Here is a 72,089-nt window from a genome sequence, read left to right as displayed (position 1 = left end):
CACTACATTACGCTGCTCTACTGTACATTACGCTGCACTACATTACGCTGCTCTACTGCACAATACGCTGCACTACATTACGCTGCTCTACTGCACATTACGCTGCACTACATTACGCTGCTCTACTGTACATTACGCTGCACTACATTACACTGCACTACATTACGCTGCTCTACTGTACATTACGCTGCACTACATTACTCTGCTCTACTGTACATTACGCTGCACTACATTACGCTGCTCTACTGTACATTACGCTGCACTACATTACACTGCACTACATTACGCTGCTCTACTGTACATTACGCTGCTCTACTGTACATTACGCTGCACTACATTACGCTGCAATACTGTACATTACACTGCACTACTATACATTACGCTGCACTACATTACGCTGCTCTACTGTACATTACGCTGCACTACTGTACATTACGCTGCACTACATTACGCTGCACTACATTATGCTGCACTACATTACGCTGCTCTACTGTACATTACGCTGCACTACATTACGCTGCACTACATTACGCTGCACTACATTATGCTGCACTACATTACGCTGCTCTACTGTACATTACGCTGCACTACATTACGCTGCACTACATTACGCTGCTCTACTGTACATTACGCTGCACTACATTACGCTGCTCTACTGTACATTACGCTGCACTACTGTACATTACGCTGCACTACATTACGCTGCTCTACTGTACATTACGCTGCACTACATTACGCTGCAATACTGTACATTACACTGCACTACTGTACATTACGCTGCACTACATTACGCTGCTCTACTGTACATTACGCTGCACTACATTACGCTGCTCTACTGTACATTACGCTGCACTACATTACGCTGCTCTACTGTACATTACGCTGCACTACATTACGCTGCTCTACTGTACATTACGCTGCACTACACTACGCTGCTCTACTGTACATTACGCTGCACTACATTACGCTGCTCTACTGTACATTACGCTGCACTACATTACGCTGCTCTACTGTACATTACGCTGCACTACATTACGCTGCTCTACTGTACATTACGCTGCACTACATTACGCTGCACTACATTACACTGCTCTACTGTACATTACGCTGCACTACATTACGCTGCACTACATTACGCTGCTCTACTGTACATTACGCTGCACTACATTACGCTGCTCTACTGTACATTACGCTGCACTACATTACGCTGCTCTACTGTACATTACGCTGCACTACATTACGCTGCTCTACTGTACATTACGCTGCACTACATTACACTGCACTACATTACGCTGCTCTACTGTACATTACGCTGCACTACATTACGCTGCTCTACTGTACATTACGCTGCACTACATTACACTGCACTACATTACGCTGCTCTACTGTACATTACGCTGCACTACATTACGCTGCTCTACTGTACATTACGCTGCACTACATTACGCTGCTCTACTGTACATTATGCTGCACTACATTACACTGCACTACTGTACATTACGCTGCACTACTGTACATTACACTGCACTACTGTACATTACGCTGCACTACATTACACTGCACTACATTACGCTGCTCTACTGTACATTACGCTGCACTACATTACACTGCACTACATTACGCTGCTCTACTGTACATTACGCTGCACTACATTACGCTGCTCTACTGTACATTACGCTGCACTACATTACGCTGCTCTACTGTACATTACGCTGCACTACATTACGCTGCACTACATTACACTGCTCTACTGTACATTACGCTGCACTACATTACGCTGCACTACATTACGCTGCTCTACTGTACATTACGCTGCACTACATTACGCTGCTCTACTGTACATTACGCTGCACTACATTACGCTGCTCTACTGTACATTACGCTGCACTACATTACGCTGTACTACATTACGCTGCACTACTGTACATTACGCTGTACTACATTACGCTGCACTACATTACGCTGCTCTACTGTACATTACGCTGCACTACATTACGCTGCTCTACTGTACATTACGCTGCACTACATTACGCTGCTCTACTGTACATTACGCTGCACTACATTACGCTGCTCTACTGTACATTACGCTGCACTACATTACGCTGATCTACTGTACATTACGCTGCACTACATTACGCTGCACTACATTACACTGATCTACTGTACATTACGCTGCACTACATTACACTGCACCGCTGCACTACATTTAAAAAACTCTTCTTAATGTCAAACCTCTCTTCACATTAACTGTGGCGTAGAACAAGCAAGCAGATAATGTAATTTTGTCACTGTGCTTTTCAGCTGTTCCATTTTAACGGTGAGACGCTCTCCTAATAGTGCCTCTCTTCCTAAAGATCAACCTTAATTGCGAAAACGTGCAGGATCCATGAGTCTGGGAAACAACGTATAGCCCTAGGCAATGCTGTTGATTCATTGATTGCGCAGAGCGGCTTACAGTTGGCCTAAAATTATAGTACATTTTTATTTGGTTTTAAATAGCCTAGTAATAGGGCTTTAAAATATATATATTTTCATAATTAATAGGCTGACACATTACCTTTAGCTATACAGAATATACAGTGCCTTCAGAAAGAATTCACACCACTTGACTTTTTCCGAATTTTGTTGTGTTAAAGACTGAATTTAAAATTGATCCAAATTTGATGTTTGTCATTGGCCTAGAAACAATAAATAACCCATAATAGCTAAGTGTAAATATGTTTATTTTTTAGTTTTATTAGTTACAAATTAAAAACTGAAATGTCAGTCAATAAGTATTATACCCCTTTGATATAGCAAGCCTAAATAAGTTTAGAAGTAAAAATGTGCTTAACAAGTCACATAATAAGTTGCAAGTGCAATAATAGTGTTTAACACGATTTTTGAATGACTACCCACACATACAATTATCTGTAAGGTCCCTCAGTCGAGCAGTGAATTTCAAACACAGATTCAACCATGAAGACCTGGGAGGTTTTCCAATGCCTCACAAAAAGGGCACCCATTGGTAGATGGGTAAAAATAGAACAAGCAGACAATGAATATCCATTTGAGCATGGTGAAGTTATTAATTACACTTTGGATGGTGTATCAATACACCCAATATGTATTGTAAACATACAGGTGTCCTTCCTAACTCAGTGGCCGTAGAGGAAGGAAACATCTCAGGGATTTCACCATGAGGCCAATGGTGACTGTAAAACAGGTACATGGCTATTATAGGAGAAAACTTAAGGTTAGGCATTAACTCTGAATGGTTAAGGTTTGGGATAGGCTTTTAACAAAAATATCAAAAGCAACTTTCCATTGTTGGATTCAAACTTGCAACCTTTGGAATGAGAGGCAGATGCAAACCGGCCCAACAAAACCAAAACCTACTTAAAAATAAATGTAACTAAGCAAGTCAGTTAAGAACAATTTTTTTTACAATAACAGCCTACCGGGGAACAGTGGGTTAATTGCCTTGTTCAGGGGTAGAACAACAGCTTTTTACCTTGTCAGCTCAGGGATTTGATCCAGCAACCTTTTGGTTACTGGCCCAACACACTAACCACTAGGCTACCTGCCACCCACCTTGAAGGTAACAGTGCTCGCTGTGGCCCTTAGTGGTTGGTTTTCATGTTATCTCCCAATGTCCTCCTCATAGGCTAGGTAGTAGCAACTGCATGATGGGTACAGGGAAAATTCTAGTATCATGTAGTAGCCTAAACCTATTGATGTTACATTGAACTGGGTGAATGGAATATGAATGACATTCATCCAATATGCTGTAATAGAAATAAGGCCATGCTCATAAAATAGTAATCCTCTCTCATCAGCACCAACCATGCTCCTCAAACAGTGGTTGAGCTGTGGAGTGAAATAAGTGTTTTGATATTTATTTCTCAGCTGCTCATATTAAGCACATGCTCGCTATCAAGCCGAAGTAGCCTACACAGCATCTTTGAAAAACGAACCGGCAGGAAAGCGGCCTCCATTCGCTATTCGAGAGCATACTAATGGCATATTTCCTCTGCCCCTGTTCCTGCCTATTTGATAACGGGCCATTCTAAATCAAAACAAATTTTACATACACCACATGACCAAAAGTACACCTGCTCGTCAAACATCTAATTCTAAAATCATTACCATTAATATGGAGTTGGTCCCCCCTTTGCTGCTATAACAGATTCCACTCTTCTGAGAAGGCTTTCCACTAGATGTTAGAACATTGCTGCGGGGACTTGCTTCTATTCAGCCACTACAGCGTTAGTGAGGTCGGGCACTGATGTTGGGCAGATTAGGCCTGACTCGCTTTCGGTGTTCCAATTCATCCCAAAGGTGTTTGATGGGGTTGAGGTCAGGGGTCTGTGCAGGCCAGTTAACTTCTTCCACACCGATCTCGACAAACCATTTCTACACTGAAATCGTTTTGTGCACGAGGGCATTGTTATGCTGAAACAGGAAAGGGCCTTCCCCAAACTGTTGCCACAAGGTTAGAAGCACAGAATCATCTAGAATGTCATTGTATGCTGTAGCGTTATGATTACCGTTCACTGGAACTAATGGGCCTAGCCCAAACCATGAAAAATAGTCCCAGGCCATTAATCCTCCTCCACCAAACTTTACAGTTGGCACTATGCATTCGGGCATGTAGCGTTCTCCTGACATCCGCCAAACCCAGATTTGTACTTCGGAATGCCAGATAGTGAAGCGTGATTCTTCACTCCAGAGAACGCGTTTCCACTGCTCCAGAGTCCAATTGCGGCAAGCTTTACACCACTCCAGCCGATGCTTGGCATTGCGCATTGTGACCTTAGGCTTGGGCACAGCCATGGAAACCCATTTCATGAAGCTCCCGACCAACAGTTCTTGCGTTGATATTGTTTGGAACTCTGTAGTGAGTGTTACAACCGAGGACAGACGATTTTTACATGACACACCCCATTTATGTTTCGCTTTCTACGAAATTCTAAGGTTTGTATAATTCACAATTTAAGTTGACAAATAATTCACAATGTGGCGTATAGGACCTGATTCAAATGATCACTTTTACACTCAACATAACACAAAAGTGATGGGGGAAAATATCCTTTCTATTTTTTGCAGCTAAGTTCAATTATATTCTTCTTACTATTAGAAGAAGAATTACAGAAGAATTTGTAACAGAATTACTGCAATTGAATTGGTTACATTGGGAAATCATAGTCGTCACAAACCACACCTGCTACTGTCCTCCCTTCCATTGGTACAGAGTTATGTTCAGCTCATAACTGTTTTATTTCTCTTTCTTGTTGTCTGGTGGTTAATATAAATACTGGCATGGGACTTCTACTGTGCATTCGGAAAGTATTCAGACATTTTCCACATTTTGTTACGTTACAGCATTATTCTAAAATTATAACATTATTCTCATCAAACTACACACAATACTCCATAATGACAAAACAAATAAACATTGAAATATCACATTTACATACGTTTTCAGACCCTTTACTCAGCACTTTGTTGAAGCACCTTTGGCAGCGATTACAGCCTTGAGTCTTCTTGATTATGACGCTACAAGCTTGGCACACCTGTATTTGGAGAAGTTCTCCCATTCTTCTCTGCAGATCCTCTCAAGCTCTATCAGGTTGGATGGAGAGTGTCGCTGCACAGCTATTTTCAGGTCTCTTCAGAGATGTTCAATCGGTCACTCAAGGACATTCAGAGACTTGTCCTGAAACCACTCCTGCATTGTCTTAATTATGTGCTTATGATTGTTGTCCTGTTGGAAGGTGAACCTTCGCCCCAGTCTGAGTTCCTGAGCACACTGGAGCAGGTTTTCATCAAGGATCTCTCTGTACTTTGCAGCATTCATATTTGCCTCAATCCACACTAGTCTACCAGTCCCTGCCGCTGAAAAACATCCCCACAGCATGATGCTGCCACTACCATGCTTCACCGTAGTGATGGTGCCAGATTTCCTCCAGATGTGATGCTTGGCATTCAGGCCAAAGAGTTCAATCTTCGTTTCATCAGATCAGAGAATCTGGTTTCTCATAGTCTGAGAGTCATTTAGGTGCCTTTTGTCAAACTCAAAGTGGGCTGTCATGTGCCTTTTCCTGAGAAGTGGCTTCAGTCTGGCCACTCTACCAGAAAGGCCTGATTGGTGGAGTGCTGCAGAGATGGTTGTCCTTCTGGAAGGTTCTTCCATCTCCACAGAGGAACTCTAGAGCTCTCTCAGAGTGACCATCGGGTTCTTGGTCACATCCCTGACCAAGGTCCTTCCCCCCCGATCGCTCAGTTTGGCCAGGTGGCCAGCTCTAGGAAGAGTCTTGGTGGTTCCAAACTTCTTCCATTTAAGAATGGAGTCTTCTTGGGTATGAGATGTGAAATCACAGACAGTGTCAACAGTAAAGCATCCCCACACCATCACACCCCCTCCTCCATGCTTCACGGTGTGAACCAAACATGCGGAGATCATCCGTTCACCTACTTTGCGTCTCAAAGATACGGCGGTTGGAACAAAAAATCTCAAATATGGACTAATCAGAACAAAGGACAGATTTCTACCGGTCTAATGTACATTGCTCGTGTTTCTTGGCCCAAGCAAGTCTCTTCTTCTTATTAGTGTCCTTTAGTAGTGATTTCATTGCAGTAATTCGACCATGAAGACCATGAAGGTCTCTGAACAGTTAATGTTGAGAAGTGTCTGTTACTTCAACTCCGTGAAGCATTTATTTGGGCTGCAATTTCTGAGGCTGGTAACTAATGAACTTATCCTCTGCAGCAGAGGTAACTCTGGGTCTTTCTTTCCTGTGGCGGTCCTCATGAGAGCAGGTTTCATCATAGCGCTTGATGGTTTTTGCAACTGCACTTGAAGAAACTTTAAAAGTTCTTGAAATGTTCCGTATTGACTGACCTTCATGTCTTAAAGTAATGAGGGTCTGTCATTTCTCTTTGCTTATTTGAGCTGTTTTGCCATAATATGGACTTGTTTTTTTACCAAATAGGGCTATCTTCTGTATACCACCCCTACCTTGTCACAACACAATTGGTTGCCTCAGTTAACTTTTAACTTTTAACAAGGCACACCTGTTAATTAAAATGCATTCCAGGTGACGATCTCATGAAGCTGGTTGAGAGAATGGCAAGAGTGTGCAAAGCTGTCATCAAGGCAAAATATTATTTGAAGAATCTCAAATATAAAATACATTTTGATTTGTTTAACACATTTTTTGGTTACTACATGATTATTAATGTATAATTTCATAGTTTTGATGTCTTCACTGTGATTCTACGATGTAGAAAATAGTACAAATAAAGAAAAACCCTTGATTGAGCCAGCTGTGGGAATGTTGGCAGGATTGAAACAAACCCAACCTTCAGTTACGTTATGATGCAGTCACAATCACAAGTTTCACAAAACATATTTTTTGGTCGAGAATGACTTCATGACCCAAATTATTGTATTTACATTTTGAAGTAAATTTTGCCAGTAGAATAAATGTTTCTGACTCATATTTATGCCACGGGCTGTTTTCTAAACGAGAAGTAGTTTTTTTAGTCGAAGTTGATCTTTAAAGATATGTGTGTTTTTGGTAACGGAATTACAAGGTACAATGCAGTGCTTCTTAAACTTACAGAATTTTTCCAAAACTAAATATAGGTTTTGATATTAGTTGGTAGGGGCCTTTACTTCAACATTATTTTGTTTTGATGTATTATAATATATTTAAAAACTTTTCTGCAAGATGTCTAAGTCTTTGCTTATTCCTAAATGCCTTAATTTCTCAAACATATAGACTCATAGCTTTCATTTGACACCCAATTTGGTGCTCTTATGGGTCCTTTAACATGGAAATGCCCTACAGTAATGGCCCTTCGCCATTTGCCTCTTTCTCTCCAATCATGTCCTCTTTCAATGCACTTGGTTTTAAAGGCACACCTCAACTTTGATTCTTCTAACTGTATTTAATAAGGCTCGTTCATAGAAATGGGGGAGAGTGAGGGGTAATTTGCATGCCTTTGAAGACTAAAAGCACAGCACCTTTCAACCTGAAAGGTAAAAAACCCACCAATTCAAACTCACAGATTGATGGTAATGATTGCAGTAATATATTTTATTATATGTCTGGAATTCCTTGACTGAGATAGAGAAAATGAATTAAAGAGTATTTCTGCATATCAAAGTGTGCAGTTTTGCCATTAAATAAGAAGCAAAGTATTCCCTTAGGTGCGGACAAATGTGACAAACAGTACAAAGGGCTTGCTTTATATTATACAGCATGCACACATACAGTACATATACACATACAGTACATATATATATATATATATATATATATATATATATATATATATATATATATATGTACATGCTTTGTAAGTAGGAAAACCTGCAAAATCGGCAGTGTAACAAATACTTGTTCTCCCCCCTGTATGTATTCCCTCTGTTCCCCCCATGTCTTTGTGTGGAATTGTTTTGTTACGTGTTTTGTGTGACGCGCCAGGCTGGTTTTTCCCTGGGTACCGTGTTTAATCCAATGTTTGTTTAATTGTTAAACATTTGCATTATTGTGACTGTTGTCGTGCATTTTCACTTTTGCCATTGGCTGGAGGTTTTTTGACGCAGTTGTGTCCGTCTGTTGTTGCTTCTGCCAAACAAAGTGTGCGCCTGATCACAACTCTCTGCTCTCCTGCACCTGACTTCTATACCAGTAGCACACAACCTGACAGAATTCCATACCAGGAGCAGGTACCCCGGTTCGAGGGGTCGAGGAGCACGTCCGAGTACACTAGGCGATGCTGCAACATCTCGGCGCCACGATGGATCGAGTTGTCCAGACCATGGACCGCTGGGAGAGACAGGGAGACTCAACCAGCACAACTGGGGTTGCCACTACTCGTCCCTCCTGTATCCGGTCCCAGTGGGATGCGTCTCGCTCTTCCCAGGGAGTATGATGGCACGGCAGCACGGTGCCAGGGGTTCCTATTACAGCTGGACCTATACCTGGCCACCGTTCACCCCGCTCTCGTCTCGTGCCTCTCGGGGAGAACTCTGGAGTGGGCAAACGCCGTGTGGAGACAAGGAGATGCGGCATTGGACCACTTCCACCTGAGGCAGGGGGCGAGGAGCGTCCAGGAGTTTGCCCTGGAATTTCGGACCCTTGGCTGCCGGAGCAGGATGGAACGACAGGGCCCTCATCGACCATTACCGATGCAGCCTGTGCGAGGATGTCCATCGGGACTTGGCCTGCAGGGATGCCATGTTCACCTTTGACCAGCTGGTGGATCTGTCCATTCTGTTGGAAAACGTGCTGGTCACCCGCGGACGTTCAGAGAGGGCTCTGTCGGTTCCTGCTTCCAGCACCCCCGCTCCGGTGCCAATGGAACTGGGTGGAGCTGCGCTCAGGGAGGCCGGAGGAGGGGCCTTCACGTGCACTATCTGTGGCCGCAGAGGGCACACTTCCGGTCGGTGCCGGGTTGGTGCCTCTGGGAGTCGAGGCAGCAGGCAGGGCTCTCTGGCGTCACCCCAGGTGAGTCTGCACCACTCTCATCCAGAGCCCTCTGTTGTTAACCTGTTTGTGCATGTTTTTTTTCCTGAGTTTCCCCCGCATTCCCAGCATAAGGCGCTCAACGATTCAGGCGCGGCTAGGAATTTTATCGACAGCGCATTCGCCTTTAGTTCAGGGACTCCCATTGTTTCTGTGGTTAGACCCTTGTTTAGGGGTTTTCGTTGGTGCTACCACGGTGGAAAGTCCAGACCAGGTCTCCACCGTGCGCAACCCCCTGAATATGCCGATTTCGCTCTCGCCTTCTCCAAAAAGAAGGCGACTCAATTACCACACCATTGACGGGGGGATTGTGCGATAAATCTCCTGGTAGACGCCACACATCCAAGGAGTCAAGTGTATCCCCTGTCACAGGCGGAGACAGCGGCTATGGAGACATATGTCTCTGAATCCCTGCGTCAGGGGTACATTCGGTCCTCCACTTCACCCGCCTCCTCAAGGTAATTTTTTGTGAAGAAGAAGGAGGGAGGTCTGCGCTCGTGTATTGACTATCGAGGTCTAAATCAAATCTCGTCGCCACGGCGATTGAGTCAATGCACGGGCCCGCTTCTACACTAAACTGGATCTCAGGAGCACTTACAACCTGGTGCGTATCCGGGAGGGAGACGAGTGGAAGACGCCTTTCAGTACCCCCTCATGGCATTATGAGTACCTTGTCATGCCGTACGGGTTGATGAATGCTCCATCAGTCTTCCAATCCTTTGTAGACGAGATTTTCAGGGACCTGCACGGGCAGGGTGTAGTGGTGTATATCGATGACATTCTGATATACTCTGCTACACGCACCAAGCATATGTCCTTGGTGCACGTGGTGCTTGGACGACTGTTGGAGCATGACCTGTACGTCAAGGCTGAGAAATGCCTGTTCTTTCAGCAGTCCGTCTCCTTCCTAGGGTATCGCATTTCCACCTCAGAGGTGGAGATGGAGAATGACCGAATTTCAGCCGTGCGTAATTGGCCGACTCCCACCACAGTAAAGGAGGTGCAGCAGTTTTTAGGGTTTGCCAATTACTGCCGGAGATTTATCCGGGGTTTTGGCCAGGTGGCGGCTCCCATTACCTCACTGCTGAAGGGGGGTCCTGTACGTTTGCAGTGGTCGGCTGAGGCGGACAGGGCTTTTGGGAACCTAAGGGCTCTGTTTACCTCGGCTCCCATGCTGGTCCATCCAGGTCCATCTTTGGCAATCATAGTGGAGGTGAACATGTCCAAAGCTGGGATAGGAGCCGTGTCTCTCAGCACTCGGGCAGCTCCGCCCCTGTGCTTTCTTATCGAAGAAGCTCAGCCCGGCGGAGTGGAACTATGATGTGGGGGACCGGGAGCTGTTGGCTGTGGGTAAGGCTTTGAAGGCCTGGAGACGTTGGCTTGAGGTTGCTAAACACCCTTTTCTCATCTGAACTGACCACCGCAACCTGAGGTACATCCGGGCAGCGAGGAGACTGAATCCTCGTCAGGCAAGGTGGGCCATGTTTTTTTTTACCCATTTTGTGTTCACCCTGTCCTACAGACCAGGTTCCCAAAATGTGAAGGCAGACGCACTGTCCCGGCTGTATGACACAGAGGAGCGGCCCATGGATCAGCTTCCTGCCTGGTAGTGCCAGTCGTATGGGAGCTGGACTCGGACATTGAGCAGGCGTTACGTACAGTGCCTGCTCCCCTCCAGTGTCCCGTCGGGCGTCTGTACGTTCTGTCTGCTGTCCGTGACCAGTTGATCTATTGGGCCCACACGTCACCCTCCTCTGGTCATCCGGGGATCGGTCAGACGGTGCGCTGTCTGAGTGGGATGTACTGGTGGCCTACCTTGGCAAAGGACGTAAGGGTTTATGTTTCCTCCTGCTCAGTGTGCGCCCATTGTAAGGCTCCTAGACACCTGCCCAGAGGTAAGCTACATCCCTTACCCTTTCCACAACGGGCCTTGGTCACACCTGTCGGTGGATTTTCTGACTAATCTTCCTCCCTCACAGGGAAACACCACGGTCCTGGTGGACCAGGGATTGTTTCTATAAATACTGCCGTCTCCTTCCTCTGCCCGGTCTCCCTACGACTCTTCAGACTGCGGAGGCCTTGTTTACACATGTCTTCCGGCACTACGGTGTGCCTGAGGATATAGTGTCTGATTGAGGTCCCCAATGCACTTCGATAGTCTGGAGGGCGTTCATGGAACGTCTGGGGGTCTCGATCAGCCTTACCTCAGGTTTTCATCCCGATAGTAATTGGCAGGTGGAGAGAGTGAACCAGGATGTGTGCAGGTTTCTGCGGTATTATTGCCAGGACCGGCCGGGGGAGTGGGCGGCGTTCGTGCCCTGGGCAGAGATGGCGCAGAACTCGCTCTGCCACTCCTCCATTAACCTCTCCTACTTCCAGTGCGTATTGGGGTACCAGCCGGTTCTGGCAATGTGCCATCAGAGTCTGAACGATGCTCCTGTGGTGGACGACTGGTTCAGGCGCACGCAGGAGGCATGGGAAGCCGCCCATGTTCACCTCCAGCGGGCCGCGCTGTGCCAAATAACCTGCGCGTACTGTCACCGCACTGGGTCTGGCTCTCGACCCGAAACCTGCCCCTACGCCTGCCCTGCAGGAAGCTGGGTCTGTGGTTTGTGGGGCCATTTAACTTCTTGACGCTACCCATCCCTTAAGCAGGATAATTGTCATCAGCAACCGCTGAATAGCATAGCGCCACAGTCAAATAATATTACTAAAAATATGAATATTCATGTCACAAGTGCAATATTGCAAAACACAGCTTAGCCTTTTGTTAATCCACCTGTCGTCTCAGATTTTGAAATTATGCTTTACAGCGAAAGCAATCCAAGCGTTTGTGTAAGTTTATCGATCGCATGACAAAACATTAAGTACACTTAGCATCAGGTAGCTTGGTCACGAAAATCAGAAAAACAATCAAATTAATTGTTTACCTTTGAAGATCTTCGTATGTTTTCACTCACGAGACTCCCAGTTACACAACAAACGTTCCTTTTGTTCCATAAAGATTATTTTTATATCCAAAATACCTCCGTTTGTTTGGCGCGTTATGTTCAGAAATCCACAGGAAAGAGCGGTCACGACAACGCAGACAAATTCCAAATAATATCCGTAATGTCCACAGAAACATGTCAAACGTTCTTTATAATCAATCCTCAGGTTGTTTTTAAAATATATAATTGATAATATATCAACCGCAAATGTCTTTATCAGTAGGAGAGGGAAAAACAATAGCTGTCCAAACTCTGTTGCGCGAGCAAAACTCATGTGACCACCTGACGCAATGTTATCTTTCTGGCTCATTTTTCAAAATAAAAGCCTGAAACTATGTCTGAAGACTGTTGACACCTTGAGGAAGCGATAGGAAAAGGAATCTGGTTGATATCCCTTTAAATGGAGCAATGTGAGGCTATGGAACATGGAGTTTTCAAAATAGAAGCCACTTCCTGGTTTGAAATCTCATCATTAAAATTCCTCAAACATGCAAGTATTATACACCATTTAAAATATAAACTTGTTGTTAATCCCACGACAGTGTACTATTTCATAAAGGCTCTACAAAAACATACCTTGCGATTATGTTAGGTCAGTGCCTAGTCACAAAAAACACAGCCATTTTTCCAGCCAAAGAGAGGAGCCACAAAAAGCAGAAATAGAGATAAAATTAATCACTAACCTTTGATGATCTTCATCAGATGGCACTCTTAGGACTTCATGTTACACAGTACATGTATGTTTTGTTTGATAAAGTTCATATTTATATCCAAAAATCTCAGTTTACGTTGGCGTGTTATGTTCAGTAATGTTTTGCTTCCAAAACATCCTGTGATTTTGCAGAGAGCCACATCAATTTACATAAATACTCATCATAAATGTTGATGAAAATACAAGTGTTATGCATGGAATTAAAGATATACTTCACCTTAATGAAAATGCTGTGTCATATAAAAAAAAAGCTTTACAGCGAAAGCACACCATGGAATAATCTGAGTACAGGGCTCAGCCACCAAAACAAGCCATACAGATACCTGCCATGTTGTGGAGTCAACAGAAGTCAGAAATAGCATTATAAATATTCACTTACCTTTGATGATCTTCATCGGAATGCACTCCCAGGTATCCCAGTTCCACAATAAATGTTTGTTTTGTTCGATAAAGTCCATAATTTATGTCCAAATACCTTTTTGTTTGCGCGTTTAGTTCACAAATCCACATTTTCAAGGCGCAGGCACTTAGTCCAGACAAAAAGTCAAAACAGTTCCATTACAGTTCGTAGAAACATGTCAAACGATGTATAGAATCAATCTTTAGGATGTTTTTATCATCGATCTTCAATAATATTCCAACCGGACAATTCCTTTGTCTTTAGAAATGAAAGTGAACGCAGCTCGCTCTCACGGCCGCACGCGTGACTTAGCTCATGGCATTCTGCCAGACCCCTTAGTCAAGCAGCTCTTATTCGCTCCCCCTTCACAGTAGAAACAAGGCTCTAAAGACTTTTGACATCTAGTGGAAGCCTTAGGAAGTGCAATTGGACCAAATTGACACTGTATCTTGGATAGGTATATACTTGAAAATCTACAAACCTCAGATTTCCCACTTCCTGGTGGATTTTTTCTCAGGTTTTTGCCTGCCATGTGAGTTCTGTTATACTCACAGACATCATTCGAACAGTTTTAGAAACGTCAGAGTGTTTTCTATCCAAATATACTAATACTATGCATATCTTAGCTTCTGGGCCTGAGTAGCAGGCAGTTTACTCTAGGCACCTGCCCCCAGCAGTATTGAGGAGAGTCCTGAGGAGAGTGAACGAGGTGTGTTACAGGTTACAGTTTCCCAGACTACCGTATTAACTCCTTGTTCCATATGTCTCTCCTCAGGCCGGTGGTGGTTGGTCCGCTCCCGGAGTCTGAGGTACGGGAGGTTCCTCCGCCCCCTCTGGACATCGAGGGGGCCCCGGCGTACTCCGTTCGGTCCATCCTGGATTCAAGGCGTCTGCGAGGGGCCTTCAATATCTCGTGGAGTGGGAGGGGTACGGTCCGGAGGAGAGGTGCTGGGTTCCGGTGGAGGACGTGTTGGACCCTTCAATGCTGCGGGAGTTCCACCGTCTCCGGCCGGATCGCCCTGCGCCTCGCCATTCGGTTCGTCCCCGAGGCCAGTATCGGTGCACTGCTGGAGCCACGCGTCGGGGGGGGGGGGGGGGGGGGGGGGTATTGTCATGACCTCCGCCGAAGTCGGCTCCTCTCCTTGTTCGGGCAGCGGTCGGCGGTCGACGTCACCGGTCTTCTAGCCATCGTCGCTCCACTTTTCATTGTTCCATTTGTTTTGTCTGGTTCCCAGCACACCTGGTTTACATTCCCTAATCACACTACATATATTTTCCCTCTGTTCCCCCCATGTATTAGTGTGGAATTGTTTTGTGAAGTGTTTTGTGTGACGCGCCAAGGTGGTTTTTCCCCGGGTACCTTGTTTAACCCAAAGTATGTTTAATTGTTAAACATTTGCATTATTGTGACTGTTGTCGTGCATTTTCACTTTTGCCATTGGCTGGAGGTTTTTTGACGCAGTTGTGTCCGTCTGTTGTTGCTTCTGCCAAACAAAGTGTGCGCCTGATCACAACTCTCTGCTCTCCTGCACCTGACTTCTATACCAGTAGCACACAACCTGACACAAGGTGTCATTCTCTTACCAAACTTTACATCTGCACAATTCTTCCAGTAAATATGTTTTGGTAAAATGTTTAGTGGAAATTGTTAAAATTAGTCCTTGTGCATAGAGTGGTAAGGTTTGTTAAATGATTAAATCAATTGTTTTTGAAGTGAATAATCTGAGTCTCATGTTATTGTGGAATTACCCTGTACACTACTTCAATTAGGGTCCTTGGAGTGTCTCTATGTCCATTACTGTACACTACTTAACTTAGAACCAATTAGATTCCCAGTCCCTTTTTGGTTGCTAATGCCCAGGCTTGCAGGGTCTATGCTAAATGAACCACTAGATCTTCATTGCAGGCAGCAAAGCAATTGATTTTACCCCTTAAACAATTTATTTCATGAGTTATACATTCCTCTTCTTCCCCCTCTCGCCTCTATCTCTCCCAGCTTGTCTCATGAGCCAGCATCTGGAGAGTGACCTATCCCAGCGCATGACACGGGAGGCGAGTGATTTGAATGATAACCAAATAGCTAGCGCGGCCTCGCCGGTGTTTAAAGATCATATGTAAATCAAATGTCGGGGGGAGAAATTGCTTGGTGGGGTTCTGTCAGAAAACAATTTAGTGATCGTTAAAAGAGATGCCTCGCCATCGCACAAATTAAATCAATGCAGCCACTGGACTCTGCCCCCTCTCACTTCTATCAAACCCCTCTCTCTCTCTCTCTCTCTCTCTCTCTCTCTCTCTCTCTCTCTCTCTCTCTCTCTCTCTCTCCTTTCTTTAACCACCATACACACCTCCAAATCTAAACTCCAAACTATCCTTTGTCATCCCCAAAAAGAGATATTCTTTCATTAATGATATACCGCGTCAGAAGAGATTGAATTATGAAGACAGAATGAGAGCTGCAAAGCGGCTTTGTAAATAATACAAAGAGACACAGCATATCACGTCTGATGACAGCCGTGATAATGCAACATAAGTTGGTGGGAGAGTGAAACAGTCCACACCAAGTATTTATCCTAATGAGAAGGTTATCATATCAGCCAGGCGGCTCTGATGGAGGAGCCATCAGGACTAGATGATGGAGGATACAGGAAATATTCTGATATATACCCCCACAAGATAAATATTTAGGACTCCCATCCCAAAGAGGGGATGTGTCAGTCACTGTCCCGGGGGACTGGCTGTGTAGTAGAGAACGCTTCAAGGAAGAGAGAAACATGTAGCAAGAAATATGCATGAGGTAGATGGAGGCTATGTCGCTCAGTGTACAGTGTTAACTGAGTTTTTTTGTATGTGTAAAGATGTGGTTTTCTATTTTAAACGAGCATAAACACTTCCCCGCTGTCTTTCAAACACATACACACACACACACACACTCTTACAGTCATACTCATTCACACACATATTCATGGTTTTGGCCTCCACTTGGTGTAACTACCATGTAACTACACACACACACACACACACACACACACACACACACACACACACACACACACACACACACACACACACACACACACACACACACACACACACACACACACACACACACACACACACACACACACACACAGACACACACACACACACACACACACACACACACACACTATCAGTCCAGAGTACCAAAAACATTGTCTCAGTCGTTGAGACACACACACACTCACATACACACAATCTCACACACAATGTATCAGTCCGGAGTATCCCACACAGGTCCACTGTGCAGAACACACTCATTGCGTCCCCTCGTCAAATGGCACCTGATATCATCCACCGTTGGGGAATCAAATTAAGAGAGCTGCTGCTGCTGCTGCTGCTGCCTCTTTCCCTTTTTTCTCATCTGCCATCCCTGGGTATAATTAATTTTATCATCAGCGTCATTATTATTGTTAAATTGTTTTTCAGATTTCTTCATTTTTTTCTTTGCCTGCCTGGAATACCAAGTGGATGCTAATGTATTTGGAAATTGCCAGCACAGAGGGAGAAAGGGGGAGGGAGAGAGAGAGAGAATTAGAGGGAGAGAGAGAGAATGATAGAGAGTGGGATGAAGGGGGGAGGGATAGGCGGTGGAGACAGAGTGAAAAAAGCGGAGAGTGGTGGAGAGAGGAGAAGATGAGAGGAGAGTGGAGCATAGGGAGGGGTGTTGTGAAGGAAACATTACGTATTCCACCGGCATTTTTGGAACCCAATTAATCAAGCGGAGGAGAGGAGAGATGCAGAAAGGATGAGTCCGCCCTTCACGTTGATGAGGCCTGGCCAGGGCAAACGCTCAACCACCTGAGCTCCTAACAGCCATGCCGATACGCAGGAATTATGGGAATACCTCCACACCTTTGTCTGTCTGTCTCTCTCTCTCTCTCTGTTTATCTCTCTCATTCACAAACACACACACATGCATGTGCACACAACCACACATACACACTACACTTTCCCTCTCTGTCTTTTTCATGTAAAGAATAGTCTCAACTTCTGCTATTGACTCCAGCCTCAAACACAAACTCAATGTACCTTACACATGCTCAAAAGTTGAAGACTGTAGTTGAAGACAGACATTTCACATTATAAACTTTATTGACTACAGACATTGTACTCAAGGCGCTTGTATTTCTGCAAAGTCGCAAGCCGACTTTTGAATAGGTTTGGTCTTATGCTTTAACTGTCTTGTGGTACAGTAGGCTACTTACATGCTCTCTCAGCCGCATAAGCCTTCCTTTCGCTCCCTAAAGCTCGGGTCAAGCCGATGGCTCACCGCCACCAGCAGCGATCATTGCAGAAATGTCCGATTGAGAGACTAAGAGAGAGAGAGAGAGAGAGAGAAAAACTCCAGTCCCTCATTGACTTAATTTGATTCCCTCCTGGAGAATGCAAGCCAATAGATACCGTATCTACATAGTGCTCTGCTCAGGGTCTATAAATATTGACCCTCCATTTCCTGTGTGGCATTAATGAAGTATTTAGTATACCCACAGCATTATGGATGACCTCTCTAAAGCCACCTCTCCTCTCATCTCCCTCCGTCAATGTCATCCCTTCACATACACGCACGCACGCACGCACGCACGCACACACACACACACACACACACACACACACACACACACACACACACACACACACACACACACACACACACACACACACACACACACACAGTCAAGGGATGAACCATGGTGCCAACAGAGGGTCGCGCAGTCTGTGTCGGCATCTTCAATCCCCATTGGTGAAGCGGGGCACTTTGAATGGCTATTGGGATGGTATCATACTGTATTAATGCATGTACTACAGTAAATAACTAAAATGCTGGTGTATATCACTTGTACGGTGATGTTGATGGATTTAAATAGTTCATATAGCTTTGGACTCTTAGTCAGACTTGGCTCTAGCAAGTCATAACCTTGGCACATCCCATGCTGCTCCAGTCTTCCTCTGAATCCTCTTTGGCTTGACTTTACCATAATGGCCATGAAGGACATGATTTGCAATGTCCTCTCAGAACTAACCAACAGCCCCCCAGTGTACCTCTCCACCCCACACCTGTTTCCCCTCTCCCTCCATATTCACCACCAAACACCCTCCAGCCTTTTTGGGGGGAAATGAAAGAATTTTGTTTTGGGGTCCCCGGGCGGTTTTGTAATTTCATGCTTGTGTATGATAATTTTATGCTGTCCTGCGTAACGTAACTCAGGGCTGCCAAATGCTGACAGGTGATAAATACGATTTTTTTCCGCCCCGTGTGCAACAGACCTGAAAAAAAGAGACAGGAAGGGACTGCGGGTGGGGGGGGGCACCAATTTCAGCAGTGAGGCTGAGGCCTTGGTGGAAGCTCGGCACACAGCGGCATTGCCACTGTTGGACTAATTTCACGGCCTGCCCACCCCACCTTCCTTCCCTCTACCTCTCTCTCTCGTTCTCTCTTTCTCCATCCCTCTCACTCTCTTTCTCTCCTCTTCTCCCTACTACGCTCACTCTCTTCCCCTCTTCCTCTTTCACCTCAGACAGCTAGAGAGAGGGCTGAGAAGAGGAGGGGACCTTCAGGTGGCCTTGAGGAGCTGGGACAGTGATCATGGAATTTTCCTGCTCTGAGGCGTTACAGGAAATAAACAAGTGGGCAGTTTGGGGATGTGACTCTTCTGACTGTGCCAAGGAGACTTGTAGGCTATTTGGCTGAGGGAGGGATGGAGGGAGGAGGCAGAGAGGAGAGCGACCGGAGCATAGCAGAGTGATGGTGTTCTGACTGACGGAATGATTCGCTCCTCTGCGTAGCTCAGTTAGAGTGACATGATGATCTCCAGTGAAACTGCCTGCTCCCTCCTGCACATACGGTAAACACGGTATACACATTTCACACAGTACACACTGACCTTCACATCACACTTTTACATCATAACTGCCTAACTGTTACACAGCCTCTGACAACAGTAACACTAATCGGTAACACTTCACTTAATAATATTCTATAAAAGATTTATGAAGGGGTTCATAAACTGTCAGTTATTAGTTTAAATGACACGTATAGTTTATAGTCTAAAACAGTAGTAAGTTATCTGGGAATTCAGTCAAAAGTGCATTGATGTAGCAGGAATGACAGCTGAGATAAGGGGGAATTTAGTTGTAGCATATTGGAAAAGAGGAGCCAGAGCAAAAAGAGGAGCTAGCATCTCTGTAGCATCGTAGCATTGTAGTACTCTAGCTTTGTAGCTTTGGTAAGTGATGGCCAGATCTAACTGTTGTGTTGGAAGAACGAGACTTTGTTCTTTATAAACGGCTTGGGTTTATAAACTATCACTCTAACATATTTGCATTACTGAGCTAGCATAACAACAACATTTTCTCAAAGTACGGTGGCCATTCAGGATAACAATACGAGTCAAAAAGACAAACAACAAACTCATAGGAGCTATATAATAACATTTCCCCTCCACTCCCAAAGTCTATGTATAAAAGATATCATTAAAGTCCTGAAAACGCCCAGCGTGTTCAAAGGCCCTGAGAGGTCTGGGCTCAGGGGCAGCTAGAGCCGGCTGTAAGCTCAGGAGGCTGAGCAGGTGGTATGACAACAGGAATGTCCTGCATGACCACTGGAGCAGTGGCCACATTGGGAGCAGAGGTGTGCCAAAGAGATCCATCTGCCATTTGAAATGTCACTGGGCCCAGTTGACGATTGACCTGCCTTGGAGAGCACCAGAATGCTTGTTGGCCCAATGAGGTCGACGGACTCTGACCCAGTCAGACACCTTGATGATTGACGGCTGAGCTCTGTGCTTCTTGTGGTAGAAAGCGGTACGGATGTGGGTGACCCTGTTTGCCTGCAGGTGGTAGAAAGTGGTACATTTGTGGGTGACCCTGTTTGCCTGCAGGTGGTAGAAAGTGGTACGTATGTGGGTGGCACCTACCGGCTGCGAGACAAGAGGTGAAGTGGTTAGACTGGAACTGGGGTCCATTGTCCGTGGTCCTAGCGAGCGAAGAGCTGGTCAAATAGCCCAACAAGGAACTTTTGATGTGGGACGTTGTGTAGCTCCCCAAAGATGTTGAGCTGTAGGTGCTACCAAGGCCTAGATGGCCAGTCCAGGGGCAGAATAGGGGCAGGGGCAGGTGGACCAGTCTTCCCACTTATGAGCTATGGCATTCAGGACCTGATGAGCTCTTCAGCCTCACCATTTATGCCAAGCCACCACACCATGACAGCTTGTTTTTCACGTGAGAATGACTCCAGTTCTGGTAGGACACTGGAAGGCCATCCGTTTCTGATGTACTCAATGTGTGCCAAATGTGTGACAAATAATGATGTCTCCTCGAGGTCCTGCAGGGACACCATGTTCTGTAGAGGAGAGTAGATGAGATGCATCAACTCCTCTTCCCCATCTGTCACCATCTGAGTAGGTGAGCTCTGTGTGGTGATGATGCGGGGAAAAGAAGTCTGCTACAACATTTACTTTTCCTGGAGTGAACTGTACTTGGAAATAGTACTGTCGAAGGTGATCTGACCACCTATGGAGACTGAGGGGCCAGGTGCAAGCGAGAGCCCAGGTGCAAGCCCAGGTGCAAGCGAGAGCCTCGCACTCCCCAATTGAGTACTTTTGCTCTGTCAGACTGAGGGCGTGAGAGGCGAAGCTATGGGCTTTTCCACACCATCATGCAGCTGAGACAGGATGGCCCTCATATCCACTGCCATCACAGATCACCAGCATGGGGCAGTTCAAGTGAAAGTGAGCCAGGGTCAGGGACATGGTGAGAAGACGTTTTAGCTCGATCGCTGCCTGACAGGAGTCCAGTCCCAAGAAGCATCCTGCTTAAGAAGCTGTCGCAGCAGTGACGTGATGAAGGAGTATTCTGGTAGACACTGCATGTAGTAAATGGTCATGGCTAGGAACGAAGACAACAGTGAAGCTAGTGTGGGGGCGGGCACTTTGAGGATGGCATCCATTTTCGACTGCAGCTGAGAGATGCCAGTGGATGACACCCAGAACCTCACAAAGTCTATGGTTGACGCGGAGAACTCAAACATGTCAGTGTGAGGTGATGGCGGTTGAGGCTGGTGAACACCTGCCGTAGGAACACCTGCCGTAGGCAGCATTTGGCCCATGCACCACAACGTCATCCAGGTAGACCATAACACCGGGGCAGCCGGTGATCTTCTGAAAGCAACTTGGTGCTGAACTCAGGTCAAAAGCAATGCATTTGTAGATAAGTGTGTTGTCAGCTCCTCAGTGGATATTTGACACATCTGCTTTGTTGACTGCTCGCATGTCAATGCAGGTTCTGATGCCCCCCAGATTTCTTCTGAACCATCACCAGGTTCAACATCCAAGGAGAGATGTCGATGGGTTCGATTAGGACCTCTGTCACAAGGCATTGGAGATCCTCCTCTACATCTTTGCTGAAGGCCAGGGGGATCCGACTCTGTGGTTGAATTACAAGAGAAACATTGGGGTCCAAGAGCAGTGTTTGTGTGAATGCATTCAAGCATCTCAATTCACTGAACAGCTCTGGATACGGTTGGTGTCACGGGGAGGACACATGTCTTGGCCCCACTGTTGTACTAAAGAGAGAATCCAAGACTGACAAAAAGGTCCAGGCCAATGGTGTTTGTGCCCTGGCATGTGACGTGAAATGGGTAGGAGTCCATGGCCTTGGAACCATAATGTACTGGGAGGTGAAGGAAGCAGACAATGTTTATCTACCTCTGGCTGTTCTTCTGTAAGTTCTGGAAGAACTGGTAATATGTTGCTGCATTTAGCAAAAACAACTTGGCACCGGTGTCAAGGAGAGTGGGGACTATTACAAATTCCCTGACGATGACTGTTATTAGCACCTAACAACCCAAAGCTACACACTGCCATTCCACAACCTCTCCCACGTTTCATCCCACGTGTACATCTTCCTCGGTGTGTTTAAATTAAGTTCCTGTGTTTGTTAACTCTTGGGCTGCTTTATTTAGTGAGTCACAAACAAGTGAAATATGTAGAGCTAGGTCGCTCACTTTGATGGTCCTTTGTCTCGTCGGATTTATGACTTTGCTGACACCCCTACAGTATGGTGGCTGTAGTGGTGTCCAGTGAACTATTACCATGTGGACTATAACCCATCTCTGGAGCCTATGGGAGCCTCATGCCTGCCGACGGTGCAGCATGGACCCTATGGCCCCTCTCCTTCCCCTGTGGGATACTATTGAACAACGAGTGGGGCCACATCCCCAACAACCCCGTGTGTAAGGAATGGAATGGCGCCGAAGGAGATGGCGGCCATTTTATGATCCCGTAACCAATTGTGCTATTGTGTATGTTTTTTTTTTATTTGTAACTTATTTGTACATAATGTTTCTGCCACCGTGTCTTATGTCCAAAAGGAGCTTCTTGATATCAGGGCAGCGATTACTCACCCCGTATTGGAGGAATTCTTCTTCTTCAACAAGTCGGACAGGAAGGATTTAATCCAGACACCCTACAAGGCCCTCATCCCTGTCATTCGCAGGAGGAAAAGACAGAGGTATCGTGGATGACGGTCCGGGTGCCTTGTAAGGATCCGTCGCCGAGAGGGTAATCTACCTTTATCATCATTCCTATTAGCCAACGTACAATCAATCGATAATAAAATAGAAGAACTACGAGCACGTATATCCCACCAACGGGACATTAAAAACTGTAATATCATATGTTTCGCAGAGCCGGGGCTGAACGACAACATGATTAGCATACAGCTGTGGGTTTTACATTTTTTTCTGGCAGGATAGAACAGCGGCCACTGGTAAGACATGGGGCGGAGTCCTGTGCATATTTATAAACATAGTCCCTGTGACCAAGAACACTAAGGTAACCTGCCTAAATGACTAGCGGCCCGTAGCACTCAGATCTGTAGCTAACAAGTGCTTTGAAAAGCTGGTCAGGGCTCACATCAACACCATTATACCAGAAACCCTAGACCCGATCCAATTTGCATACCACACCAACAGATCCACAGATGATGCAAGCTCTATTGCACTCCACACTGCCCTTTGCCACCTGGACAAAAGGAACAACTATGTGAGAATGCTATTCATTGAGTACAGCTCAGCTCAGTGTTCACTAGACCCTGGGACTAAACACCTCCCTCTGCAACTGGATCCTCGACTTCCTGACAGGCCGCCCCCAGGTGGTAAGGTTAGATAACAACACATCCGCCACGCTGATCCTCAACACGGGGGCCCCTCACAGGTGCGTGCTCAGTCCTCTCCTGTACTCCCTGTTCACTCATGACTGCATGGCCAGGCACGACTCCAACACCATCATCAAGTTTACTGATGACACAACAGTGATAGGCCTGATCACTGACAATGATGAGACAGCCTGTAGGGAGGAGGTCAGAGACCTGACCATGTGGTGCAGGGACAGCTTCTCCCTCAAAGTTATCAAGACAACGGAGATGATTGTGGACTGCAGGAAAAGGAGGACCGAGCACGCCCCCATTCTCATCGACGAGGCTGTAGTGGAACAGGTTGAGAGCTTCAAGTTCCTTGGTGTCCACATCACCAACAAACTATCATGGTCCAAACCCTAAGACAGTCGTGAAGAGGGCAAGACAAACGCCTATTCCCCCTCAGGAGACTCACCAGCACTGCCTCCTGATAAAGGCCCTGACCCTGGGTGTACCGTTAGGGCCTGCCCCAAGCTTTCCCGGGGCCATCCTCTGCTTTCTGCACTGGGGGACTTGCCTGTCTCATTTGGGGAACTGCCATGCCTGCTCGCCGCTGCTGGGGTCTGGCCTGCTTTATTCCCCTCTAACCGAGGGCGGTGTCAATGAGTCACAAACCAGTAAAACATGTAGACCCCGGTCGCTCTCTTTCAGGGACACAGCTCTCTTCCAGTTAGAGAGGGCACATAGTAAAGTTCACTGAGTGGGGCCCCACTGTATGGATCACTGAAGTGTGATTGGCTTCATAGTCACCTGGTTGCGCTGATACGTCAGCAGGTGTGGACAAGAACCACTTGGTTAAAAACATATCTGGCCACATATCCACATATCTGGCCTAAAGCTGGGCAATCTGGAGCCCTTATAGCATGACGGGTAGATCCACAGTTTCCACAGCGCCTCTGCTGGCGCCATTGGTGGGGACATGCAAGCAGTATTGCGGAGGTTGAGTCTGTGTCACACCCGTCATAGCTAGTATCTGCTGCACTGACTGCTCTCTAATGCTTGCACTTGTTATGGGGTAAGCTTGTGTTTCAGCTATTTTAGCAGCACATTCAGTGGCTGACTCAATTTGTAGAGCAAGTGTGAGTGAATTACCAATTAGCATCTTCAAGTAACTTGTACTTGGGGTTGGAAGTGTTTTCAATCAGCTGATCTCTTATTAGTTTGTCTTGTATTGTTCCAAAATTACATGACTGTGCTAGAGCTTTCAAATCAGCTACAAACTGTTAAGCTGACTCACAAGCTCGCTGACGTCATTGTTTGAATAGCAGGCGTCAGTTGAGAAAAATGTCAGTTGAGAGCTGCTATTGTTTCTTTATATGAAGCTGCAGGTCCCAAACGGCTGAAAATGTTGTGCCCCTCCTCTCCGAGGCAGTGTAGGAGGATAGCACATTTCCTGCTACCGGCAACAGCATCCAGTCCTATGGCTAGAAGGTACATTTCAAACCAGTCTTTCTGTTCTCCCAGGGAATGACTGAGTGAGGCAGAAATGGGTCCGGAGGCGGCAGAGAGATGGTGGGGATGACAGGTGCAGGATCAGCTATTCTCATCGCCAATGTTGTGCTGGTAGAACGAGACTTTGTTCTTTATAAATGTCTATTACATGCTCACGTTACTGAGCTAGCATAACAACAACGTTTTCTCAAAGTACGGTGGCCCTTCAGGATAACAATACGGAGTCAAGAAGACACGCACAACAAACTCACAGGAGCTATATAACGAACATAACACTAACATCATCATTTATCCCATCATCATCATCTCCATGGAATCTGCAGCGTGTCCAAAAAATAATCTCAGTCAAACAAGTGATCTGAAGCAGCAAGGGGAGGAATGTCTGCACTACAGCGGTTCCAAGTCATTAAGCAGCCAGATATGAATTGACTTCACAGTGCTTATATGGCTGAGGGTGCGTTTAACCTAGGCAGGGGGCCCTGGCTCCATAAGTAGGCCCTTAGTGCAGTTGGTTGGAGGAACAAACCCTGTCTCAGGTCAACGCAAACCACAATACCACTTCCTGTACCATAAAACAATTAGGTTGAAATGAGCACATTCAAGAACTACTGCAATATACCCAAGATTGTGCAGATGTGAGAAAGTCATGTAAGCTACCTAATATTTTACTTCACTGTACATTATGTACAATTCTATAACGATGGTGACATATTTAAAAATGTGACACTGCAGACAGGCACCTGAAATCCAATCTAGCCACACTTTGACTAACTGCTCCCAAGATGGAAATTGAAGGTGAAGGGTGTGCTCCCCTTTTATGCACTTTTCTATCTATTCTGTATTCTGACCTTGAACTTAAGCATGAGAATAGTGTGCTATTCATCCGCTATTAGTTTCGGGTGGAGATCAAATAAATGAATGTTTTGCGGAGATGTGTCTACAGATACGCCGTATTCTGACCTTGACTCAATTCCCTAATTATTCCACCACCTTTACATGTGAGGAAACCATGAATAAGGTCTAGCAAACCTACCGGTTCTAAGTGGAAAAAACATATACTTTATTTATTTTTTAATAGAAATAACACCAATCCCCATGCACACATCGACGGGCCGCAGTGGAGAAGGTGGAAAGCTTCAAGGTCCTCGGCGTGCACATCACTGACAATCTGAAATGGTCCACCCACACAGACAGAGTGGTGAAGGAGGCTGATTTGGTTTGGCCCCTAAGACCCTCACAAACCTTTACAGATGCACCATTGAGAACATCCTGTCGGGCTGTTTCACCATCTGGTATGGCAACTGCACCGCCCGCAACCACAGGGCTCTCTAGAGGGTGGTACGGTCTTCCCAACGCATTGCCGGGGACACAATACCTTCCCTCCGGGACATCTACAGCACCCGATGTCACAGGAAGGCCAAAAATATCATCAAAGACAACAACCACCCGAGCCATGGCCTGTTCACCCCGTTTTCATCCAGAAGGCGAGGTCAGTACAGGTGCATCAAAGCTGGGATCGAAAGACTGAAAAACAGCTTCTATCTCAAGGCCATCAGACTGTTAAATAGCAATTAGTAGCCGGCACCCATCCAGTACCATGCTCTGAACTTAGTCACTGCCAGTTGCCGACTACCACCCTGTTACTCAACCCTGCACCTTAGAGGCTGCTGCCCTATGTACATAGTCATGGAATCACTGGTCACTTTAATAATGGACACTGGTCACTTTAATGTTTACATACTGTTTTACTCATTTCATATGTATATACTGTATTCTAGTTAATGCCATCCTATTAAACTATTGTTGTATTTATACTATTCTATCCTACGTATTCCACATATTGAATATTCTATCCACATACTGTCCATAATGTCTATAATGTCTATACATCCAATCACATATATATTTATACTCCGGACTCTGACATTGCTCCTAATATTTATATATTTGTTAATTCCATTATTTTACTTTTAGATCTATGTGTATTGTTGTGAATTGTTAGATATTGCTGCACTGCTGGAACACAACCCTTTCGCTACACCTGCAAAAACATCTGCTATATATGTGTATTTGACCAATACAATTTGATTTGATTTAAGTCAAAACTGTAACTAGGCCAATCAGGAACATTCAATGTTATCTTAGTACGCAGCTCCAGTGTATATGGCCTTGTGCTTTAGGTTATTGTCCTGCTGAAAGGTGAACTTGTCTCCCAGTGTCTGTTGGAAAGCCGATTCAACCAGATTTTTCTCTAGCATTTTTCCTGTGCTTAGCTCATATTTCTGTTTCTAGTTCTTGCAGATAACAAGCAAAGCATACCCATAACATGATGCAGCTACCACCATGCTTGAAAATATGAAGAGTGGTACTCAGCAAAGTGTTATGTTGGATTTTCCCCAAACATAACGCTTGGTATTCAGGACATAAAGTACATTTCTTTACCACATTTCTAGCAGTTTAACTTTAGTGATTTATTGCGAATAGGATGCATGTTTTGGACAATTTTTTATTTTGTGCAGTCTTCCTTCTTTTCACTGTCATTTAGGTTAGTTTTGTGGAGTAACTACAATGTTCCTGATACATCCTCAGTTTTCTCCTATCACAGACATGAAATTCTGTAACTGTTTTAATGTGACCATTGGCCTCATGGTTTCCTTCCTCTTCAGCAACTGAGTTAGGAAGGACGCCTGTATCTTTGTAGTGACTGGGTGTATTGCTATACCATCCAAAGTGTAATTAATAACTCATCATGCTTAAAGGGATATTCAATGTCTGCTTTTTTATCTTTGTACCTTTTAGGTGCCCTTATTTGCGAGGCATTGGAAAGCCTTCCTGGTCTTTGGTGTTGAATTTGTGTTTGATATTCACTGCTCGAATGAGGGACCTTACAGATTATTGCATGTGTTGGGTACAGAGATGAGGTAGTCAAAAATCATGTTAAACATTGTTATTGCACGGAGTGAGTCCATTCAACTTATTATGTGACTTGTTAAGCACAATTTTACGTCTGAACTTTTTTAGGCTTGCCATAACAAAATAATTTAATACTTATTGACTCAAGACATTTCAGCATTTCATTTGTATTCATTTGTCAAAATGTATAAAACATAATTCCACTTTGACATTATGGGGTATTGTGTGTATGACAGTGACACAAACTCTAAATGTAATGCATTTTATTTGCAGGCTGTAACATAAAATAAAACACATTCAAGGTGTGTGAATACTTTCTGAAGGCTCTGCCAATGTACTGTTAGTTCCCTTCAGTTGGTAGAGCCTACATTATCATTCCATTTAATTCCATTGTTTCGTTCACCTTCATGTTGCTTCCTCTGTGAACGCATGCACACACTCACAAACTCACACACACACACTTTAAGATCAGGGGCGTCCTCGAGGCACTCTTTGACATCTGTGTTCGATCCTTCTTTCAGAATCCAATCAGGCTGAAATCTCTGGGGGAGGAAGGATGGGGGAAGACGGGCAGTGTAGTGAAACACGGGCTGAACTCACATGCTCATGTGTAACTGTGCTCAGGGGCAAGGGGTCAGTGGTGGGTGCTTAACATAGCATGCTGGTTCTGTATACCCAAGATTAGTACAGTTCACTGGCAGGGGATGGGGATGGGGGCCTCTCTCTATTTGCCTCATATTTGTTGACTTGATGTCAGTTTGTGCAGCGGAAGAACCAGATCTGTGTATCCACTATTGTTTCTGGTTGGTCACTCAGGTGCTTATAGGAACTGTCACTCACTCTGAAGATTTTCTCTGTTTGTGGATCCGATTACTGTAAAACCAAAATCTACAGAGTGAGTGAATGAAGGAAAAAGATGGATGGATGGCTGTACTTCCAGAGTGATCTTTCACTGTCAAATAGCATAATTATAAATGTAGAAACTATTTCTGCTGTGTAAGGTGTGGCAGCACCTAGTCCTGGTTGATTCAGTTGTTGTTGTTTTGCCCGCTCCATTTTGACTGGGTCAGACCATCAGAACCTTTGTTGAGTTTCAGTGGAAGAGGCCCTCAGGTCTGTCAGGTTAGACAACCACTCATATTCACAGTCAGAAATCCAATACTCCAATGTACAGTAAGGCCTTATACACCATGGGTCCACTTTTTGTTTGTCTCCAATGCATATAAAAAACTAATGTTGGATTGAATAAATTAACTTTCTCTTTTTCTGCAAATATATGGGTGTGGAAGCCAAACTCCAATCCTGTATATTGAATGACAAAACAAATGGCTAAATGCTGGCTTTTTGCGTTTTATCTCAGAGAAGAGCAGTGCATATTTGTCATTCGGCCCCTTCAGGGTTCTTGGTCAGACCAAAGCCGGACAGTTGAGGTTTTAGACTGTCTCTGGGTCTCTTTTCACTTCTTCCACTGTGTTGTGCTGCTGTTGCCTGGGCTTTGAACATCAGCTACAAACACACTGCTACAGGGGACAGAGTGCCACCTATTGGTCTCCAAATGCAACTCCCTCATCCTTCTGTTGTCTTTTGTCACTCAGGACAAGGCAGCGTTGCCAAAATCACTATACTGATAGCACTAAAAATACACAATCTAAAATAATAGACATAAACAACCATTTTGCCAATATCTATTTTGTTATGTCCATGAAAGGCAGCACAAGTATGTGGGTTTAAAGTAAACAGTGCATATTTCTGCACCAAACCCATTCTAAAGTCTAAGTATTTGAAAATATACTGTCTTCTGTGGTAATATCTCTGCTCTTCCCTCTGCTGTCAAAATGTCACCTAAGGATACATAATGTAACATTGTGCATCTGTCTAAGGAGAACGGATAAACAAAACAATAAAAGCAAATGTAGGCACAAATCTATAAAAGAGAAAAGACACACATGCAATATTCAAACCAGTACTACAGTTTTATCGATATAGCATGTAGTCATGATGGCACCAGCCGGAGAGACAAATCATTAAAACCATGTCAAGGAGAGATCGCAGAGAGCTTAATAAAACAGTTTGCTAAATATTCAAGCAAGGACAGTAGTTATTCCACACACAATGGCTGGCTGCTTAACATACAGCGATATGCGGGCGCTAGGTCTCAGTGTCCCATGGCTCAGTGCATGTACAGAGCAAGGTTTGTTTTACATTTTTAACATTTCTGACTAAACAAGCTGCTAACACATTTATGTTCCACAATGAGGGGAGGATTAGAGGAGTATTCCTCCACCTCTGACCTCCCTCAGGTCTCTCATCCAAACTGCTACTGCTCAGTTACGTGCTGGAATAAAACACTACCCACTGCTTTTCAGCTCCATCTTATTCGTCTTCACTCCTTTTAATCTCTCCCTTTCTCTTTGTCATTCTCTCTCGCCATCTCTTTCTCCACTCTCTCGCTCCCAGAGGCAGGTTTCACCTTCGGAAAGTCAAACAGGTGTGAATGTCAGGGACAGTAGAAGTCCCCGGGTCAAACTATTCCCCCTTCTTTCTGTTTGTTTCCATAAGTAGCAGGCCTTTTAGAAGATGTTTGTTGTCAGTTAAGTAAAGTAGAGACAGGAGCTAGGAGAAGTCCATGCACCTGGCTGGTGGAGATTTCCGATGGGTTTGTGTGTGCGCCACGCACGCGCGTGTTCTGTTAACTCCAGCGCAGGGGAACTCCTAAACGCAGGGCCAGGTCAATGCTGATCACATGACAGAGATAATGGTCCAAACAACCTTGACGGGGGCAGAAGAGGTCTCTCTATTTAATTAGAAACTTTAATATTTCATCCCCTGCTATGCCTCATTAACGCCCTTCTATCACATTGTACCTTCCCAGCTCCAAGCCAGGCCCACACTCATATTCACTTTCACTGAGTTTCTGTCTCCTAGCTTTGCAATTATTTGAAAGTGGAAAGGAGTGTATCTAATCACCAGAGAGTGAGGTAGAGGGATTTTACTATTGGTCAGGATTATTTTGTTCACACACTTCAGTACTACAGTAATGGGTTGTACATACCTTCTCAAATTAGATCATCTTTACCATAGTTGTGCATTTTGGAAATGCATATTATGAAAAACAAATCGACTAAGATTATAAGTTAATGTAAGCGGCACACGTATAGCAGGGAACAAGGCATTGCATAGTTTTATTGTTCACCTTGACCAAGTTGCAATGGAGAACATTCTCATACTGTGGCATGATCTTACTGGTGGCCACACTGCTCCCTGTGTTGTTACACCCTATCCCCTTCAGTCATACACTATCCCCTTAAGTTATTCCCTATATCTCTCCACAGCTCAGCCACTCAGGCATTCCACTCAGCTCTCATGCTCATAACAACCTCCACCATGGGACCAATATGACTTCATTGTTTCTCCCTTAGCTTTCATTTTGGTGTCATGGGGCACTAAAGCCTGGTTAGTCGGGGGGGCGACCCCTGTCCTCCCAACCAGCCTCCCCTAGCCCCCTGGCCCACCCCACCCCCGGTAATGGGACACTGGAATGTGATGACAGGACACTTTAAGGGTGATTCTGTTCAAGGACATGTCACTCTGTCATTGACAGCACTTTAATCGTGATCAAGGTGTCTGTCTGGCTAGCTACCTTTTTTTCTCTCTCTGTTACTCTCTTTCTCTCTCTCTGTTACTCTCTTTCTCTCTCTCTCTCTCTGTTACTTCTCTCTCTGTTACTCTCTTTCGTTCTCTCTCTCTGTTACTTCTCTCTCTCTGTTACTCTCTTTCTCTCTCTCTCTCTGTTACTCTCTTTCTCTCTCTCTCTCTGTTACTTCGTTCTCTCTGTTACTCTCTTTCTCTCTCTCTCTCTGTTACTCTCTTTCTCTCTCTGTTACTTCTCTCTCTCTGTTACTTCTCTCTCTGTTACTTCTCTCTCGCTGTTACTCTCTTTCTCTCTCTCTCTCTCTGTTACTCTCTTTCTCTCTCTCTGTTACTCTGTTTCTCTCTCTCTCTGTTACTTCTCTCTCTGTTACTCTCTTTCTCTCTCTCTCTCTCTCTGTTACTTCTCTCTCTGTTACTCTTTTTCTCTCTCTCTCTCTCTCTGTTACTTCTTTCTCTCTGTTACTCTCTTTCTCTCTCTCTCTCTGTTACTCTTTCTCTCTCTCTGTTACTTCTCTCTCTCTTTTACTCTCTTTCTCTCTCTCTCTCTCTGTTACTCTCTTTCTCTCTCTCTCTCTCTTACTCTCTTTCTCTCTCTCGCTCTCTGTTACTTCTCTCTCTCTGTTACTCTCTTTCCATCTTTCTCTCTGTTACTTTATATTTTTGAATGTTATCAGATCTTCAACCAAAACCTCATTTTAAATGAAGCGAACCTGAGTGAACAATTTGTACTTATTTTTTATATAAAAAAGTTTGCATAAAAAAGTTATGCAACACCCAATGCCCCTGTGTGAAAAAGCAATTGCCCCCTTGCACTCAATAACTGGTTGTGCCACCTTAAACTGCATTGACTCCAACCAAATGCTTCCTATAGTTGTTGATCAGTCTCTCACGTTGCTGTCCTTCCATGTAGAATTCCTTTAACTTAGCGACATTTGTGGGTTTTCAAGCATGAACTGCTCATTTCAAGCCCTGACACAACATCTCAATTGGGATTAGGTCTGAACTTTTTTTGGTGCTTTTTAGCCATTTTCATGTAGACTTGATTGTGTGTTTTGGCAAACTTGAGTAAACTTTTTGGACAAGATGGGTCCTATTATGTCTGGCGAAAACCAAACACTGCGTTCGTCAGTAAGAACCTCATACCAACTTTGAAGCATGGTGGTGGTAGTGTGATGGTTTGAGGATGCTCTGCTGCCTCAGGACCTGGACGACTTGCCTTGAAAGAAGGAACCATGAATGCTGCTCTGTATAAGATAATTCTACAGGGGAATGTCAGGCCATCCATCTGTGGATGAAGCTGAAGCACAGCTGGGTCATGCAGCAAGACAATGATCCAAAACACACAGTCAACATGAAATGGATAAAAAGCGACAAATTTGAAGTTTTGGAATGGCCTAGATAAAGTCCAGCCCTAATCCCAATTGAGATGTTGTGGCAGGGTTGGCTTTTCAAGCAGTTCATGCTTGAAAACTCCCATATCGCGTAGTTAAAGCAGTTCTCAAACCAAATCAAACTTTATTTGTCACATGGACCAACACTTGGACCTCCCTCTGACCGCCTGGTACAGAGGTCCTGGATGGCAGGAAGCTTGGCCCCAGTGATGTACTGGGCCGTATGCATTACCCTCTGTAGTGCCTTGTGGTCGGAGGCTGAGCAGTTGCCATACTAGGCAATGATGCAACCATGCTCTCGATGGTGCAGCTGTAGAACCTTTTGAGGATCTGGGAACCCATGACAAATCTTTTCAGTCTCCTGAGGGGGAAAAGGCTTTGTCGTGCTCTCTTCACGACTGTCTTAGTGTGTTTGGACCATGATAGTTTGTTGGTGATGTGGACGCCAAGGAACTTGAAGTGCTCAACCTGTTCCACTACAGCCCCGTCGATGAGAATGGGGGTGTGCTCAGTCCTCCTTTTTACTGTAGTCCAAAATCATCTCCTTTGTCTTGATCACGTTGCGGGAGTGATTATTCTCCTGGCACCACATGGCCAGGTCTCTGTCATCCTCACTATATCATCATTGTCGGTGATCAGACCTACCACTGTTGTGTCATCTGCAAACTTGATGATGGTGTTGGAGTTGTGCCTGGCCATGCAGTCATGAGTTCATGAGGGGACTGAGCACACGCCCCTGAGGGGCCCCCGTGTTGTTCCCTACCCTTACAACATGGGGGCGGCCCGTCAGGAAGTCCAGGATCCAGTTGCAGAGGGAGGTTTTTAGACGGAGGGTCCTTAGCTTAGTGATGAGCTTTGAGGGCACTATGGTGTTGAACACTGAGCTGTAGTCAATTAATAGCAATGAATAGCATCCTTTTGTCCTGGTGGGAAATGGCAGTTTTGCTGCAATAGAGATTGCATCATCTGTGGATCTTTTGGGGCAATATTAAATTGGAGTGGGTATAGGGTTTCTGACAAATTGTGTTGATGTGAGACATGATCAGCTACAGACGTGAGTGCTACGGGTCGGTAGTCATTTAAGAAGGTTACCTTAGTGTTCTTTGGCACAGGGACTATGGTGCTCTGCTAAAAACATGTTGGTATTACAGACTCAGTCAGGGACTGGTTGAAAATGTCAGTGAAGACACTTGCCAGTTGGTCAGTGAATGCTCAGATTACAGGTCCTGGTAATCCGTCTGGCCCTGCGGCCTTGTGAATGTTGACCTGTTTAAAGGTCTTACTCACATTGGCTACAGAGAACGTGATCACACAGCTGGTGCTCTCATGCATGTTTCAGTGTTACTTGCCTCAAAGTGATTATAGAATTAATGTAGCTCGTTGCCTGTAATCCATGGCTTCTGGTTGGGGTATGTACGTATGGTTACTGTGGGGACAACGTCATCAATTCACTTGATGATGAAGCCAGTGACTGATTTGCTGTACTCCTCAATGCCATCCCAGAACAAATCACAGTCTGTGCTAGCAAAACAGTCCTGTAGCTTAGCATCTGCTTCATCTGACCACTTTCTCATTGACCGAGTCACTGGTTCTTCCTGCTTTAGTTTTTGCTTGTAAGCAGGAATCAGGAGGATAGAATTATGGTCAGATTTGCCAAATGGAGGGTGAGGGAGAGCTTTGTACGCGTCTCCGTGTGTGGAGTAAAGGTGGTTTAGAGTTTTTTTGCCTAACATGCTGGTAGAAATGAGGTAGAACGGATTCGAGTTTGCCTGCATTAAAGTTCCCGGCCATTAGGAGTGCTGCCTCTGGATGAGTGTTTTCCTGTTCGCTTATGGCCGTATACAGCTCACTGAGTGCGGTCTTAGTGCCAGCATCAGTCTGCGGTGGTATATAGGCAGCTACGAAAAATATAGATGTAAACTCTCTTGGTAAACAGTGTGGTCTACAGCTTATCATGAGATACTGTACCTCAGGCGAGCAAAACCTCAAGACTTCCTTAGATTTCATTTACAAATATACATAGGCCGCCGCGCTTAGCTTACTGAACTAACCTGCCAAAAAAGCTTAAAACCCGGCAGCTGTATGTTAATCATGTCATCGTTCATCCACGACTCGGTGAAACATAAGCTATTGCAATGTTTTTAATGTTCCATTGGTAGGATATACAGCACATACTCGTAGTTTGTGTATTTTATTAACGTTTGATTGTACGTTGGCTAATAGGAATGATGATAAAGGTAGATTACCCTCTCGGCGACAAGGCACCCGGGCCGTCGTCCACGATATCTCTGTATTTTTCTACTGCGAATAACGGGGATGAGGGCTCTGTCGGGTGTCCGAAGTAAATCCTTCCGACTTGTTGAAGAAGAAGAATTCCTCCAGTACGAGGTGAGCCCTGATATCAAGAAGCTCTTTTCAGTCATTAGGCATGGTGGCAGAAACATTATGTACAAAATAAGTTACAAATAACGCAAAAAACATACACAATAGCACAATTGGTTACGGAATCGTAAAACGGCAGCCATCTCCTTTGGCGCCATTATATGTATTCTGCATGCAAGAGTCGGCCAAAATTCTTCCACAGCGGTGTGAGAGACTGACTGACAACTGCAGGAAGCGTTTGGTTGCAGCCATTGCAGTTAAAGGTGGCACAACCAGTTATTGAGTGAAAGGGGTCAATTACATTTTCACACAGAGGAATTGGGTGTTGCATAACTTTGTTAATTAAATATATAAAAGAAGTATGCATTTTTTGTGTTATTTGTAAACTGAGGTTCCCTTTATCTAATATTAGGTTTTGGTTGGAGACCTGATAATATGCTAAAATAGAGAAAATCAGAAAGGAGTAAATAATTTTTCATGGCACTGTAGTTCTTGATATAAAAGGTACACACTCATTAGAGTCTATTCTTTGTAAACAGATATAATGGCAGATACATTTGCATTGTGTTCAAGTGTCTTTTCATAGTGTGTGTGTGTGTGTGTGTGTGCGTGCGTGCGTGCGTGCGCGTGCGGTAAGTGTGTGTGTGTGTGTGTGTGTGTGTGTGTGTGTGTGTGTGTGTGTGTGTGTGTGTGAGTGCGTGCGTGCGTACGTGCGTGCGCGGTAAGTGTTTGTGTGTGTGACTAGTCGGTGGAGAAGGAGGAAGAGTGGGGGTTATAAAATATGCAGGATAATTACCAGGAAGAGGTTGGGACTCAGATGAAAGACCTCGTATTGATTCTTGAAAGGACCTGACAGCTCGCTTCAATGTTTTTTTTCTCCTCTCCATTGTTTGTTTTGCATATAAAGGATTCCATTTTCCTGTGAATTTTGATTGCGGCAGAGACGGCAAAACCTTTCTCCTCCAAGGAGGGGGAGAGGACAAGGGTACCTGGCAGAGGACAGACTGATGACTAGTGTACTGAACTGGGGAGGGAACCTGCTTCTTCCGCCAGGCTTTTACTTAACCCTTACCCACTGTAAAAAAAATACATAAAAACACACACGCACCGGATCCACACACACACGCACCGGATCCACACACACACGCACCGGATCCACACACACACACACCGGATCCAGATCTGGCGAGCCCACCGTGAGCGCTGGAATGCATCGGTGTGTGGCTTTCCAGACCAATGTAAATACACAGCACACGTGTGTTCATGTCTCCCTCCTCACAAGCTGCTTTCCATTACTTCTCATTGAGCTCTTTGTTCAACCAGCGTCCACTGATGCACCCTGACCACAGGATTCCATAAACAAACACAGCATCCGGATCCCTAGCCCTTGTTCCTCTCTGCTCCTAGTCCAGTTTTCTAGCACTGTTGATGGTACTGATGGGCAGCACAGACAGAGAGCCTTACCTCATTTAGAAAATCACATTAACCAAACCAGGAGCACACCAACCAATCAGGTTGTAGTCAGGCAAATTGCTAAGCAAAGTAACATGGGTGAAGGCATTGAATGTGTGTGTGTGTGTGTGTGTGTGTGTGCCTCAACGACTGAGACAATGTTTGGGGTACTCTGGACTGATAGTGTGTGTGTGTGTGTGTGTGTGTGTGTGTGTGTGTGTGTGTGTGTGTGTGTGTGTGTGTGTGTGTGTGTGTGTGTGTGTGTGTGTGTGTGTGTGTGTGTGCGTGCTTGCGTGCGTGTGTGTGTCTGTGTCTGTGTCTTCGTATACACTGAGTTAAGAACATTAAGAACACCTGTTCTTTCCATGACATATATTGACAATGTGAATAAAGGCAAAAGCTATGATCCCTTATTAATGTCACTTGTTAAATCCACTTCGATCAGTGTAGATGAAGAAGAGGAAACAGGTTAAAGAAGGATTTTTAAGCCTTGAGACAATTGAGACATGGATTGTGTATGTGTGCCATTCAGAGGGTGAATGAGCAAGACAAAATATGTAAGTGCCTTTGGAACGGGGTATGGTAGTAGGTGCCAGGCACACCAGTTTGTGTCAAAAACTGCAACACTGCTGGGTGTGTGCGTGTGCATGCATGCGTGCCAGCGTGTGTGCGTGTGTTTGAAGATTATTATTATCATTATTTGAGAGGACAACAGGTTACAGTATGAATCATTTGATCAGTCCACTCTAATGTTAGTCCTTTTGAAAAGGGCTGTGAAGTTCTTTGACTATCACTGACAGTGGGGAGAGAGACCAGGGTAATGAGGAGAGAGACCAGGGTTTTGTGGAGAGAGACCAGGGTAGTGAGGAGAGAGACCATGCTAGTGAGGAGAGAGACCAGGGTAATGAGGAGAGAGACCAGGGTTGTGTGGAGAGAGACCAGGGTAGTGAGGAGAGAGACCATGCTAGTAAGGAGAGAGACCAGGGTAATGAGGAGAGAGACCAGGGTGATGAGGAGAGAGACCAGGGTAATGAGGAGCGAGACCAGGGTAGTGGGGAGAGAGACCATGCTAGTGAGGAGAGAGACCAGGGTAGTGAGAAGAGAGACCAAGGTAGTAAGGAGAGAGACCAGGGTAGTAAGGAGAGAGACCAGGGTAGTGAGGAGAGAGACCAGGGTAATGAGGAGAGAGACCAGGGTAGTGGGGAGAGAGACCAGGGTAGTAAGGAGAGAGACCAGGGTAGTGAGGAGAGTGACCATGCTAGTAAGGAGGAGAGACCAGGGTAGTGAGGAGAGAGACCATGCTAGTGAGGAGAGAGACCAGGATAGTGAGGAGAGAGACCATGCTAGTGAGGCGAGAGACCAGGGTAGTGAGGAGAGAGACCAGGGTAGTGAAGAGAGAGACCAGGGTAGTGAGGAGAGTGACCAGGGTAGTAAGGAGAGAGATCAGGGTAGTGAGAAGAGAGACCATGCTAGTGAGGAGAGAGACCAGGGTAGTGAGGAGAGAGACCAGGGTAGTGAGAAGAGAGACCAAGGTAGTAAGGAGAGAGACCAGGGTAGTAAGGAGAGAGACCAGGGTAGTGAGGAGAGAGACCAGGGTAATGAGGAGAGAGACCAGGGTAGTGGGGAGAGAGACCAGGGTAGTAAGGAGAGAGACCAGGGTAGTGAGGAGAGAGACCAGTCCAAACTAAACGTTTATCTCCTGCCACACACACACATCCAAAGACACACTTTCTTTTACAGCATAGTCACTATTCTAAAATATCAGCTATGTAGCTTACATTCTACTTTCACCCCCATCTCAAACCTCTACCCCATTAATGTCATTTTGCTTCTGGGCTGAAAAGAAATTGAAACAAATTTCTTGCTGAGAATTATTGTCCTTAATTGCGATGAGGGGCACGTTTTCCCATCATTCCTTGGTGTTTTTTTCTCTCTGTGTGGAAATGTAGGCATTGCCACCGAGCGTGGGCTCTCTGTGAAAGAGCTCTTAATTATATCCTTCAGTATGCTCGCCGCTGGCAAGGATTTTACGCCTCATAATTATTAAATGGCAGATTGCGTGTGCTTGTGTTTGTTCTTGTGTTTGTGTTTGCGTGCGTCCGTGCGCATGTGAGTGCATGTGTGAATACTGTACATGTTTTTGTGTGTTTATGTGCAGGCTATGTATCTTTGAAGAGAGAAAGGGGAGGAGGGTAAAGACCCAGCAGGTGTAGGACAGGCTAGGATAAACTCTGTTCAAGAGCAACGCTCCTATTTGCAATTTGCGCTTTTAGTAGGGCCGGGACGATACCAGTATCGTGATACTAGTGATACTCCTTAGTACAGTGCCTTGCGAAAGTATTCGGCCCCCTTGAACTTTGCGACCTTTTGCCACATTTCAGGCTTCAAACATAAATATATAAAACTGTATTTTTTTGTGAAGAATCAACAACAAGTGGGACACAATCATGAAGTGGAACGACATTTATTGGATATTTCAAACTTTTTTAACAAATCAAAAACTGAAAAATTGGGCGTGCAAAATTATTCAGCCCCCTTAAGTTAATACTTTGTAGCGCCACCTTTTGCTGTGATTACAGCTGTAAGTCGCTTGGGGTATGTCTCTATCAGTTTTGCACATCGAGAGACTGACATTTTTTCCCATTCCTCCTTGCAAAACAGCTCGAGCTCAGTGAGGTTGGATGGAGAGCATTTGTGAACAGCAGTTTTCAGTTCTTTCCACAGATTCTCAATTGGATTCAGGTCTGGACTTTGACTTGGCCATTCTAACACCTGGATACGTTTATTTTTGAACCATTCCATTGTAGATTTTGCTTTATGTTTTGGATCATTGTCTTGTTGGAAGACAAATCTCCGTCCCAGTCTCAGGTCTTTTGCAGACTCAATCAGGTTTTCTTCCAGAATGGTCCTGTATTTGGCTCAATCCATCTTCCCATCAATTTTAACCATCTTCCCTGTCCTTGCTGAAGAAAAGCAGGCCCAAACCATGATGCTGCCACCACCATGTTTGACTGTGGGGATGGTGTGTTCAGCTGTGTTGCTTTTACGCCAAACATAACGTTTTGCATTGTTGCCAAAAAGTTCAATTTTGGTTTCATCTGACCAGAGCACCTTCTTCCACATGTTTGGTGTGTCTCCCAGGTGGCTTGTGGCAAACTTTAAACAACACTTTTTATGGATATCTTTAAGAAATGGCTTTCTTCTTGCCACTCTTCCATAAAGGCCAGATTTGTGCAATATATGACTGATTGTTGTCCTATGGACAGAGTCTCCCACCTCAGCTGTAGATCTCTGCAGTTCATCCAGAGTGATCATGGGCCTCTTGGCTGCATCTCTGATCAGTCTTCTCCTTGTATAAGCTGAAGGTTTAGAGGGACGGCCAGGTCTTGGTAGATTTGCAGTGGTCTGATACTCCTTCCATTTCAATATTATCGCTAGCACAGTACTCCTTGGGATGTTTAAAGCTTGGGAAATCTTTTTGTATCCAAATCCGGCTTTAAACTTCTTCACAATAGTATCTCGGTCCTGCCTGGTGTGTTCCTTGTTCTTCATGATGCTCTCTGCGCTTTTAACGGACCTCTGAGACTATCACAGTGCAGGTGCATTGATACGGAGACTTGATTACACACAGGTGGATTGTATTTATCATCATCAGTCATTTAGGTCAACATTGGATCATTCAGATATCCTCTCTGAACTTCTGGAGAGAGTTTGCTGCACTGAAAGTAAAGGGGCTGAATAATTTTGCACGCCCAATTTTTCAGTTTTTGATTTGTTAAAGAAGTTTGAAATATCCAATAAATGTCGTTCCACTTCATGATTGTGTCCCACTTGTTGTTGATTCTTCACAAAAAAAATACAGTTTTATATCTTTATGTTTCAAGCCTGAAATGTGGCAAAAGGTCGCAAAGTTCAAGGGGGCCGAATACTTTCGCAAGGCACTGTATCGTGGCAATGAAACAAAACACGAATCGGATTGAACTTCTTTAGGAAAACAGACCTAATGTTGGAAACAAACATTATGTTGTCATCCAGTGTCACATTTTTTTATTTCCAAGCTATAGCACACAATATTTTAAATACATAATTTACATATTATAATTATATCATCTCATTTACCGATGAACGCGCCCCTCGCTATCACTCTGCTTTTCTTTTATCTATCTACCCACTCTCCCCCCAGTGTCTTCGGCTGCTTTTACACGCTGCGTCTCAGGTTCAGGAGTCATTTGGAGTTGTATTATGTGTCAGACTCAATCATGTTAGCCCTCCCTTCTCTCCCCCTGTCCTTTGATGAAGGGGAGGCTGTAGACGGTAATTGATAGGCACTCATCACAGACCCCGCTCAGGCCTGCTCCCATCCCCTCCTTGCTCTGCTCTCCATCCACTCACTCATTATGCAAAGAGACCAGGGAACGTCCGTGAAATATTTCACACCAGATCCATATTAACAGAAAGCTAAACATTTATACCACAGTGTAACACAACCGTAATATGAAGCAAAAATGGGAATTATTTGTTAATAAATGTACGTGTGATGATACATTAACCAACAGTATGCAAGTGAAGAGTCCCTTGACCTGGTTGGAATCAGACTAGCAGACGAGCAGTGGTATTTGTAGATGTTTGGAAGAGCTGCTTGGTTCTCCCGAGACAGCTTTGTCTTCCTGATGGGGGATAATGAATGTAGGTTCTCAGTCTCTCTACACACAATACTGCTCTACTCTGCCTCCCTCAGCAGCCTCTCCTACTGCCCAGGAGCATCCACACGCAAGCACACACACGCACACACAACATTATGTAGTCCCTTTGCGGCATTTCTATGCCTGCAAGCAGGAGAACAATTTCAATCTCAAAGAGTCGAATGAGAATAGTAAATGCAACTTTTAAACAGGTACGTCTCTGGGGATGAGCAAACATCTCCCCCGCAAACATCTCTTCTGTCTAAAACGCCCTGTTTAGTCATGTTGCATTCCATCACAAACATGTATTTTCCAGTGAAAAAAAAGGGGGAATCAAGTGTTTTTAGTTGTCTGGCTGCAAACAGACACCTGAGTTGGAAAGTGGGAGAGAAGTTGAGTTGTAAGATCTCAGTAGCATGCGCTCCCCAGAGGAAAGACACAGCTCAGGGTACTCATCCTCTACCGCTCCCCAGGTTTCTTAAAATACTGTTGTCACACAGAGATCACAGACTTGCACTGATGGTACACAAATAGTCCCCATGCAAGCCTCTTAAAAGCCCATTAGACGTTACCACGCACACCGTCGTCATGGCGCTACAGAAGCTGCTGCTAACTGTTACTGACGCCAGTTGAAAAACAAGAGGACAGAACCATTGCAGAAGATTTCTGTTTTTTCTGGGGTTTTTTCATCTGAAAATGTTTGTTGATTTTTTCGGCTCAGTTTATGAGGTAAATATCTAAGGCAGTGGCGGCTCAGTGGCGGCTCAGTGGCGGCAGGTAGCCTAGTGGTTAGAGCGTTGGACTAGTAACTGGAAGGTTGCAAGATTGAATCCCCGAGCTGACAAGGTAAAAAAATATGTATATAAAAAAAATTGGTTGTTCTACCCCTGAACAAGGCAGTTAACCCACAGTTCCTAGGCTGCCATTGAAAATAAAAATGTGTTCTTAACTGACTTGCCTAGTTAAATAAAGGTAAAATAAAATTGTGAGATAATGGTTCCTCATGGCAGTACAGAGTTGACATTCTGTGAAAGACTACTGCTTTTCCCTACAGAGTGTAAAAGGTACCAACCTGTGTAAATCAAGGGCAATAAGTGGCTGTAGAAGTTGAGGGTGTGGGGGTGAGGGCACAGGCCATGCTCTCTAGGCAGTCTTAATGCAGTGTGTAGCAGCTAAATAGTGCCATCTGGTGACTTCTGAGAAGGAAGTAAGAGTGATATAAAGATAGTTATCTACTGTACTGTACACTCAATAGAGTAGTCTTTCATTGAGACATCTTGATATTTATGATAAACTGTCCAATAGCATGCATAAAAGAGGGTATTATCATACTTGGACTCTGGGATGAAGGTTAAATTAGCAGTTTATTTTGAAAACTGTTTGATGGATCTTAGATTATTCAGTGTGTTTTGTTCATGGAAATAGAAGGATTGTGAGATAGCTAGATCAACGGAGAGGGATAGGGCAGTGGTGAAACAGCAGGAGGGAAACTAAGAAAAGAGGAGCGTGAGTAAACAGCCTGAAAAAGAGAGAGAGAGAGAGAGAGAGAGAGAGAGAGAGAGAGAGAGAGAGAGAGAGAGAGAGAGTGTGTGTGTGAATGTGAATGTTTTGGGAGCCCTGCGATCACTCCTCCAAACAGTTGCTGTGAGGATTGTGGCTCCTGGCCATGAAAATACGAACAGATTCTAAAGAGGCGTGAGCCCACAGTGAGAGCAGAATTTACAGGAGAGAGAGAGGATGGGCCCAGCCACTAATTGCTCTTCATTATCTCCTATGCATTGAATGAACTGCTCTGCCTTACCAGGCTAGGCATTATGGGTAGGCTTCACCAGAGAGGATAAGAGATGCACCAACTATACACAGCTCTCTACACACACACACACTGCACCTCTCTGCACACCTCTCACACACACACATACACACACTACACATATCTACACAACTCTCTCTCACACACACACACATAAACACACACACACACACACACACACACACACACACACACACACACACACACACACACACTACACATCTCTACACAACTCTCTCTCTCTCACACACACACACACACACACACACACACACACACACACACACACACTGAACCTCTCTACACACCTTTCATACAAACACACTAAACAGGTGTCATTAATTTATTTTATTTTATTTAACCTTTATTTAACTAGGCAAGTCAATTAAGAACAAATTCTTATATACACTGACGGCCTATTTACAATGCTCATTGAGCACACAGACAATATTTTCTGTTCCCTTACTGTATATTAGCAAGTATCAGCCATACTCAAATACAGTATATGCAAGCCAGTATGTGTTGTTAACACAATCCAATCGGTAGTGTGGTTGGAAGGGGTAGCATTATTTTGTTAATGTTATGTAGTCATTTTAGCCTCATTGAGCCATAGAAAACCAAAGTCATTGCCAGACTGTGCTAAAGAAAACAGAAAATGCAAAGTAACGTGGTTTGGTTTCATAAGGGAAAATCGATAACAGAATCAGCCAATACAAACTCATGAAATGTATACAAGATGGTGTGCATGAGATGGACAGTACAGAAAGATAATTTACCACAGACAGAGGGTGGAGAAAGTCAAATAATTGTGTCAATGGAGCCATTTGTGGCTCTCTCCCCCAGCTCTCTGGCCATCCTGCTAACTGAAGTGTCTTCCTCTGTCTAAAACGGGCCGTGATACCCCAAAGAGAACACATGTTCTTAACTTTGCTATGAACAAATTGGTGTCTGATTCTGGTTGCTTTGTAGTCATCATTGAACAACATTTACATACCAAGTTGGATATATATATAAAAACAATAAAAACACAAAACCCTTTCTTTATATATCCATTTCAAATTCACCAGTTAGAGCCAACATGTTAAATTGGTTGGCTGAGTGGGGTAAGAATCTTATCATGTAAGGTGTTTCTGAGGTGTGCTTGGATTGAACAGTGAACACACTTTCACAGTGTGGTGGTGAGACAGAAATAGAGAGGGTTGGTAGGAAATGAGAATGTTGGAGAGGAGAAAGTGAGGGGTTTTGAAGTAAACAATCATCCTGCACACGATTTATAGCATGGACATATTCTGTGTGGTTCACATAGATGTTTAAACTGGTGAGGGATTGGGTGACACAGCATGCTAAACATGTTGAGAGGGGGGTTGGTGTGATGCGATATCCCAGAATGCTCTCTGAGTGGAGGAGAGAGCTGACAGCTGATAGGTTTCGATGCTGGTCTGCTGCAGGGTCATAGATGTTTGGTCTCAATGATCCACGCCGCTTTACACAGAGAATCATCATACGGATCATTAGGATTTTATACACTATCTTCCAACCAACTCCTAACTCCCATATCTCTCTCTCTCGCTCTCTCACTCGCCACATTAAAAATACTACAGTTTACTATAGAATTCTGTAGTAAACTATAGTTTACTGTAGAATACTGCACTACACACTAGTATCACTCGATCATGTGTAGTACTTAGTATGGAATTGTGTAGCATACTATAAAATACCACATACACTGTATAATACTACAGTATTATCCCTCCCAAAAAGCTGTAGTAAATTACTTAAATGTCTACAATAACACCACAGACCACAAGTAAATACTACAGTACTTAACTTGCATATACCCTGCCTGTTACCCTCCCTCATATCCTACTCTTTTTTTACTACAGTATTTATACTATAGTAAATTGTAAACACAACAGTATTCACTGTAGTGTTTTTATGGACTACTATGTACACTACAGTATTTTTCATGTGGGTCTGTAGCAATCTGTGCCATATAACTGGCAACAAATGGGGGAAAATATTTTAATCAGAAAGAGATGTCCTAAAAAAAAAAGAAGAAAAGTATATATTACACATCTAAAAGTTAGAAATTTCATTTATACATTTTAATGCCTGTTAAATATGTAGTTTCCGTATCAAAAGGAACCTCCTGCAGAAAGGGAATCTTTTGAAAGACTCCAAACTTATTTCAAATCCAATGATTTTTTTTCTGGGAAGATTGGCGCAGGCTTTTGAGCATCCCTCTTTGCATGCCTTTGACACAACCCTCTGAAGACTTCAAATAGAAATGGGAGGGGAAAATGAATAGTTTAAATCAGTAATAAGGTTTAAAAGGGGTGAGATTCATTTCACCTCTTTTAAATTTATCGGATAGTGGATGAGACATCCGCTCATTTGACAGTCCTGTGTTTGGCTGTGAGAGACCAGTCATCCTCCCTGCAATATCTGTGTTGAGCCATTTCCTATTGGTTAAGAGCCTCAGTAACATACACTGAGTTATCAAAACATTAGGAAAACCTTCCTAATATGGAGTTGCATCCCCTTTTTCCCTCAGAACAGCCTCAATTTGTCAGAGCATGGACTCTACAAGATGTTGAAAGCATTCTACAATTGTGTCAAGTTGGCTGGTAGTGGATCTCTACTCCAAATAGCTTGTTCCCTCTCATCCCGTAGATGGTCAATTGGATTGAGATCTGGTGACTGAGCAGGCCACTGTAGTAATCTGAATTCATTGTAATTTTCATGGAACCATTCTTGGACAATATTAGCCTTGTGGCATGGGGCATTATCCTGCTGAAAAAATTAATTCACAGATGGATACACTGTTGCTATGAGGGGATACACCTAGGGCCTGAAATTAACTTTTTGGTCCAAAAAAACCTGCACAAACACTATATAAGGTCCCACAGTTGACAGTGGATGTCAGAGAAAAAACCAAGCCATGAGGTCGAAGGAATTGTCCGTAGAGCTCCGAGACAGGATTGTGTTGAGGCACAGATCTGGGGAATGGTACGAAAAACATTTCTGCTGCATTGAAGGTCCCCAAGAACACAGTGGCCTTCATCATTCTTACAGTTGAAGTCGCAAGTTTACATACATCTTAGCCAAATACATTTAAACTCAGTTTTTCACAATTCCTGACATGTAATCCTAGGAAACATTCCCTGTCCTATGTCAGTTAGGATCACCACTTTATTTTAAGAATGTGAAATGTCAGAATAATAGTGGAGAGAATTATTTATTTCAGCTTTTATTTCTTTCATTACATTCCCAGTGGGTCAGAAGTTTATATACACTCAATTAGTATTTTGTAGCATTGCCTTTAAATTGTTTAACTTGGGTCAAACGTTTCGGGTAGCCTTCCACAAGCTTCCCACAATAAGTTGGGTGAATTTTGGCCCATTCCTCCTGACAGAGCTGGTGTAAATGAGTCAGGTTTGTAGGCCTCCTTGCTCGCACACGCTTTTTCAGTTCTGCCCACACATTTTCTATAGGATTGAGGTCAAGGCTTTGTGATGGCCACTCCAATACCTTGACTTTGTTGTCCATAAGCTGTTTTGCCACAACTTTGGAAGTACGCTTGGGGACATTGTCCATTTGGAAGACCCATTTGCAATTAAGCTTTAATTTCCTGACTGATGTCTTGAGATATCCACATAATTTTCCTTGCTCATGAAGCCATCTATTTTGTGAAGTGCACCAGTCCCTCCTGCAGCAAAGCACCCCCACAACATGATGTTGCCACCCCCGTGCTTCACGGTTGGGATGGTGTTCTTTGGCATGCAAGCCTCCCCAAGTTTCCTCCAAACATAACCGTTCTATTTATGTTTCATCAGACCAGACGATATTTCTCCAAAAAGTATGATCTTTGTCCCTTTGTGCAGTTGCAAACCGTAGTGTGGCTTTTTTATGGCGCTTTCGGAGCAGTGGCTTCTTCCTTGCTGAGCGACCTTTCAGGTTATGTCGATATAGGACTCGTTTTACTGTGGATATAGATACTTTTGTACCTGTTTCCTCTAGCATCTTCACAAGGTCCTTTGCTGATGTTTGGAACCACCAAGACTCTTCCTAGAGCTGGCCACCTGGCCAAACTGAGCAAACAGGGGAAGAGGGCCTTGGTCAGGGAGGTGATTAAGAACCCGATGGTCACTCTGACAGAGCTCTGGAGATAAGAGACTATTCCAGAAGAACAACCATCTCTGCAGCACTCCACCAATCAGGCCTTTATGGCAGAGTGGCCAGACATAAGCCACTCCTCAGTAAAAGGCCCATGACAGCCCACTTGGAGTTTGCCAACTCTTTGGCCTGAATGCCAAGTGTCACGTCTGGAGGAAACCTGGCACCATCACTATGGTGAAGCATGGTGGTGGCAACATCATGCTGTGGGGTGCGGCAGGGACTGAGAAACTATTAATGATTGAGGGAAAGATGAACAGAGCGGTACAGATGATGAAAACAAAACAGTCAAAGGGTCTGAATACTTTCCGAAGGCATTGTAAATGGTCAAGAAACACGGACAAAGGCTCCCTTTAGTTGACTTTATGCATGTGTACAGTGATTCAAAAAATGTATCTTCACTTCAATCACAGTGCGCACAGCTCCCCAGCCGTGCAAGGTGGGATATACAGTGCATTCGGAAAGTATTCAGACCCCTTGACTTTTTCCACATTTGGTTACATTACAGCCTTATTCTAAAATTGATGAAATTGTTTTTTTAAATAAAATTATTCCTTTATCATCTTGCTAGATAGATAGCTTGGTAAAGCATTTAGTGTAGTGTGCATTGTGCTACACGTACCATCCCATTAGTTTTATATGATGCTTGGCTCAGTTAGCAAGCTAATGTTAGCTAGCTAGCTAGCTAGCTAACTAACTAATGAGTTGTGCCCATAATCAAACTGAACCTAACAGAAAATGCTTCTTCAAGCACAAAACTCCTTAGCTAGATGTAAAAGATGTAAAGACTTGCTCTAGAAAAAAATGTATTATGCAGCTGTGTTTTAGTTCGAACAGTTCTGATGAAAGGGGAGTGGATTACACTGGGGAAAGTGTCCTTCTTCGATTTTTCATGTCACTTCTGTCGGCTTCCCCACATGGAAGTTTGTGTTCTCTGATTGGCTCCAAGTCAGGTTCTCGGCCAATGACGAACTTTGCGAATCTACAAGTAGAAACGACAGGTTCATCGGTATCAGGTCGGTACACAGCAGGGACATATTTTGTTCTAGCAAGAGAATGAACGGCCTCCTATTGACTGTGGTAAGTACCTATCGGCAGTCAGATTTCTCGGTCTGTATGTTCCATTTGGTACTTCTGTATAGAAAACTAAAGCAGCAATCTGTAAGCACTTATGCTGGGCATACACAATTTCACCATGAATTCACCACGTTTTTGCCATTCCAAACACATTTTCAGGATAGTGGTGAGATCCTATAAACCAGAGGTCGGACCAAGTCATTGTTTTACAAGTCACAAGTAAGTCTCAAGTCTTAGCACTCAAGTTCCAAGTCAAGTCCCAAGTCAAGACAGGCAAGTCCGAGTCAAAACTCAAGTCAAGACCGTCAAGTATCAAGTCAAGTCTCAAGTCCTAAACTTTGAGTTTCGAGTCCTAAACAAGTCCTAATGTGCTCTTCACCAAATATAATAGCATTTCATATTTTTAACCAAAGTAATAGTATATTACATTTACACAAATCATGAATGCTTTTAAAAATGTCTATATATTTATTACTTTCCAAATAAACGTATTTTCATGGAAATAAATGGGTAGCAATGAGAAAGACACCCCCCCAATAGTGATCGACTATCGAGGATCGCTATGGGGCGCAATCGGGCGATGTAGGCTTGTACACAATCGCCCAACCTTAACACACACACACTCTCTCTCTGTGTGGTTACAGTAGGTTAATGTATGTCAATGGTTTCAGGAACAGCAGTAACATCAGGCAGGATTTAGGCTACCAACTGCCTAGCCAGTTGTAGCTCAATCTTGGGTGCAATGATCACGTTCCCGCACTGACTGACAGTGTGGAGGCTCATTGATTTAACGTTACGTTTGCCTACATGATACACCATTAAAGTAATAAAATATATAGCTGTTGGCTACAGTGCCTTGCGAAGTTCATCCAGAGTGATCATGGGCCTCTTGGCTGCATCTCTGATCAGTCTTCTCCTTGTATGAGCTGAAAGTTTAGAGGGACGGCCAGGTCTTGGTAGATTTGCAGTGGTCTGATACTCCTTCCATTTCAATATTATCGCTTGCACAGTGCTCCTTGGGATGTTTAAAGCTTGGGAAATCTTTTTGTATCCAAATCCGGCTTTAAACTTCTTCACAACAGTATCTCGAACCTGCCTGGTGTGTTCCTTGTTCTTCATGATGCTCTCTGCGCTTTTAACGGACCTCTGAGACTATCACAGTGCAGGTGCATTTATACGGAGACTTGATTACACACAGGTGGATTGTATTTATCATCATTAGTCATTTAGGTCAACATTGAATCATTCAGAGATCCTCACTGAACTTCTGGAGAGAGTTTGCTGCACTAAAAGTAAAGGGGCTGAATAATTTTGCACGCCCAATTTTTCAGTTTTTGATTTGTTAAAAACGTTTGAAATATCCAATAAATGTCGTTCCACTTCATGATTGTGTCCCACTTGTTGTTGAGTCACAAAGTTCAAGGGGGCCGAATACTTTCGCAAGGCACTGTATATTAGCCACGACTTCTTTGTGCAGCTTCAAATGTCGAACACAGTTGGAAATTGTTGTGCCTCTGTCTGTCATTTTCTTCCCGCATGTTTTGCAAGTTGCAATCCGTTTTTTGTTGATACAGTGTCATCTTTATATCCGAAAATAATCCTTTTGGATATCGTCTTTCCAAGAGCTCCATCTGAATTCACCCGCCGACATTCCTCTGCACTGCCACGCACAACTTTTTCTCAGCTGGCACAATTTGATTGGCTGCTGTCCGATTCAACCTATAATCCATTAAATGAAGAGTTGATGCGCTGCACACTTTTTTAAAAAGCATCATTTTTAATATTTGGGCTTGGGGAGGGTATCAAGTCAAGTCGAGTCATAAGGCTCAAGTCCAAGTCAAGTCACGAGTCATTGGTGTTAAAGTCAAAGTCGAGTTGCAAATCATCATATTTGTGACTTGAGTCTGACTTGAGTCCTCGTAATGTGACTCGAATCCACACCTCTGCTATGAACTATACAGTACGCCGGGACTCACGTAGTTTGAGCGGCTCAATGGTGCACCGATTATGTTTTTTCCGTTCTCCAGACCCCTGTCAGATGTCCCAATAATCTTATGACATGTCAGCAATATTGGATGTGATCTTGCAGTATGAGCAGTGCTACGACGGGATTGGGCAAAGACTACTCCCATTAGCCATTTAGCACTAAGCATGTGAGATCAAAACAATGATGGAAAAGAGGACAGCAACAACAACAGGCACAGTGTGGACCGAGTTGATGGAGGACAGATTGGTGGAGATGAAGGCTGGAATGAAATAACCTCTGCCCTTCAGCAGCCTGATAAGCAAAGTGGAAATTAGCATAGACACCATAAATCTGGCTAGTACTCAGGATTCATTAACTAATGAAAAGGTTTATATTACCTCCAATTCCCTCTGTAGAATAGAAAGTCCATATTGTCCACATCTACCGAACCATTTGCGGGTACATATTCTGCAACTCTGTCGCCTTTTCTCATCTTTCTGCACATAATAATGTGCACACTAATAAAACAGCCCGATGTTTGCACGTCGTCACTTTTTTTCTTACGAAAACAAAGAAACGCAGGGCAGGATCAACTAGGGAATCATTGTGTTATGTGAGGAAATCGGGTAAATGTGAGCACGTCCAAGTTGTTAAGATTTTAGTGGTTGTGTAGTGTATGCGCAGCATTAGAACGAGAGTCAGTCCTGTTATCTAGTGCCAGACACCTGCAGACAACATATCTCAGCTACTTTCAACAGCCCACATAAAGAGCTCACTAAAAAAAGTACATTTCCCTCCTCCTTTCTCCCCATGTGTTGGGTCTTTTATACAGAGCTTGAGTAAAGCCAGCATGATTACTTGAGAAGGGTGTTCTTGTTTCTCCTGCTCCTACTGTGTTGGCAGACTGAAGCCCAGATTGATGGACTTGGCAGACAGACACCCAGAAAGGCTGCTAACGTTAGAGGCCCTGTGCCAACCACATAAAGGTGGTACACGCAGACCTAAAATTCTTTGTTTTCTGTTTTACTCTTCTTCATTTTCTCTCTCTATCACTCGCTCTCTCTGATTGCTGAACACGACCTGGTATGTGGGTTTCCAAATGGGCCTGTGTTCGCCTTAGCTGGGAGTTAACCATTTCAGTATATGTTCAAAGGATAAATCATCATCGGCTAATTTACAGTTATTAACTGCACCACTGTGAAAGAAGACAAATTATAATAAATGACTGTCTAATTAAAGTGTGATTGCTGGCTCAACAGTTATAAATCATAAATGTTTAACGTCCTTATCACACGCCAATACCAATTCAACAAAAGGACCATTAGGCAGAAATGAATTCAGTGGTTGCTTTCAATACCCCCCCACCACTGCCTACCCCCCTCCCAGTGCAGTCATTACCAGTAATTACTCTACTTAACACATTGGCTTTATCCATAGATATTAAGGAACAATTAAACTCACTGTAATTGCATTAATTGAAGTCATGCATGGCGTCTGCAGCAGGCTCAGTCTATGGTTCCATTAGAACATGGAGATCATGGATGTGTTCAGGAACCGTGACCTCTTGAGTCAGATGGTGTCATTGACACATGCACATTCTCAACACACCACGACACACCATCTTAGCTAAATACACTTAAGCTAGTAGCTCAACCCCACTCCAATACATGAGGACTGTAATAGATAATTAGTGTAATAATCTCTTGATCAGACATGGTCCACATTGTGAGGTGGTAGCCATTGTGTTGTTCAATGGAGGAAATAGGCAAGATCCTCACTGTATTTATAATCTGAGGTACTATATGTTCTGATGTGCATCTGTCAAACCAGTTACAGTCTCCTCCACCCCACAATCCCCATCTCTCACGTACAAACATGACACATGTATGTTGTGTGGTTGTGTCTGGTTCCTGTTGCTGTGTTTTCTGTATCTCTTTGCTTTCCCTTCAATCCTTCCTCCTCGCTCTAACAAGCTGACTCTTGGGGCATAGGGGTGAGTAGGGGTGAGATCGGGGGGTGGGGTGAGTGTGTGTGTGTGGGGGGGGGGGGGGGGGGGGGTTGACAGGGGTATTGTTTAGAGTTGTGTCTGTCTGACAGCCAGGTAAGCGGGAAACGTGCACTCTCATCCATATTCCAGCACCTTCGCGGAGGCGTTTGTTGCCTTTCCAGGAACCAGGATATTAAATATTAAAGAGATAAAGTAGAGGCTGGATTATCCTGGGGCCCTGGACAGTTTACCAGCACTGATTTGAGTGGATGTGTGTTTACTGGCTGTATCCCCAACTGGTCCCCCTCCCCACGTGACCCACCTCTCTGGGCTTCACACACTAACATGGTAGAGAGACTGGCAGACCAGAGTTTTTTTTAAGGAGCATTCTCTCACGTCCATTATGTGTGTTTGGTTTGAGCCTCCATATGTTTGAGAGCACAGTTCCTCACTGTTAATGATCTTCCCTTTGAATGTATGTGTGCATTTTTGCAATTCACTTTGATAGGTGTTATTGACTAATCCCAGTTAGTAAGCATCCCATAGACATCCCAGTGAGTCTAAGTGATAAACAGGGCCATGGCAGTTAGATAGGGGTTAGGGTTCTGGACTAGGCTGAATCACTTCAAACATGAGAGAAAGAGAGGAGTGAGCGAGTGAGAGAGTGGGAGAGCGAGAGAGAGAGAGAGAGAGAGAGAGAGAGAGAGAGAGAGAGAGAGAGAGAGAGAGAGAGAGCGAAAGAGAGGAGTGAGAGAGTGAGAGAGTGGGAGAGTGAGAGAGAGAGAGAGAGAGAGAGCAAAGCAAAGCAAAGCAAAAGTTAGAGGGACAGGGAGCTAAACAGTACATTTTTTTGTAATGTTGGCACCGTATAGCATGTCCTGCTGTGTGGTTGGCCGGAGTGTGCCAAGAGCAGGCTCAGAGATATATCAGATTTCAATTTGCTGCAATTTCATGAGGGCCATCCTCACTGGTGACATGGCCCCCACACCTTCCCTCAGCCCCCTCCCTCCGCCTCCCACTCGGTCGCAGCCCCGGGGAGCAGATAATGAGATGGCTTTCTATCTGGCCCCTCCATCTCCTCTCTCCTTCAGGGGGGCAGCCTGGTGCTGAGTGCCAATGGGGGGGTTGTTGACACCCGGGGCAGGCACTTGGCCCATTTGGCTGTGGCCTACGGCCTCCTACCATGTTTGGCTTGGACTGGGCACTCAGTGTGCCCCTCCGAACCGCTCTAGGGATGGAGATAATGAAGTGTGTGTGCGGAGCACCGTGGCCTGTGTGTGTGTCTGCCTTGGTAGAAATTTGATGGGGACAACATAGGCATATGTTTCTTAGTACATGTTGGTATTACCGGGTGTTTTTGGATCTCCTTCACTCAGAGGGTACCATCAGCCAGGGACACAGGGCTAGATTCATTCCACAGGTCTGAGCTAATGTTGGTCCTAGCGCAGGATATGGAGAGGTCCTCAAACTTTGAGTACACGGCTGCATCCTATTGGGCTTAATTTCTCCTCAGACACACTCAAAAAGAGTGAAAAACAAATAACAGGGTGAAGAAAATACCAGGCTGAGAAACCAACAAGAGAAAACATTGAGGATCCAGATGGAATTCTCTGGCTCTCCAGCTGAAATTCCATGGAGTGTGCTGTATTGGATAAGTGTAACCTGCTGTTGGCGTTAGTAAACTCGCTGGCTGCTTGGGACCTGAGATGGAATCATCTGAGCGAGGGAAACAGCATCCCTCTGTCTCAGTATGTATAGCCCATGTCTCTGATGCTGTCTGGACCAAAAGAGTATGACATGTTGAGGCCATAGCATTTGATTGATAGATGCCAGCAAGTATTTGGCCTCTCTTGATGAGAAAAATTATAAAAGAATTAGCCAATCAGCATCAGCCGTTTAACTGTGGGTTGTCCTGGTGCAGCAAAATGCCCCCCAACAGAGGCCAGTTTGGATTTGGCTTCAAGGCAATCAAATCACATCCTAAGAAAAATGTGATTTTCAGAAAAAAGTGTATGTTTTGCTTGGTTTGCTTGTGTTGATGTCCTGCATTAGCTAGCTTGCTAAATCGTCCCTTTCCCGAGCAATGGATGGAGATGGGGATTTTGACTTCATTTTCTGTACAGGCCATTTTTTATGATGGTGATTCTGACCTAACCATAAATGAATATGTTGTGCCACTGGCCTGAGACGATTGAAGTTCAATATGTAGCCAAGATGTATTTTAGTAGACTCACATTATCTAACTAGCTAACTTAGCTGCTTCTTTGTTGCCCATGCGAGGAAGTTAGGCTAGCAATCGTTTTAGCTAGGTAGCCTATGACAACATAAACTAAAAGTGTACTGTATGACAGAGCCATAGACCGTTTAACCAACATGAAAGAGAGGAGAATGGCATTGGTGTTCAACTAGTCTACAAGTAGGGTGATTCAAATGTTTTATTTTAATTGTACGCACACACACACACACACACACACACACACACACACACACACACACACACACACACACACACACACACACACACACACACACACACACACACACAGACAGAAATCAGTACCATGGACTGCCACATAGTATTTACAGTAGCAACATTGATTTGACTAAATAGTTTTTGGTATCTTTAAATGTGTTTTCGTTGTATTAAACTAAGCATATATAGCTTTGTTGATTTGATGATGTTTAAATGTTTCAGTGTAAATGGTGCTGGAATAGCGGAGGTAGTGCTCCTGTGCTGACTTGTGGTAACTCTACGGTTCTAAAACACTAGTTCTTTAGTAAACTGTCGAAAACATTAACTTGCTTGACCATGCGGCAGGTTTTTTTTACTGGCTTGGCTCAGTGATTTTACCCAACCGCGCCGCTACTCGTGAGGGAATGAGGCACTGTCTCCTGTCCGGTGGGGTTTAGACACAACACTCCTCAGGGAAGGGGAGGGTGGTGGTAATGTGCAGAGAAGCAGCAGTGCCAAGCTTCCACTCCTTGGTGTTTGAGAATGACTCATTTTAAATTCATGTAAAAGCAAATCATGACTAAACTTTGTCTCGATGCTCTACATAGTCCGATAGAGAACATTTAGCAGGGGTTGCATATCCAGGTTTTATTTGCACTTTTATAAGAGAGAAACAAGTGGGGGGAGAATCCCAGTAATTCACTAGTTACCACATTTATTACGACGGGGGAAGCCCAGAGTTGAGGCGAGGCAGCTGGTGAAATGGCCTATCCGTCACCAAGAGGAATTGGTTGCATCATTATGATCTGTGCTGTGGAATCACATGCAGTCGCTCTAACATACACTTCTGTATGGAGGTGCTTTACATTCTGCCGAGTAGCTCTGGAAAATATAAGCTGAATCTTATCTGCCGGCCATGCTCCTCTGTGACACTACAACACCACCTTCTGCATCGTCACACCTACTGCAGAGAGCATAGAAGCAACATTCTGTATCATATTGAATATCACATAGGCTATGAAATGGATACATGTAAATTCAAGCACTGTTTATGTGTGTGCTTGTATGTTTGCTTGCGCGTGTGTGTGTGTGTGTGTGTGTGTGTGTGTGTGTGTGTGTGTGTGTGTGTGTGTGTGTGTGTGTGTGTGTGTGTGTGCGCGCCTGCATGTTCCCTTGCATGTGTGACGTGCTCAATCATAATACACTATATATACAAAAGTATACACTCCATCAAATTAGTGGATTTGGCTACTTAAGCCATACCTGTTGCTGACAGGTGTATAAAATCGAGCATATGGCCATGCAATCTCCATAGACAAACATTAGCAGTGGAACGGCCTTTCTGAAGAGCTCAGAAACTTTCAATGTGACACCATCATAGGATGCCACCGTTATTGTGAAGTGTAAACGTCTAGGAGCAACAACGGCTCATCCGCGAAGTGGTAGGACACACAAGCTCAAAGAATGGGACCACCGGGTGCTGAAGCATAAATATTGTCTGTCATCGCTTGCAACACTCACTACCGAGTTTCAAACTGCCTCTGGGATCAATGTCAGAACAGGAACTGGTTGTCGGGAGCTTCATTAAATGGGTTTCCATGGCCGAGCAGCAGCACTCAAGCCTAAGATCACCATGTTCCATTCCAAGCGTCGGCTTGAGTGGTGTAAAGCTCGCCGCCATTGGAATCTGGTGCAGTGGAAATGCGTTCTCTGGAGTAATGAATCACGCTTCACCATCTGGAAGTCTGACGGACGAATCTGGGTTTAGCGGATGCCAGGATAGCGCTTCCTGCCCCAATGCGTAGTGCCAACTGTAAAGTTTGGTGGAGGAGGAATAATGGTCTTGGGCTGTTTTTCATGGTTTGTGGCAACAGTTTGTGGTAGACCCTTTGCTGTTTCAGCATGACAATGCCCCCGTGCACAAAGCGAGGTCCATACAGAAATGGTTTGTCAAGATTGGTGTGGAAGAACTTGACTGGCCTGCACAGCCCTCACTTCAACCCCATCGAACACATTTGGGATGAATTGGAGCGCCGACTGCGAGCCAGGACTATTCGCTCAACATCAGTGCCCGACTTCACTAATGCTCTTGTGACTGAAGGGACGCAAGTCCCCAAAGCAATGTTCCAAAATCTAGTAGAAAGCCTTCCCAGAAGAGTGGAGACTGTTATAGCAGCAAAGGTGGGAGTAACTCCATATTAAAATAATGCCCATGATTTCGGAATGAAACGTTCGACAAGCAGGTGTCCACATACTTTTGGTCATGTAGTGTATGTATGGGAGGGTGTGAACACAGCGCCCGTTTCAGAAAATCTAATGGCTGAACAGTCAGTAATGAGTCAGACAACAGACTCAGCCAGACCCAAAGGATTTAAAGGGCAGAGAGAGAGAGAGAGAGAGAGAGAGAGAGAGAGAAAGAGAGAGAGAGCGAGAGAGAGACTAAAGTAAAGAACAGTAGAGGGGAGAAAAGAGAATGGTATATGAATGTGAGGAAAAGGGGAGAGAGAAAAAGTTAGGCAAAGACAAGTGTAAGAGAAGGAATAGGATGGAGGTAAGACAGAGGGCCTAGAGAAATAAAGGGGGAAGTGGGGGGATGTATTTGCATTATTTGTCAGTGTGTGTGTGTGTCGGCAGGTAGAGGTTGAGAGGGGTTAAAAGCATTGGACCAGTAACTGAAAGGTTGCTGGTTGAAATCCCCAAGCAGACTAGCTGAAAAATCTGTCTGTGCCTTTGAGCAAGGCACTGAACACTGATTGCTCCTGTAAATTGCTCGGGATAAGAGCATCTGGATGAATGGCTAAAATGTACATTACCTGTTTGAGAGGAAGAGGGAAGAGAGGAGAGGAGAGGGGAGAAGGAAGAGGAGAGGAGAGGAGACAGCAGCAGCAGTAGCAGATAGATGGATTTATATCTCATTAGCATGCTGTTGATCGTCTTTGTGCTGGATCGCACGGCCTGTCACCTTAGTGACTCATTCAACTCCCCTTAGTCCCTGCTCTGCCTGTACATACACACACACACACACACATGCGCATATACACACAGAAACAATATGAAGATGATTAATGTAATTACATTGAAACAAATCCAAAAGGCAAGTCCATTCCATGTATAGTGGGCTTTCACCAGTTTACCTAATCACAGAAAATCAATTCTCTATATAGTGGGCTTTCACCAGCTTACCTAATCACAGAAAATCAATTCCATATATAGTCGGCTTTCACCAGCTTACCTAATCACAGAAAAACACATGGAAATCATCAGACACACAAACATCAAGCTATTCAAATGAATTAAAGTATTTTGAGAATTACATGCATTTCACTCCCACAGCAGAATTCACCTTAATGTCAATGTCTTAACAAGTGTAAACTGTAATCTCAAATATGGACTCTTGTGCTAGCTGTTACAGTACTATCTAGTTTACATTTTCAGGTGTTATTAGTCGTATGTACAGGACACACATGGTATACACTGTCCAACGAAATGCGTACTTGCAGGTTCCTTCTCGATAATGCAACAACAAATTGAAATAATAAAATACAAGAATGCGAACATAAACTAATTCCCTCAGTAAAATAAAATATACATTGACATCAGTGAACAAATGGATGGTGATGATATTTTTGTACATCCAGGATCAAATTTGGGATAATGCCTTATAACCTGGGAGCGAGGCACTCTGGTATTCCTGGAATGTGGGATGCGGGAGGATTGATGCGAGGTGGGATTGTGGATCCCTCTGATTTGCATTGTTGGAAAGCGCCCATAAGTAAGCATTTCAATGTTAGTCTACACCTGTTGTTTTCGAAGCATGTGACAAATAACATTAGATTTTGATTGAGTTGATCTGCGGTCACACAGCACATTCCCAGGGAGCCTGTCACACGGGGCAGGGGAGAGGGCTCTCAAACGCTCCGCTCGTTACTCTAAATGATGCCTAATTAATCATGTATCAGAGCGGACTCGCAGAGACGCGCCAGGACTCCTTCTCCTTGTCGCACACACACACGCACGCACACACACACACACCCACACACACACAAACACACACACACACACACACTGATCCAGCTCCCCACCAGCCACTGACACAAAGCTGCTCTCCATACTCACACAAGTAAACACACACACACGCTGTACACAAATACTTGCATGTAGTCCCCAACCGACAAGCCCCCCCCCTCCCCCCATGAATACATCCACTCACACCGTCACAAGCATGAAAACAACAGAACTCTAGTCAATAGGTGCTTTGTGTCTGTTCCATACATGCATTTTCATGAGTGAAATACTTTGGTAAACTCCAGGGGGGTAGCGTGAGGGGAGATGAGTGTAGTAACTGTACAGTAGACTTCACGCTCAGACACTCTCCACCTGGTCGCAGGGCTTAGGGCTGTCTCTGGGGGGGGGGGACAACAGGTAACTCAAAGGGGGGCGGCTGGTGCTGAGGTTCTAGTTGGTTCGCTCCATCTGTCCTGTTGTTGCTTACAGTTGGCTACAGGACTCTGGGTTAGTGCTGTTACTCAGTACACAAAATATGACTTCAGAGCCAGTCGGAGATAGATATGTGATGAATAAGGCCATTTGTTGTGACTGGTTCCTGCCAATGCTATAAAGTGTAATGACGCACACACACTCACACACACACACACACACTCTCTCTCAGTTTCTCGCTCTACTTCTTTTCATGTTTATTTGTTGCTTTGTTTGTGTTTATTATTTGTCATATGGAGACATGTAAATTTAGCCAACCCATGGGAGCGCATACACAGTGGTGACAGAGAAACAAAACAAAAAAGGCAGAATAACACAAAAGGCAAAAAGTGAAAGGGGTGGGATAAAAAGTGAGAGAGAACGAGAGAGCAAGAGAGGGAGGTTTTGAGATGCATAGGACTCTGGAAACAGTGTACTCTGAGAAAGGAAAATTAACGCTGCATAAATTGTGCGTAAACATGTCCTATTTTCTCTCCTCTGTTCTCTCTGCTCTCTCTTTAAAAAGGGCTCAGAATGCAGAGTTGTCAGATGAACGCCAGACAGGCATTTCCTGCCTGCTTTTGATCTTCCCTCTTCTTTAACCCCCCCCCCCCCAAAAAAAACAAAAAAAAAACAGAGGGGAGGCAAGAAGCAGGTCGCTGTATGGCTGGGGCTGAGGCGATGTCGGTGGGAAGACGGTGGTGAGAGTGAGAGTGAAGGAGAAGAGCAGGCACGGGAGACATGCAGACAGGCGACATGTAGATTCTTCACAGGCGGCAGGCGAGGGGAGTCAGTTATCACACTGTCATTGACACTCCATTTGCAGTCGCTACAACCAGCACATCTCACTGGGAGAGCAGAGAGCTGCTGCTGTTCTCCGTAATATCTGTGTCGGCACGTCACTACATGGGACAGACAGATGTGTACCACAGTGTCATAGACATAGATTACAGGTCTGTTTGTGCTTTACACACTCCGCTGTTGAGATAAACAGTACCATGTCTGTCAGATACATGTGGGCTTTGCCTAAGGGCGAAGGCATCAGCGTATATGCACTTTCACCCTTGTACTGTATTGTGTCTCTGGGGAATCTAAAATGAACGGCCTCCAGTGGAATAAATGGCATTATATTGTATAACGCTACAGATGTAGGATCTTCATTTGAACCAGTTTGCTACAGCAGGAAATTAATCCTGCAGCAACAAAAGAGTGATCAAATCAGGATCCTACCTCTGTACAGTAATTTATGGTCTTGGCGGTATATGATAATAAGACATGAGGGAACTGCAGCAAGTGTTCTGGGGGCAGGAGAGGAGGAATCTAAGTGGTTCTACTGTAATAGTGGCTGTATAAATATTCCCAGTCTGTCCTCTAACATCAAACCTAGTGTATGACTACACTCCTCATTCTCAACATCAGCAGCTCTTTAACTTTGTCTCCCTCCTCCTGCCTCCTTCACCTTCGCCCTCCATGTCAAATAGAATCTGCATCTGTTGCTGTTTTCCCAGCTAATGAATCACAAACAGCAGGGAAAAAACAGGGCATCTCTCTCTGTCTCCCACAACAACACTATTTCCATTTATAATTTCAGTTATTCATTTGCATAAGAAAATTAGACATGCATGATGTTATTTTTTCTTTCCTTTTGCTTAATTTTTCTACTAATCATAAGCAGCGATGGCACATTATTTACATAAATAATTGTTGTTCCTTCTGTTCACTCCTCTTTTCCTCCTCTCTTTCTTTGTCAGAGTTGTTTTGGCATTTGTCGTCCGTAGGGGCAATTCTCCTCTGAGAGCGTTTTCTCCTGTCCCCTAACAGAAACATCTTGGATCTTGGCATGTAGAGCCTCTTCCCGTGATGTGTGTGCTGTTGTGTTGTCCTTTGTTCAAAATAGATTTATGTTGTGTTATTTACTTCCTTTCACAAGTGTTCAGCTGTCCTCTCAAAAATAAATGTCAGGTGCAAACATTATTTTTACTTCAAGAAAGAGTATTGCGAAGCCATTCTATAAATGGCTTACTGAATACAGTACAAGATAATAAAAATAATAAAAACATAGACCTTGGATGTAAAAGGGGGTTGACATATTTCTGCTTGTTGTTTTTTTTTTCTTTCTTCTTCTTCTTGTTCTTCTTGTAGATTTTTGTTGCTGTTGTTGTGGTTTAGTATAGGAAGTGAGGGTGCGTTGTGGTTAGGGAGTGGTGTCTGGCAGTGTGTTTCATAGGTGTCGCTGTGAATTGGTCTCCTGCTGTGAAGGGAGTTTTCACAGCTCATGAAGAACACCACTGCCAGTAATTCATGTTATACCCACCACATGTACCATGTTATGCACTTTGCATAAAGCCTGGTAATTGATATGGATGTCAAACTGGCTCACAATTCAATGAATTCAACTGAAATGTGTTAGATCGGGTTGCAGTCACTCAAAGTAACAGGAGGATAGCTGGCTATCCTGATCAAAACTGAACTGTGAATTATGAGTTCAGACTAGCTTGATGGCAAAATAAATGGCAGAAAACTGTGCTTTAGCATTTGCCATCAAGCTAGTCTGAGCATGGGCCCTTTGAAAAGAGAGTGATCAGCACACCAACATCATCTTGTTCCACACATTACGTACCTCAATGACATTAGCATTGCTGCTTCCCCCAGACTATTTGACAGGAGCCCTGCATGGAGCTGTGGTGTAAGGGCCCAGTTTGTTCCCAGTAACAAGGGGGAGGAGAAGTCTTTGGGAGCGAGGAGAGAGGGAGCAGCATGTGAGAGTGTGGATACTTTTAGTTTTAATTGAGGGGGAGTGAATATAGTGGATAGGGAGGTGTTGTAAGGGGTGGAAGAGGGCGATCTTCAGAGGCCAATTAATTTGGAATACAAAGCAGCAGTGCAATCTGCTCGGGTATCTGTCGGGGTGCATGGCTCGCTCTCACTGGACCTGTCTCCGAGGCATCCCAGATCAAATTCATTTAACTCTCCTCCTCACATCCCCCCACTCTCTCTTTCCATCACTCTACCTCTTTCAGCCTGAGTGTGTGTGCATTCAGATGTGTGTGGGCCTGTGTTTTTATTTTTTATTTTATTTCACCTTTATTTAACCAGGTAGGCCAGTTGAGAACAAGTTCTCATTTACAACTGCGACCTGGCCAAGAAAAAGCAAAAACAACAACACAGAGTTACACAAATGTACAGTCAATAGCACAACAGAAAATTATATATACAGTGTCTGCAAATGTAGTAAGATTAGGGAGGCAAGGCAATAAACAGGCCATAGTGGCGAAATAATTACAATTTAGCATTAAAACTGGAGTGATAGATATGTAGATGATGATGTGCAAGTAGAGATACTGTGGTGCAAAAGAGCAAAAATAAAAAACAATATGGGGATGAGATAGTTGGGTGGGCTATTTACAGATGGGCTATGTACAGGTGCAGTGATTGGTAAGCTGCTCTGACAGCTGATGCTTAAAGTTAGTGAGGGAGATATGTCTCCAGCTTCAGTGATTGCAGCAATTCATTCCAGTCATTGGCAGCAGAGAACTGGAAGGAAAGGCAGTCAAAGGAGGAGTTGGCTTTGGCGATGACCAGTGAAATATACCTGCTGGAGCGCGTGCTATGGGTGGGTGTTGCTATGGTCACCAGTGAGCTGAGACAAGACGGGGCTTTACCTAGCAAAGACTTATAGGTGACCTGGAGCCAGTGGGTTTGGCAACGAATATGAAGCGAAGGCCAGCCAACAAGAGCATATAGGTCGCAGTGGTGGGTAGTGTATGGGGCTTTGGTGACAAAACTGATGGCACTGTGATAGACTACATCTAATTTGCTGAGTAGTGTTGGAGGCTACTTTGTAAATGACATCGCCGAAGTCAAGGATCGGTAGGATAGTCAGTTTTACGAGGGTATGTTTAGCAGCATGAGTGAAGGAGGCTTTCCTCCGATTCTAGATTTAATTTTGGTTTGGAGATGTTTAATGTGAGTCTGGAATGAGAGTTTACAGTCTAACCAGACACCTAGGTATTTGTAGTGGTCCACATATTCTAAGTCAGAACCATCCAGAGTAGTGATGCTATTCGGGCGAACGGGTGCGGGCAACGATCGGTTGAAGATCATGCATTTAGTTTTAATAGCATTTAAGAGCAGTTGGATGCCACGGAAGGAGTGTTTTATGGCATTGAAGCTCGTCTAAAGGTTAGTTAATACAGTGTCCAAAGAAGGGCCAGAAGTATACAGAATGGTGTCGTCTGCGTAGAGTTGGATCAGAGAATCACCAGCAGCAAGAGTGACATCATTGATGTATACAGAGAAGAGAGTCGGCCCGAGAATTGAACCCTGTGGAACCCCCATAAACTGACAGAGGTCCGGACAACAGGCCCTCCGATTTGACACACTGAACTCTATCTGAGAAGTAGTTGGTGAACCAGGTGAGGCAGTCATTTGAGAAACCAAGGCTGTAGAGTCTGCTGATAAGAATGCGGTGATTGACAGAGTTGAAAGCCTTGGCTAGGTCGATGAAGACGGCTGCACAGTAATGTCTTTTAGCGATGAAGGTTATGATATTGTTTAGGACCTTGAGTGTGGCTGAGGTGCACCCATGACCAACTCGGAAACCAGATTGCATAGTGGAGAAGGTACGGTGGGGTTCAAAATGGTTGGTGATCTGTTTGTTAACTTGGCTTTCGAAAACTTTAGGTAGGGCATGGCAGGATGGATATAGGTCTATTACAGTTTGGGTCTAGAGTGTCTCCCCTTCGAAGAGGGGGATGACCGCGGCTGCTTTACAATCTTTAGGGATCTCAGACGATACGAAAGAGAGGTTGAACAGGCTAGTAATAGGGGTTGCAACAATTGTGCCGGATAATTTTAGAAAGAGAGGGTCCAGATTGTCTAGCCCAGCTGATTTGTAGGGGTCCAGATTTTGCAGCTCTTTCAGAACATCAGCTATCTGGATTTGGGTGAAGGAGAAGCAGGGGGGGCTTTGGCAAGTTGTTGCTGGGGGTGCAGAGCTGTTGACTGGGGTAGGGGTAGCCAGGTGGAAAGCATGGCCAGCCGTAGAAAAATGCTTTTTGAAATTCTCGATTATCGTGGATTTATCGGTGGTGACAGTGTTTCCTAGCCTCAGTGCAGTGGGCAGCTGGGAGGAGGTGCTCTTACTCTCCATGGACTTTACAGTGTCTCAAAACTTTTTGGAATTTGTGCTACAGGATGCAAATTTCTGTTTGAAAAAGATAGCCTTTGTTTTCCTAACTGCCTGTGCATATTGCTTCCTGACATCCGTGAAAAGTTGCATATCGCGGGGGCTATTCGATGCTAATGCAGTACACCACAGGATGTTTTTGTGCTGGTCAAGGGCAGTCAAGTGTGGAGTGAATCAAGGGCTATATCTGTGTTAAAATGGAGCAGACTAAACTGTCTGGTTGCAGTTCTGCACACGCACACAACAAGCACAGTAATTCACTCATTCAAACATAGACTGCTGTTAGAGCTAGTTCACCAATGGGCTTGTCTCCACTTCTCTTGATATCTGCCAAGTATAACAGCACCTTTAAACCACTACTGTCTGTCTTCCTGTCTGTTCACGCCAGAGAGTCTTGTCCAGCACCAACCCCTAGGAGACTGACACTGAGATGGCCAAGGCCCAGACAGAAACGGCAGAAGAGGGTCTGAGCCCAGTGTTACTGTCTGTCTGTCTGTCTGTACGGGACCCTACAGGATTCTGGCCTCCACCCACAGCCACACACAGCCACAAACAGCCTGTTGAAAGAGACAGGTCTCTGGGACACGCTGGGAAAGCCTGGACTCACATAACAATAAAGGAGAGAAAAATGTTAAGTCGTCCAATGCTGATGATCCCTTTGGGCAATTTACCACAAACACAAAGCACCAATCCCCAACATGTTTTACAATGGAATCCATCCTCCTATAGTTATGCAGTGTTTATGACTATTTACTATGCTGGGAACCTGGGTGACTATTACAACTGGACTTTTCCCCTAAAAAATAGTGTCCGAAAACCACAGCAACAGGCAGGATGGAGAGAGTTTGTACTCATATGGAAAGAGAAGAGTGTTTGGTGGTGACAGAAACAAAAGAGGTTCTACTCATTCCTGATATTCTCAGACCAGAAAACATGGAAGAGAGGAGAAGAAAGGAAAGGAAGAAGCGTTGAGGAGAGCGGTGGAGTTGGAAAGTAGAGAGTGGGCGCTCCTCTGTGGGATGTTTAATTCATAGTGAGGCTGGCTAGTATAACGTGACTGACCAGGTATTGGGGAGGGGCGACAGAGAGAATGTGAGGCTTCAATGAATCCCTCCAATGAGTTTCTCAGATCAACCTTGGACGCAGATCTCAATATGGATTCCATTGCGCTCTTTCTCTCTCCAGAGAAATCTCAAATCAACGTTTATTTGGCCTATTCACAGGATACATGTGGTGTTCACAGTACAATGCACTGTCTACTGGCAGGCTCACCTCTCGGCAGTGCAACAACAACAATATGATTGTAGAAGGTGTTGTTGCAGGTATGAGTGAACTGCCTTTCTGAAGATTACTGCATCTCCTTAAGGTCTATGTCTCATCTCTCTCTCTCTATCTCTTTCTTTCTTTTTTTCTCTCTCTCTCTCTCAATCTCTCTCTCTCTCTCTCTCTCTCTCTCTCTCTCTCGCTCCCTCTCTGTCTCGCTCTCTCTTTCTCTCTGTCAATTCAATTCAGTGTGCTTTATTGGCATGACGTAACAATGTCCACATTGCCAAAGCTTACTGTGGATATTTACAATATAAGGATAATAAGAATCAAAATTGTCAACGGGACAACAGTAACAACAATTACCAAGCGTCAAAATAACCATACATTTAACAATAACAATAAGCATACAGTAGAGGACATGTGCAGGTTGATTGGTGTCAGACACTGTCCCTCATATTATGGCAGGCAGCAATGTAGTGCGCTGCCAACCCATAGCTCTCTTCATCCTCCCCCAACAGGACGGGTAGCCTACTCTCATCAGAGAGGTCTTTGAAACCTTGAATAAGCGTTTCAATTTTGGGGAAATGACCGTCTCTAATTGTTTTATTTTCTTGACATTTTGTCAGGAAATGCAGCTCTGTCTCAGGTTCTGATGTGATAAGGTGGTTGCACAGCCTTTTCCCTACAGGGAGCCAGGTTTTCCTGTGTCTACCCTTCTCAATGGCAAGGCTGTGCTCACTGAGCCTGTACTTTGTCAAGGTTTTTCTAATGTTTTGATCAGTAACCATGGTCAAATAGTTAGCCACGGTGTACTGTCGATTTAGGGCCAGATAGCACTGCATTTTGCTTTGTGCTTGTGCTTGTGTTTCCCAATAAGCAATGTAGTTTTGTTTTGACTGTGTTGTAATTTGTTTTATTCTGATTGATTGGATGTTCTGGTCCTGAGGCTTCAGTGTGCTAGTAGAACAGGTTTGTGAAGTCAGCCCCAGGACCAGCTGGATGAGAGGACTCTTTTCTTTGCTCAGCTCTTAGCATTGCAGGGCTTGGTAATGATATGAGAGGGAGTCACTGTATTTTAGATGTTCCCAAAACTGAATTGCTCTTTTTAGAGTTTTTATTATTAGTGGATATTGGCCTAATTCTGCCCTGCATGCATTGTTTGTAGTTTTCCTCTGGACACGTAGGAGAATCTTACAGAACTCTGCATGCAGGGTTTCAATGGGGTGTTTGTCCTATTTGGTGAAATCTTGTTTTGCAAGTGGAGCCCACACCTTGCTGGCATAAAGTGCAATATGTTCAATGACACATTCAATACGTTTTACCCAAATGTTAATAGGCATTTCAATTTCAATTTGTTTTTTAATGGCGCTGAATGCCTACGTGCTTTCTCTCTCTCTCTCTCTATCTCTCTCTCTTTCTCTCTTTCTCTCTTTCTTTCTATCGCTCTCTCTCTCTCTCTTTGTCTCTCTCTCTCTCTCTGTTTTCCTTGCAGACTCTTCCCCCATGCAGTGATAATACATCTTAATCAAGGGAGTGGCCGTGGGATGAGAGCACCTTCCTGTCTCCACTATGATGACTAAGGGCTCAGACACACAGCAGCTCTGTCCAAAACCTCTGTATGATGATGATGATATCTGTTGTTCTTGTTGCTGCTGCTGCTGCTGCTGCTGCTGCTGTTGTTGTTTTATTCAGACAAAATAGTACTATTTTTATTTGGAGCTTTTGACAACAATCCTTTCTGTCTCACGCTCTCCTCCCTCTTTGCTCCTTGATGTGTCATCTTCTCTCCCCCCTCATCTCTCTCTCGATCTCCCTCTTCTCTCCCTCTCCTCCCCCTCTCTATCTTTCCCTCATTGTGGATGCAGAGGGTGTCGCTGAAGCCATAGACCTCTGCGCTGGAAACACCCAGCAGACAAGAAAAATGACGGCCGGTGCAATCTCATTTTCTGAGGGGCTGCAAGTCAGGCAGAAAATGGCTATTATTCCATCGACACTGTCGGTATTAAGTTATTTCCTTCTCTAAATACGAGAATGTTCATGAATATCTATTGAGTTCCAGGTGCGGGCGCTGGAGGTTTTGTCGTCACACACTCGGATGATTGCGGCCCTATATTCCGCCTTGTGCACCCTCACTTCTGAGATTGAAGTGAAAGACAATGGTATTGGAAATTGGCTAATAAATCCAGCGGATGGAAAGGCTTGCTTGAGAGCTACCACCAGCTCATTCTGTTTTTTAACGGGATAAAACCCCTAACACATTTTTTTCTAACTCGTGCTTTTCTAAAAAGGGAACTGATGGCGTGTCTCGCTCAAACAGCTCCACCGGGCCCGGGCCCAGGCCCAGGCAAGGCCCTGTCGTCTGAACACTAAGAGTGGTGTTAACGTCCATAAGAGGTTAGTGCTGCAGCTTGGCCACACGGAGGATACGCCACATCGTCACATTGCATCAATGATCCAGACAAATAAGATCATAAATACATGTCACTGAGAAAGACTGAAAGAAAGAGATAGTAGGAGACAGAACTCTGTGTGCGATTGTTTTGCTCCTACCGTCCCTCTACAGGAATGTTAATGACTGTTTATTATGAATCCAAGCTAGCTCACACATTGAAACAGATCAGGGCTGGGTGGAGGTTAGAGAAGGCAAGGGGACAGAACAGCGTGAGATGACGATTACTGCATCCAATCTAGGATTTGAATGGGCAGTTACCTCTCAGTGCACAGTAACACAAGAGCCAGCCAGCCAGCAGGAAAAACAGGACTGGAGCTCTGCTAACGTGTCCAGTCTGAGGCAGTCCATTGTATCGGGGAAGGGAGAATTGATTGAAGATGTTGGACCATAAATAAAGTTATGGATTTTGGGGTCAGAGACGAGAGATGAGGTCTTGAAATAAATTGAAATAAACATATCAATATATCAAATATATTCCACACACTCTGCACATATCTAGACTCTAACACATATATTATAAACCCTATTAAGCCTAATACATAGCTGATGGATGAATGCGTATTGGTTTTATATACGATAACTCTTTATTGAAAAACGGGAAGAAAATGATTCCCAATCAATATAGTACCTGACATTTACAGTGAGTGTACAAAACATTAGGAACACCTAGTCTTTGCATGACATAAACTGACCATATGAATCCAGGTGAAAGTTGTGATCCCTTATTGATGTCACCTGTTAAATCCAATTAAATCAGTGTGCTGTAGATCAAGTTGAGGAGACAGGTTAAAAAATATATTTTTAAGCCTTGAGACAATTGAGACATGAATTGTGTATGTGTGCCATCCAGAGGGTGAAAGGGCAAGACAAAAGACTGTGATTGCCTTTGAAAGTGGAATGGTAGTAAGTCCCAGGCGTACCGGTTTGAGTGTGTCAAGAACTGCAACGCTGCTGGGTTTTCACTCTCAACAGTTTTCCGCCTGTATCAAAAATGGTCCATCACCCAAAGGACATCCATAACTGTGGGAAGCATTGGAGTCAACATGGCCAGCATCCCTGTGGAACACTTTCAACACCTTATAGAGTCCATGCCCCAACGAATTGAGGCTGTTCTGAGGTTCAAAGGGGATGCAACTCCATATTATGAAGGTTTCCTAATGTTTTGTACACTGACTAGCTATTTAGGGTAAATAAATGATTAGTGATGATAATCAGGAGTTAATACTTATATTTACCTCTCTGACTACAAGGAATAGTGTTTTTGTTTGCATTTGCTTAAAGAAGACATGTTGTACCAATTGTGCCTGTTTCAAATTAAGCAACTCCTTCAAGGTATACATAGTACATTTCTCTTGATTCTAAGTATGAAAAGTAACCAACTTTGTGACGTGAAGTTTCACATTAAAAATGCTCTTTTGCCATGCCTTTTCAGACAGATGAATCCAGCCAGTGTGCATGATAAAATAATAAGGAGTGCACTTTAAAGTGAGCACTCAAGAAAGGTTAAAGCGCTTCCAATTGATGGGTTAAAGGAAGGAGCCATTCACATGGCTGGGTGGCCAACAGAATCCCAATGGAAGACATGGCAGCCAATTAAAACAAAGGTCAAGCCATAAAACTGGAAGTAACTATACAGGGGAATCACACCACTGAGACGAGACACCGCTGCAATGGCAGATCCTTCATTTTACTATCTCACCTCCTATATACTCCTCAGTCACAAAAATGTATTACTGTCTTTATATGATGACAATTTGATTTTACGAACCAGATTATAGATTGTAGTTCATTCAAATTGGTTTTGCCAAGCTGCAGGCACAATGGGATATTGTTCTTGCATAATGCAAAGTGAATTTAAAGTAACAAATTAATCCTATAGAATAAGAAGAAGAAGAATACTGTATAGAAACTATGCCAAACCAATAACAACTGCAAAAAATGGTATCAAAAAAATCAAATCAAATGTTATTTGTCACATGCGCTGAATACAACCTTACTGTCATGTTGTCTTGTCTCTGTCCTTTCCCTTCACCCTGTCTCCCTCTGCTGGTCGTGTCTGGTTACCTTTTCTCCCCTTCTTTCCCCCAGCTGTTCCCTGTCTCCTCCTAACTACCCATTCACCCCGTTCCCCACCTGTTCCCTTTTTCCCTCTGATTAGGTCCCTATATCTCCCTCTGTTTCTGCTCCTGTCCTTGTCGGATTCTTGTTTGTTTGTGTTTCATGCCTGAGCCAGACTATCGTCATGTTTGCTGTAACCTTGTCCTGTCCTGTCGGAATCTGCCGGTCTATCTGAGCCTACCTATGTTTTGTTATTAAAGAAGCTCTGTTTAAGTTAGTTCGCTTTTGGGTCCTCATTCACTCACCATAACAGAAGAATCCGACCAAGAATGGACCCAGCGACTTCGGATCCTCTCCACTCAGCCGTCGGGATCCAGGGAGCGATGCTAGGCAGACACGAGCAGGAAGTGTCTGCTGCTCGACATGCCGTTGAGACCCTGGCCACCCAAGTCTCCAACCTCACAGAACAGGTTCACCATCTCCGCCTCGATCCACCGGCCATTTCCAGGGCTTTCGAATCTCCGGAGCCCAGAATCAATAACCCGCCGTGTTACTCTGGGGAGCCCACTGAATGCCGCTCGTTCCTCACCCAGTGTGATATTGTGTTTTCTCTCCAGCCCAACACTTACTCCAGGAGCACTGCTCGTGTCGCCTACGTCATATCTCTCCTTATTGGACGGGCTCGTGAGTGGGGCACGGCAATCTGGGAGGCAAGGGCTGAGTGTACTAACCAGTATCAGGACTTTAAGGAGGAGATGATACGGGTTTTTGATCGATCTGTTTTTGGGGAGGAGGCTTCCAGGGCCCTGTCTTCCCTATGTCAAGGTAATCGATCCATAACAGACTACTCTATTGAGTTTCGCACTCTTGCTGCCTCCAGTGGCTGGAACGAGCCGGCTTTGCTCGCTCGTTTTCTGGAGGGTCTCCGCGCAGAGGTAAAGGATGAGATTCTCTCCCGGGAGGTCCCTTCCAGCGTGGATTCCCTGATTGAACTCGCTATTCGCATTGAGCGACGGGTTGATCTGCGTCACCGAGCTCGTGGAAAGGAGCTCGCGTTCTCCGTTGCCCCCCTCTCCGCATCACTACCATCTTCCTCTGCCGGCTCGGGAGCTGAGCCTATGCAGCTGGGAGGTATCCACATCTCGACTAAGGAGAGGGAACGGAGAATCACCAACCGCCTCTGTCTCTATTGCGGTTCTGCTGGTCATTTTGTCACTTCATGTCCAGTAAAAGCCAGAGCTCATCAGTAAGCGGAGGGCTACTGGTGAGCGCTACTACTCCTGTCTCTCCTTCAAGATCCTGCACTACCTTGTCGGTCCATCTACGCTGGACCGGTTCGTCAGCTTCCTGCAGTGCCTTAATAGACTCTGGGGCGGAGGGCTGTTTTATGGACGAGACCTGGGCTCGG

This window comes from Oncorhynchus mykiss, chromosome 11 (assembly GCF_057628025.1).
Source record: "Oncorhynchus mykiss isolate SJ-2025 chromosome 11, ASM5762802v1, whole genome shotgun sequence".
NCBI lineage: Eukaryota > Metazoa > Chordata > Actinopteri > Salmoniformes > Salmonidae > Oncorhynchus > Oncorhynchus mykiss.
Note: the sequence above shows the minus strand (reverse complement) of the source record.